This window comes from Macrosteles quadrilineatus, unplaced genomic scaffold (assembly GCF_028750875.1).
Source record: "Macrosteles quadrilineatus isolate MER2022 unplaced genomic scaffold, UCM_ALF_1.0 Scaffold_9__3_contigs__length_116548681, whole genome shotgun sequence".
Taxonomy (NCBI): Eukaryota; Metazoa; Arthropoda; class Insecta; order Hemiptera; family Cicadellidae; genus Macrosteles; species Macrosteles quadrilineatus.
Window position 1 is genome coordinate 107547160 of NW_026542602.1, and position 72089 is coordinate 107619248.

The 72089-nt window shown below is 34.7% G+C and overlaps 2 protein-coding genes across 2 annotated transcripts; both read left to right on the forward strand.

Moving 5' to 3' along the window:
• Positions 1–13870: 13870 nt before the first annotated feature.
• Positions 13871–36770, forward strand: LOC129002787 (mortality factor 4-like protein 1). Its single transcript, XM_054430839.1, has 12 exons — positions 13871–14039; positions 16541–16651; positions 17978–18098; positions 18225–18320; positions 19720–19960; positions 20611–20712; positions 21373–21464; positions 23527–23629; positions 24298–24367; positions 26928–27012; positions 29158–29238; positions 35937–36770. Exons 2-12 carry the CDS (start codon positions 16564–16566, stop codon positions 36034–36036), a joined length of 1179 nt encoding a protein of 392 aa, XP_054286814.1. The 5' UTR covers positions 13871–14039; positions 16541–16563; the 3' UTR covers positions 36037–36770.
• Positions 36771–41190: 4420 nt separating this feature from the next.
• On the forward strand, positions 41191–45196 carry LOC129003876 (trichohyalin-like). The gene is made up of 4 exons (XM_054432205.1): positions 41191–41245; positions 41904–42196; positions 43128–43589; positions 44372–45196. Exons 1-4 carry the CDS (start codon positions 41216–41218, stop codon positions 45174–45176), a joined length of 1590 nt encoding a protein of 529 aa, XP_054288180.1. The 5' UTR covers positions 41191–41215; the 3' UTR covers positions 45177–45196.
• The last annotated feature ends 26893 nt before the right edge of the window (positions 45197–72089 follow it).

The following is a 72089-nucleotide window of genomic DNA, read 5'->3' on the forward strand; positions in this document are numbered from 1 at the left end:
TGTTAGAGAGCGAGAGAGAGAGAGAGAGAGAGAGAGAGTGTGAGAGAGGGAGAGAGAGAGAGAGAGAGAGAGAGAGAGAGAGAGATTTGATAAGGAATCTGAAAAGTAAACAAATAATCGTTTCTGGCGTTCGTTATATTGTACCCCCCTCCCCCCCCGTATTTGCACTCGTGACCACATTTTGTTGCTTCCTTATCATTCATCCGTCCCAAAATATAATTCCTGTAATAGTTTGTTTGGAAAATTGAAATTATTATAAAAATATTTTATCTTTCGGGTGTAGTTTCATGGTTATTCTTATCAGATAGAATAATATCGTTGTCATATGTAATAGTTACTCCTTCGCGTTACGCAATTGCGTAAAAAATAGTTCCAGTATCTCGGACAAGATTCACGTATATTTCTCGAGATAAAGAAAATCCGTATAGTTCCCGGTCCGTGGAAACACTGTAAATACTAGGATAAAAAATATTGTATAAAGGAGAAGTTGACTAAAATCTCAACTGAAGGTAAAAAAAATCAAAATAACTTAAAATATGAGATGATGAACGGGTAGGATCAAGATTCAACCAATTATAATTAATTAATATTCGACGATCCTTATTAGAGGTGCATCATATTTATTTGGAGTATGAACATGTTTAAACATTAACACGTAGTTAATCACTATCCCAACACAAATAGTAACAAGGAGTAAACGAAGGTTACAGACCGCTGGGTTTTACCGCTACAAAGTAGGGTAGGGTGCCGTACTGGCTACACTACTCCACGATAGAACACACGATGAGACAGTCTCCGCATTGGTATTGCAGTTACGCTTATCGACACAGGCAGCAGCACCGGTTTGCTGTTTTCATACGTATAAAGTGCACGGGAAGCCATACCTGACTGGCTTATGGGAGAGCTGACTGGCTTTCGGGCGGGTGACTGCCACACCGAGTAAATTACCAGCGCACTGACTGCCAAACCGGGTGGGCACAAAAGTATATATATATATATATATATATATATATATATATATATAAATATATACTTTTGTGCCCACCCGGTTTGGCAGTCAGTGCGCTGGTAATTTACTCGGTGTGGCAGTCACCCGCCCGAAAGCCAGTCAGCTCTCCCATAAGCCAGTCAGGTATGGCTTCCCGTGCACTTTATACGTATGAAAACAGCAAACCGGTGCTGCTGCCTGTGTCGATAAGCGTAACTGCAATACCAATGCGGAGACTGTCTCATCGTGTGTTCTATCGTGGAGTAGTGTAGCCAGTACGGCACCCTACCCTACTTTGTAGCGGTAAAACCCAGCGGTCTGTAACCTTCGTTTACTCCTTGTTACTATTTGTGTTGGGATAGTGATTAACTACGTGTTAATGTTTAAACATGTTCATACTCCAAATAAATATGATGCACCTCTAATAAGGATCGTCGAATATTAATTAATTATAATTGGTTGAATCTTGATCCTACCCGTTCATCATCTCATATTTTAAGTTATTTTGATTTTTTTTACCTTCAGTTGAGATTTTAGTCAACTTCTCCTTTATACAATATTTTTTATCCTAGTATTTACAGTGTTTCCACGGACCGGGAACTATACGGATTTTCTTTATCTCGAGAAATATACGTGAATCTTGTCCGAGATACTGGAACTATTTTTTACGCAATTGCGTAACGCGAAGGAGTAACTATTACATATGACAACGATATTATTCTATCTGATAAGAATAACCATGAAACTACACCCGAAAGATAAAATATTTTTATAATAATTTCAATTTTCCAAACAAACTATTACAGGAATTATATTTTGGGACGGATGAATGATAAGGAAGCAACAAAATGTGGTCACGAGTGCAAATACGGGGGGGGAGGGGGGTACAATATAACGAACGCCAGAAACGATTATTTGTTTACTTTTCAGATTCCTTATCAAATCTCTCTCTCTCTCTCTCTCTCTCTCTCTCTCTCTCCCTCTCTCACACTCTCTCTCTCTCTCTCTCTCTCTCTCGCTCTCTAACAATGTACAGATTGTGGACTTTACGATTTAAGTTTTCCTGCAATTATTTCAGTTCAATCCCATACCTATCCTTATGGTTTCCTATCTATTATTTTTCAAAATAAATAGTAAAGCAGGTTAAACTATTTTTTATTTTATTTTCTTGAAACCAAACACTCTTTACCATCCCGTATTCTGCAGAGTCAAATGTTTAACACTGTGTTTATAACAATTGAATGGCCACACAATTTTGTGTTTTATTTTTTTTTTACTAATAGTAACTGGGATATTTATATATGCCAATAAGTGCTGCAAGCTGTAATAAATGCTGCTGATTAATATCAAAATAAGTTATAATTTATTTTGTATAATACATCGGTCATTGAATACAAACCATAATGGGTTTTCTATTTGTAACTTTAACTTGCAAATACAGTAGAACCTCGCTTAACTGGAGTCGCATCATCATGATGCCTATATATTATATAACCTCACAAATCCCAAGAAAATGTTTTATTAACTGTGTTTTTCAGTCTAATATTTCGATATGAACGATATATTTAACTATTTACGGTAATTTTTATGTGCAGTAGGTTCCCAATTATTGAAATATTACAGATCATTTAACAAAAATAAGATGGAAGCAAAACGGAGAAATATCAATCAGTATCGTCAAGGTCAACCTATACGCTCGCACCTACACACTGAATATCTTGCACTGACACTGACATACTGACAATCGTCTGCTTCTGTCTGCTGTCACAACACTACAATATTTTGTGGTTGGGTCGTTGGGTGATTAGTAACCATGACAACTTGTGGATGTAGAGAAACCAAAGAAAGAATAGAACAAAGAGAAATAATAAGAGGTGTCATTTTTATCTTTATCTTATTTTTATCATTGTTATTATTACCAGAAAGACTTAAGTACAGTACTATGATTTTATGGTGTTTTATGAGTTATTTAATATTTTTATCCCCATACTTCTGTTCTGAAACATCATGTAGTAGTAGCCTAGGATGACTACGGTATCAGTAGTCTTCTAGTCTACATTTTCATTTTGTTTTGTTCTTTACGTGATTTATTGCTGTACAGTAAGCAAGTTTTGTTTTGTTTGAGTAAGCATACGGCGTAGTTTTTATTAGTAAACCAAGGTTAATGACTTCACATATCACGGTTGCGCAATACCTATTGTATTTTGACTATGTAAAATGCAAATTTATAATCACGTTAACGTCCATTTATATTGTGTCCCGGAACGGCATTGTTCCTGAGTAAGAAACATATAAATATCATATTTAAATTATCCAGAAGTCCTTAGTTACTCACACGGGGAAAAAAAGTTTTAGGCCTAAATCATTTGAAACCTGTACATTACATATTTTTGGTCGAGTTTTCGACCACTGGACGACCACTAGTTAAAGTTAATTGTATTACAACAATCTTTATAGTAAGCAATATAAGCTTGAATCGGACTTATCTGCCTTCAGCTAATCCATCATATGATAGTACGTTAGAGAGTATGCCCATGCTGAAGTTTTACTTATACTTGAAGAATGACTTAATTTAGTACCAAGAAATAAATCACACCCCTTACATACACTGTGCTGTTTTCATGCTGTGTAGCTGATTGCTACTGTATTAACCTGTGATCGCATATTAATTCATTCATTAAGAACGTATTTAAAAAAATACTACTTTTATTTTTTTTTAATTTCAATGATTTATTTACAATAACAGAAATGTGTAAGATTAAAATAAAGTAATGTGTTGCATTGTCCATTTAAAGTTACATCATAGTAAATTGAAATTCCACTGAAACTTAAACAATAAAAGCCGAAATTAGTTATAAAGAAAACACGAGTTTCCTTTATATTGCTTTTACAATCGAAATATACATACTGAGCCACGGCTCGGTCCCCCGGTACTTTTCATTTTAAATATTCAAATAAAGTCGATTATTTTTAATGTTTTATGAAACGTGACATAGCAAATTTCCACGGAACTTTTTTTGTCGGCTACTACTTTATTTTATTTTTTGGTCAGGTTAGTTTAAAAACAGTGGATTCTGTATACAAAAAGTGAAATGTTCTAAATCATATTTTTTTTTATTTTTGGCTTATGTACGTAATTTAAATTGTACGAGAGGGGCTTCCCACCGTGCCGGATTGCGCCGTGCGGGCATATTTTGATCCAGTGGCGGGTGTTTGGTGTTTTGAATAAGAATACTGAATTGCTCGTTTTAAGATAGTATCATTACAAATCCTATCATTTTAAGATTTGCTTACACTTACGAGAAATGCATTTTCCATTTTTACATTTCTCAGGTACAAATTTTATGAAATAACGTACATTATTGCGTTGTTTGACAAGTAGCTGGGGACTGAGCTTTGTTCGGGAAACTTTACACTTTGAGAGTATTCCTTGGTCAATGTAATGCTATCCCAAAAATAATAATTTGCGGTATTTTTTTTCTTGACATTTAACTTCTATTCAAATAATAATATCATAGTTTACTGAAATGATGAGATAGAAGAGTTTTTAAAAATTTGTTTGGTTCCCCTAAATGGCCGAAACTATAGAAATTACCCAGTATTTTTCACGCTGAATTCAAAGAAGGCTATTAGTAGTATGAAAATCTTCCCACCTTCCTTCCTTTGAAGTATTAGTCACTGCAAGAACTTGGACTCGCTCCAAAACCAGAACCGAAACGTTTAATTTACCCTCAATTTTTAAAATGTAATAAGTTACAATTTTCTGGAAACTCAGGACACTTTCTGACTGAAAATAATTACGGTTGATCCTTGTTGGTGAGTACCAAAAAGGAACCTTAGGTATAAACATGGTTGTATATCCAAGTTTGGTTGTCCTTGATATTGCACTATTTAATTGACACTGACAAATTAGGGCTAGGCTGCACTATAAGTTAATTGGGAGTTTATTTGATATCTAGTCCTAAGCTTATAGCCATCTTAAGGCAAACATAACCAAAACCTAACCACAGACATATAAATATAAGTGATATAAATATAAACACTCATCCTCTGTAGGCCTAAAGCTACCTATCTATATTTTTTTGGGTTAGGATTAGTACTTTTTTGAGAGAGTGTCATTATGTACTGAGCACACTTAGATGATATAGGGTATCAGTGATTTATGAAATTATTTATTTATAAAAAGCAACCTAACGGAGTTACCTTAATGATGCACCCAGTATTTAATACAAAAATTAAAGCTTATGCCTATGTATATTAGTTTTAAAACAGAGTAGAATAAGGCACCTATAATCTAGATTAGGCATTGATTAGTGTTTATAAACTAAACATGGATGAACCACTAAGTCAAGCTACTAATCCAGTTGTTCAGGCTAGGCTAAACTGAACTCTGAAAGCATCCATCTCAAAACGGCCACAACTTAAGAACAGATCCTAGAATTTGATTTATTTTAAACTTTATTTTTCTGAAATAGATAGCTAAACTGTCCAGTGCAATCATCCCACACTGCAAATAGCAACACTCAAACTTAGGTAAGCTAGTGGTAGGTTACAACTAATTATTATCCCTGTGACCGATTCAGTGTAACATCTGACATCAGTCAGAATCAGACGACATTATTGACAACGACACTCGTCGTGTCGTTTCTTTAATTTACGGTATAATATAGTATAAAACATCTACCATATCCATAACAATGTTCTACCACTGCACCTAAACAGCAGAAAAAAGCAAATCACCAAATTCAAATCACCAAGATTTGCACAATATGACAAATTATTTATAAATTAAAAACAGTATATCTTCTGTGCCAGTAGTTAATGCGTGATTGAACTTCAAACAAACAAACAAACACACAAACTTTCACATTTATAATATTAGTAAGATAAGATTGTATTAATTAAATATTAATTACTAGCTGTGTGCCCGTTCTACGCACGGGGATCCTCTAGTGGTCAGTTGAAACCTTCCTAAATAAAGAAAAACTATTGGTTTGCATATTTTCAGATATGCTAGCCAAACTATTATATACAAACAAATACAGTATCTGACAGTTTCAAGTAAAAAAAAATGCGTAATAGATCTATGAGGGGTACACTTCCATATCTGTTGGCACAAACAACTAAATTAGTAATATTGATTATTCGATTGTTTAATTCCATATATCGTTTGGTTAGTTAGGTTAGGTTAACCTTACCTAACTAACCAAACGATATATAGTTAAAATACTATACCTCAACCTCGCCATTAAACATTCAGGTTGGAAATTTCACTATCAAAGGTGCTCTTGGCCTGTCCGTACGGAACACTGAGTTATATGCGCTACCAACTTATGAATAATTGTTTAAGCCTACGAACCCAAGAGATGGATAATTGGTCTGTTGGACGTATGGTCCAGCGAGCAGCACATAGCGTTGAGAAGACACATTAGAAATACGATTTGAGCATAATCCGTAAACCTCTGTTACAATCACCCACTGCAGTTGTCTCTAAACAATTTACACAACCACCATTGAAGTGCCGTCAACGAGTTGAAACCTTATATGTAAGCTATTGGTAACGCTTATGTAAAAAATGTAAGTTTCCCAGGCATATAGAACACTGAGTCAAAGTCTTTTCCCCGGTTATAAACCCAAAACTCGATAGAAATTCTATACACAAAGAAGCTATATTTTCATTTACGGTTACCCTACACATTATTGCACTTGCGATTAATTAAATCCGTTATGTAAGGAAAAACGGTTTTAATCCAACTTGGTTTGGATTTGCTTTTGAAACTTGATCTGAAATGATTGCGGTATTTGTAAACAATATTCAATTTTAACATATCAGTGACAGCTAGAGAAAAATAATCTTGATCCGAACAGCTGTTCGCTATTTCATATGATGATTATGTGATAAACATTGTGAGAAAACTTGACAAAAATCGCACAAAATTGGGTTTTAAACGTCTGTAAGTTTTTTTTACAAAGTAGCGAGGCCATATTTTAATAGCTAAAGACACTTTCGCCAATCCAGTGAATACATTAAAATGATTCGAGGATCTTGATAGGTACTCTCGTTTTCAGGAGAAGGCCGCGTAAAATGGCCTTTGGACCGTGACAGACGGAAGATAGACAACAACGGAATTGAGATAATAATTGATGATTCAGATAATAACGGAATTGAGATGAAACTTTTTTCGGATTCTTGAATGTTTAAAACGTAAAAATAATCTAAAAGTTGATGATTCTGAGCAATGTACAGACAAAACTCTAATTTTATTTATATAGATTAGTACCTGTGGTGATTTTTATTAGAAATTTATTGAAGTAAATAAACAGCAAAGTTAAAAACCATCTGACCAGTGTTTTTATTTAAAAAGTACGTAGGCCTATTTGATTGGCTTTGTTTTCTGAACTAAAATATCTATTTCCTAATCTATTTTTAGTTCCTGTTTTCGAAACATAATTTGGCAAAACAATTATTTATTCATTAAACAACTTGATCGAAAAATAATTTCTAAACATTGGAGGACAATTAAAAAACTTTTGAATTCTAATAAACCTAGCTGCCGTACCTGTGTTTTACATCGGAGAGGATTTTGAAGAGAAAAAGTTTGATACACGTCACATATTTCAAATCCCACTCCAAACACGTCATGTTAATACGTTTACTTCCTTAAATTAAGAATGTCACAATCTCCAATTAACAGGCCCGTAGCAAAAGTTAAAAGTTTCACAAATCGAATCGTTTCTACCTTTTGGACCGCAAAATCAAAGAACTTTATTGACAGCATTTAAAGCTGACTTCGTTAAACATTCTGTTATCTACATTCTTCAAAAATGTAAACATTGTGAAACTTTGGAATCCCATGGGGCGTAACTCAAAGAAAACACGTTAAATGTAATCGGTATATTTGTTAACCAGGTACAGGGCTACCTCTTGAATTGATATAGATAATAAATCGAAAAATAAAGAAATATAAGTTGATTGATTATTGGCTCTTACAAAAGGGTAAACAATCAAGGAACATGATTTAATTAAGTAACCACACATCACTGAGTCTATATCTTCATTCTTTCTTGTAAAAATCGCTTTGATTGTGGCTATATAAAATAGGGAAGTAATATTTCACTGTACAACGAGCTCAAAAAGCTCGAGAACCAGCAATAAGATGGAAATAACCGGCAGAACCTTTAACCATCCACTGGCTCGCTAGTCGCTACCCCAGGTCGGTCGGTAGCCGGGTAGCCCATCAATGGAACCCGTTAGGCTCGCCCCTACCTCTCGCCACAAAAGAGACAAGAATTTTGCCTTGTTCCACACGCCTTTGATTGTTTGAGGCGGGAAAACTATTTGTGTGCTACGGCCCGCGCAACACAGGATATTGTTTTCGTATTAGTTGGCCTTTTTCCAAGATGACCGTGACCGTTAACTTATTTTATGGACTCCCTTGGAGAATAATTCAAAACTACAAAGAACATTTCTAATCCCACAGTATACTAGCTATTTAAATTATAAACACTTTGGTGTTTGAAAAATATTTTTGGACGATAAATTTTGCAGCTTTTTGAAATCATCCAAGATGGCCGCTTGCCTCCAAGGACTCAACAATAGGCCTAATTGTGCGACTATAAAGCAATAACTTCCCACCTTACGCTTGCGAATTAGTACGGTACATATTTGTATCCACAGTTGCCAGGACGACTATTAAGACGACCAAAGATTACATTGACATTTAGGTATTTAATCTGTAGAATAGTAATTGTTAAGTAATCTGGAAGACAACTAATTAAAATGAAGTGCGAAAGATGGGTTATGAGAGTGCTCAATCATAATCCATTTGTTTGAGGTGCGGATTTTCAAGCTTGTAGAACAAATAAATATCACAAAGTAGAAGGGCAGGGGTGAAAGTGACTGAAGTGACGGGATACCCGGGTGGATTTTCAGTGACTGGATTCCAGTGGTATGCGGTAAAATATATAGTGACTGGCTTAGCAGCACAAATTTTACGTGACTGGCTTTTCCATGCAAATGCGGTGGTGACTGCATTAGCATAGCATTTTTTACGTAATTATATTTTAGTATTTTTAAGAAAAAAAGAGATATATACGTTCAGATATGTCTAGGCTTAAGATATTTACCAACATATATTATATATATATCATAGTCTTGAAATATATTGGGGGGTGCAACTGACTGACTTCCAGTGTATATTTTATGTGACTGGCTTCCCGGGCGCGGCCGTGTATATATATATATATATATATGAATTTGAACGTATGGTGTTTTTGGCCTCTAGGGACCTCAAAACGAAAAAAAAAATCGGTCCCGCGTCCAGGTCTTACCATGAGTACTACGGTAATAGCTTATTCCCTATATGGGAAATTCGCTAAAAACGGTACTTTCCTGTTAAAGGGAACATTCATTATTATCGATGATTTTTTTCTCGATATATCGATATTAACAAATTGAAACATATCAGCTGACAACTACGATAAATATTGTTCAGTATCAACAAACAATAATGAAATGAAACTGTTCTAAAAAAATAACCTAACATAACTAACCAAACTTGCTGTGTAACATTCCATGTTTAACTTGCCTTTTCTGTTATCAAAAGGAATTTTTAAATAGTACAGCAAGTTTGGTTGGTTTTGTTAGGTTAGCTTAGAACAGTATCATTTCTTAATCCATATAATAGACTATTTAAGCCCAAACAAGATCAGTTGTCAATATGTAATGGATCGGTAAACAAAAATATCGATATATCGAAAAAAATCATCGATTATAATGAATGTTCCCTTTAACAGGAAAGTACCAAAAAAACATATTGGCAAATACAGAAATTATTTATCTTTTTCCTACAGTCACCGACAAAGTTGGCTTCCTTGTACTGTTTATAGTACAGAAAGCTGCTAATTGCTGCATATTTATACTTTGCCGTACGGTTTATACTTTGTCGTACGGTTTATACTTTGTCGTATGGTTTTACTTTGCCGCACATCAGGATTCCAACGAAACAACACAAAAAACAGCGTGGTTCTAATATGCACGTAATCCGTGTACGCTTGGAAATAGGTGAGCAGCTGATTGACTATTATAACTATGATTTAACCTGTCATTTCGTGTTTATAGTTTCGGTATTTCTGAACTTTCTGGACTTTTCTTTTAAACGGTTTTAAAACATTCAAAGAATTTTTTTAGGCGCGGAAACCACTTCAAATTACAAAAACATACGGAACTATATTCTCAAAACGCGGAGCACATTTCTTGCCGGGGAAAAATAGCGGAGTGATACGGACCGGGTACTACTTTCTCTAGGGCACCTATTTTGTGTTGCCAGCTGAACCTAAAAACGTGTTGTATAGTGTTTGAAAGACTAATTATTTATATGCTTTATAGTGACTGTAGGAAAAATATAATGTGTAACACGAGTGCAAAAGGCCTTTGCTGCACTCGAGATCATTACACAAATAACTATTTCCGTTTTAAATGGTGGCAGTCTTTTTTGAAAAAAAATCAATATTTGTTTAACACTTTGTGTTTCCTATACCAATGCAGCCCTTCTCCTGTTGAATTGTCTTCCTTATTATGAAATTATCTTTACTCTAATATGCTACAAGTAAAGTTTTTTTTGAGAAATAAATTATTATTTTTTTTAATTTGCAAAAGCCCATATTGTTCAAAATTTTTAAATAGAAACATATGTGTCAAAATAAGGCACATCATTTTATAGGTTTTTTTTTAAATTCTGATTAACTTTGTAATTTACACTTACTTCTTTTAGTTTTTGTGTAAGGCCCCGTTTATGCACCATGAGCGGGAGCGGTAGCGACAGCGGGAGCGATTTCTAACACCATTGAGTTAAATGGGACTGTTTATGCACCAAGAGCGATAGCGATAGCAGTTGACCTCCCGCTGCGGTTTCTAATTCGCACGCTGTGTAGTTAGAAATCGCAGCGGTTGCTTGGGATAGAGCGGTTTTCAACTACATTGAGTCAAATGGGACTGTTTATGCACGGCGGGAGCGGGAGGCACAATTTTTATTTCAGCTGCAGTTATTTTAATAAGAACAAAATGAGAGCATCCTATTGGCTGAGGGAACACCATTAGCGCAATGAAACGGGTTGAAGCTATCGGCCTCGGTGGTCTAGTGGATAGCGTGCCGGACCACTAAACTTATGGTACCGGGTTCGAAACCCCTCAGGAGCACAAACTTTTTGTCTAAGATTTTTGCATTATCAGCAAGTTTGGTTAGTTTTGTTAGGTTATAACAGTTAAATTTTACAATTAAAACCTTATAAAATTGAATTTGAGCTATTTATAGTGTTATTTTATGAACAGAACTATTTTTTCGATTAGTTAACCTTCATTCAATTTTTTCACTATCTATCAGCAAGTTTGGTTAGTTTGGTTAGGTTATGACAGTTGAATTAAAAAAAAATATAAAATATAAAATTTAATTTGAGGCGTTTATAGTTTTATTTTATGAACAGAACTATTTTTTCTATTAGTACTGTAAACCATTATTCAATTTTTTCACTATCAGCAAGTTTGGTTAGTTAGGTTAGGTTATGACAGTTTAATTAAAAAATTAATTATATATTTATTTAGTTTTAGGCCTATAATATTTTTTTTTTAATTTCTAATTTTTAAACTCTTATTTTGTCCGTATTAAAAAACTGCAGCTGAAATAAAAATCGTGCGAGCGGGAGCGGCTGAAGCCAGGGTTGCCAACTTGACCCACGCGCACGTGCACTTAGGACAAATAGTTGTGTTAATTATTTGGCAGAGTTTGAGTTGGCAAGACTGTGCCCCCCTTCCATTCTCCTTTAACCAACCGCTACCGCTATCGCTCTTCGTGCATAAACAGCCCCATTCACAGCGGGAGCGGGCCCGCTATCGCCCCGCCCCGCTCTTGGTGCATAAACGGGGCCTAACTAACAAAATACCTATTTTTTCTATATCAAATGCATATTATTTGGGTTTAACACAAACAAATCTTTTTTGAAATGGGTCCATTAGTGTTAATTTCAAATAACATACGGTCAGTTTAGTTTTATATTCTTCTTAGTTTTATAATAACATTTTTTTGTAATTTATCATTTTTTACTCTCATTTGTCCGTATTAAAAAACTGCAGCTGAAATAAAAATTGTGCTGTCCGCCGTTTTTTAGTGTGGCCTTGTGCCTTGTGCCCCGTTAACGTTCAGTCAGTTCAGGTTCAGTTCAGTTCAGTGTTCAGTTCACTACTCAGTTCGCTGTTCACTCAACTCTCACTCAACGACTCACTACAGTGACGATGACGAGTGACAGTGACGGTGACAGTCGTATTCGTATGGCAGAGGATACACGTCCGGTAACCGTACGTGGATTAGACGTCCGGCAATTACTGTCATAACCTAACCTAACCAACCAAACTTGCTGATAATGAAAAAATCTAATTAAGGTTAAATTCTTTCTCTATAAAAAAATTATAAATGCCAAAAATTCTAATAAAAGATGTACAGTTAAGAATAAATGGTATTCAATGCAAACTCTTCGTCAAAAAGTTAAAGTCATCAATGAGATTCGAACCCTGGACCTCTTGCATATCAGCCGAGCACCTTATCCATTACACCACGACCACCGATGGCTGAACGTTGTATTGTTGTGGTAAAGGCGTTCCAGGCTCCCGCAACCCCATGACGTCATTGCCGTACGCCTTATCCACGTCCGGTTACCGGACGCGTATCCTCTATGTATTCGTATTGTTCACGTTCACGTTCACGTCACGTGTGTTTAGTTTACATGTTTGTGTTGTTTTTGTTTGTCTGACGACGATAGGACTGACTACGAACTACGACCGGCAAGCGGGCAACTAACGGTAACTAGTGAAAACTTACTATCGATAGTCACACTATCGATAGTTTTCGATGGTTTTTTAAAAACTATCGATACTATCGATAGTACTATCGATAGTCAATCAAATGGAATTTTAATGCATATAATATTGTATATATCCTGCCTGCATGAGTTTAAATAATGGTTTCTACCTAGTCGAAGATAAAGCTGTATCAGATTATTAATTTTAACAATTTATGAGTGACGCCCTGGAGCCCCCTTTATGTTTTTTTTCCAAAATATTACAACATTTGTATAAAATAACAATAAGTTTTTTTAAGGGTTACAACAATAAAAAAAGAAAAATTCTCTTACTATTTTCTTTTTATTATTCATTACAAAAATATTTTTTTACTCACATAGCATAAATAATATATATATATATATATATATATATATATATATATATATATTTTATGACAATCTAAAACCATAGATCAAAGGAAAATACCGTATACCGGTGTCTCTACTATGCCCCACGAGGCAAATGTAGGCAAATGTATGTACTAAAACCCACGAGGCAAATGTACCCATAAGTCCGGTAGTGAATTAGCAAATGCCCCAGCTTTCAAATGTTTGAGAAGGTAGCCTACTTGTCTACCAAGCTTTTCTACAATGAATTAAAAAAAAAATAGTCTATAATATTAACTATAGGTATGCATTAACAGACAAACAATGAAATGTAAGTGTACCAGATAATGATTTCTTTACTTAATTTAACGTAAAAAAACTATCGATAGTCTCATCGATAGTATAATACTATCGACCCACTATCGATATTTTCAAACTATCGATACTATCGATAGTACTATCGATAGTAAGTTTTCACTAACGGTAACCGCGTTTTGTTTTGTATCAATTTAATTTGCATTTGCATCTGTTTTAGATTACTATTACACAGTACCTAGAATAATGTATTAACTATAACTTTAATTAATATTATTAATCAATTCTAGGTGATTGTGGTTTGTTTTTTAGGTTAATTTGCGTATTACAGGAACTGCTTTACTGGATCAGCCAGCAATAATACAGTAGTACTAAACAATAAACGACTGTAGACAGGTTAGGCTCATGTTTATTGTTTACATCAAGGACTATCTCGTCTTTTAATTTATCAAGAAGCCAACGTTTTAAGTTGACTGAAAAAGTTGATGTTGATCGAACAATAACACAAGTTTTAGAGGTTAGTACTAGGCTAAGTTTAGTAGGCTTGAAGTTACTTTGTAGAAAGTCAGATTGGGTTGAGACATGGTTGAGACCATAGACCTACTAGCCTATGCTACATGGTCCCTACTTATTGAACTGTTCAGAAGCTTTTGTCGAGACTAGGGATGAGCATTGATAGGTCAACCATCGATCGTTGCGAAAACATCAATGTTTTTTCAGTTGTTTGTCTGCTCTCTGAAATCTCCAGTACCGTAATGAAAAACATCGATATCTCAATAGGCCTACTTGGCCGAAAACATCGGCCTCTAACATTGATGTTTGACAAAAACATCGATGTAAGTTAACAAAAACATGAGTATTTAGGCCTAGGGCCTACCGGTAACCTGATGTAACTTAAAACACAACTTAGGCCCTATGTTTTGAAAACGTATTAAGTTATCGATGCTCATCCCTAGTCGAGACCAATCATCTCTGTGTGGATGAGGATAGTAAAGGTCCTAACCAACAAGACCAAAAAATACATTTTAATGAGATGGCACCAATCAAATGTAAATCATAAAGAATTAGGGTGTTGGCTAAAACTGTTTAATTTATCAAGGCTTAATTTAAGTCAGTGGACATATAGGTTGAAATTCTCATTTCATTTTAACTTAGCCATTGAATTAAATCATTTAGGCCTCAGAGGCCTATTTGGCATATTGGATTGATGGAATGCATCTAAGTTTAGGCCTAGGCCGATGGTGTAGCACTAAACAGCTCCCCACAAGATGATTGAATAGGCCTACGAAATGTGTTGTTCTATTAGGCAGAATAAACAAGTTTAAGGAGCTAGGGTCAGGTTTAAGAAGGTCCTTATCCTACGAAGCACAAAGACCCCTCAAGCCAATGACCCTTATAGAGTTTTTTATATTTGTGTTTTCCAACTTATATGTACCGTAAAAAGGGGTGACTTGAGCCCAAAACGCAAGAAAAAGTTTTGAATTTTCGTTTCAGAAAACCTAAATGATTTATCAAAAGGTTTTATATATCAATTTGAAGGTTACCTAATTAGCTTTCACCACAAACGATTCCAATTATTTTAACTGTCCATTTTAATAATTATAAAAAATAATAATGTTAACACGTCCGAATCTGAATTTCATTACGTTGAAAAAAGGTTATCGGCACAATGGGTATTTGCACTTAAATGAAAATAAAACTATTTTTCCCCATTTCATTATTTCCTTGACAACACAAACATGTTGAAGCATGTTTGATTATGTAATGGTTTAAGTCAGTATGACCTGGGTTTACCTTATCATGACCAAGTTTGGCAGATTTTGGGGTGACTTGAGCCCACCTGTGTTTAAGTGGTAACGTTTGTTTAGTAATGAAATAAGACACTTTCATTATTTCATGTGGTCTAGTAATTGGAAATGGCCAGAAAAGGTAGATGAGTGCTGGTACAGCAAAGCAGAAGTTAAAGGAAAAATAGCAGCCCCCACACCCATTACCGCCAGAGGATCTTTTGCCGTTCCAGAAGTGGAAAAGTGGCGGTTAATGGACAAAGACATAAAGTAGAACAAGTGCTTTTACTAGTGTAAATAGTGTGTAGATAAAAAACAATTTGTTATTTTTACATTTAGTTAGTCTATTAATGACTGTCAAAATGTCTATTGTGAAGTTTTCTATATCGGAGTGACGAATCGGTTCGGATTAACTAGAACGAGATATTGGCAACATTTCATTTTCAGAAAAAATTACTTTTTTATATTTTCAAAAATTGCTGGTGGAGTTTTTCTGATTAATCATATTCAGATCTTCAATATTTTGTAAGTAAAATTTGTTTAAATGTTTCTGCAAGTTTTTTATAAATTTATTACAGTTTCGACGAAAACTTTGTGTTTTGTTTTACACTTACCGTCATTAAATCTAAAAAAACAAGAATTTTTTATCTAAAAAAATACCAAAATAGTCAGCTATACTTATATGTGGGTTCAAGTCACCTCATGGGTCAGTGCAGTGGGTCTAGTGCATTAGAATAGCATTGAAATATATCAGCTGGGTTCAAGTCACCCCGACCAACGAGGTGACTTGAGCCCACCCATATTTTTTTTTTTTAAATAGTTACACTAACTTTAAAAAAATCTTATTCCACACATTTGTAGAATAGACCAAGACTAAGTTTTCTGTAAAAGATTTATAAAAAAATACTTAATGGGTTTACTTTAATGAACAAGCAAAGTTCAAAAGTGAGCTCAAGTCACCCCGTTTTACGGTAAACTTAATGTACCGTAGCCTAAGTTAAAGGAAAAGGAGAGTTCCCACTGAGTGAATTGTTCTTGCTTCAATAAGTTAATTGATGACAATATGCTGGGAAAATAGTCTGTCTAAGTTAGATTTTTAATGAAATGTTAAATTTGTTAGGCCTATATAAGTTAGGTAGGCTAGGCATAGGTACTTATTACCGTAACTTAATGTACTGCAAGTCAACTTAAAACGGGCTAAAACTTATTGCAAATTGTGGATGGTTTTCAGTTTCTTGGTCTGAGCGACCCACAATGGCAGCCACAGCTAAGAAGGATTCTCCGAAGGAAGTTGCGCCGAAGGAAGACTTCAAGTCCCCCCCGAAGTTTAAATTTTCTGATGGTAAGTTAGGCCTAAGTTCTCTTGGCTATGCCTTAAGTTTTTTTTATTACATATTCTTGGTGGCACAATTTTTGGCAATCTTAGCGCCATCCTAAAAGTTAAATAGGCCTAGCCTATGTCAAATATCTTACATTCAGGTAATTAAGCTATCACTGGCAAGCTTTTTTCAGCCATCCAATAGTAAAAATGATTGTCTAAAGGAGATAAAATTGATCCAGTAGGACCTGTCAACCCCCTGTCAACTGTTGACGAAGTATCAAGTTACACAGACTGTTGAGTCAGCGAGGTTTTACTGAAGTTTGATTTCTAAATCACTTTTGGAACGTTAGAAGTTTTTGCTTGTTTCGTAATATTTTTTGGCTGCAATTCATCCCGTGGCTGCCACAGTTTGTCGACTGTGACACAGGATCCTGCAGGTCCAGTTTCGCTTTTCAAGTTGCCATTGAGAGTTAAGAATTTTTTCCTTTTTTACGCCTCAGTAGCAGTTTAATTTTTCTTTTGACTATTTTTTTCCTCTGGCAACCTAAGTTAACATATATTGTTTACGAGCGAATCCCTGTGAATTAATTTTAAACCTTTGATTCGATCTCATGAGTGGTGACATTTTTTTCATCATTATGAATTTGGCCCAGTTTAACTGACCCAATGGCTGATTCGTTTGTTCTGTGTTACCTACTGTTAATCTTGGTTTGTTGGCTACTCATCATGCATAAATAAAACTATACACAATTTACTAAAAAAATGTGGAGGTATATTTCGAGCTTACATCAAAACCCATCTTCAGCCTCTGGTAAAATTTACCAGAGGCTGAAGATGGTAAATTTTACCAGAGGCTGAAGATGGGTTTTGATGTAAGCTCGAAATATGCCTCCACGTTTTTTTAGTAAATTGTGTAGGGTATAATTTTATTTATGTGATGAGTAGCCAACAAACCAAGATTAACTTTGATAATGCAATCACGAAAAAAACATACCGGAATGAACTCTGTGTTACTGTAGTGCTGTTTGTTTCCCAACCCAATGTTTATCCAAGTCCTGGTGCTACCCGATTCATTGGGGTTCCTGACGAGGTCTTTATCAATACAATCTCACAGCAGGGTGAAAATACACTATGATTATCCGTGGTTTTGTACTCTTTTATCTTTCAATGCAAAACTATTTTTGTAACTTATCTCTTTTTATCTGTAATCCCTCTACCTTCTCCAATACTTTATACTTTCTTCTATAACTGTGATTTCTAATATTATTTAACTTAACAAAATAATAATCAATACCAACACGATTGAGTCCAAATCCAAAACATATTATTTTGTTTACTTGTTTGCAGGTGAAAAGGTCCTCTGTTTTCATGGTCCTCTAATTTACATCGCTAAGTGCATGCAGACAAGATACAATGAGAAGGAAAAGGTCTCTGAGTATCACATACATTACTCGGGATGGAATAAAAGGTGAGAGGTCATATCAATTATCTATGTTCTATAGCAGTTAATTTAGATATGCCGCTATGGACTACTTGCTATTGTGTATGTGTGTTTGTGCTAGTCACATTATTAATTTAAATGTGTATTTTACAGTTGGGACGAATGGGTGCCTGAAAGTCGGGTATTGAAATTCAACGAGGCCAATCTTCAAAAACAAAGAGACCTTCATAAAGCTCAAAAGAATGAACCGTAAGTAAAAATTTGGGATCAAACTGCAAAAGCCTATACACCTAAGCCTGTACAAGCTGCTTGAAATACATTCAGAAAAAATTGTAGTTAATTGTGGTGGAGCCGATCGTCCTGTTACAGTGAACTCCTTTGCAACACTTAAAGCAGCTCTAAAATTTTTTATAAATCTTCTAATCTTTTGTTTCCATATTTTGTTACATTGAACTAATTAATGGAGGTTTAAATTACCTGGTTATTGTCAAAATGCTCCTTAATAGTTTATAATGACGACTACAGCTGTTTCGTGCTGTCGAAAATAGAGCAAATCTTCAGGTTCAAATGTCTTGCTCCAATCTCGAATTTGGATCTCCTGAAGAACTACACAATGAGGTATCATTAGCAAAGTATTCAAACCTGAAAAAGAGCTCTATTTTTGACAGCACGAAATAGCTGTCTACGCCTAGTTGTCGTTACCTAGGACTATTACCTAGGATCATTATGACAGTAACCAGAAAATGAAAAACTATTAGTTTGATTCAGAGACCATTACATCATGGAGTTATTATTTTATAGGCATGGTTTTAAAAACCTTTAATACTGGGCTATGGAATAGCCTAGAGCATTTTGTATTTTAAATAGGTAGCCTAATAAAATCAAATTAATAAAGTTTGTTATTTAAACAAATCTTAAGGTTGATAAACAATTTGCAAAACTAAATTGTCATTATTTTTATTTTTTTAAATAACTTATGAAGGTAACAGCATCTAGACAAAAGAATTAAATATAGACCAAAAGCAGTGCTGCGGTTAGCATATATTCTGGGGTCCACCGCTAGGAGTTTTGTAGTTTCGGTTAACACCGCTACAGCACCAAGTGCTAGAAAGCGTACCTAGCCATGACAAAAAAAATTGGTAGTTGGAGCCAGGGTTGCCAACTTTTGGAGAATTCCCCGGAATCCGCGGGTAGGATTTTTTAATATTATTATTATTTTTCCATATTTAAAAAATTCCCGGGAATTTAAAAAATGGGCTTTTTTATTAAAACTACAGGACTTCAGAATTTTGTACTTTGCCCATATTGAAAAGTGGGTCTGATACTTTGGTATCATTTCGTTTGCAAGGGTGGTAGTGCTGGTAGCAGACGGTGAGTCGACAGCGAATCGACAAACACTAAGGACGCTCTATCGGCACAGTTGGGAACCTTCCTCTGACAGTCTATATTTATTCTATTTGTCTATGGTAACAGTTAAATCCTAAATAATTTGCATTTTTAACTAAACAGCGCTAGTGAATAAAATTCATCAATAGACATTGTTTCCTTTCTGATACATCACAGTTAAGCTTTTCAAGCCTAGTGAATACAAAATGTCGCTTGACTTAACTTATTTGGTGTCACGTTGTCTTGTTTTTTGTTACCGCAGGAAAAACAAAAAGCCCAAAAAGAATAAGAGCATTGGCGGGCCAGAAAGTGTGGGGGGCCCTGACAGCAGATCATCGACACCTGTCAATGACAAAGAGAAAGTCACTGTTGGTGAGAAGGAGAAGAAGGCAGCCATAGCGGCAACAACAGCTGCGGCCACGGCGACTCAGTCCTCCTCTCAGGACTCTGCAAGTGATGTGCCTAAGAAGAAGAAGGCGCGGACGGATCCCGCTGTGGAAACGGTAACACGCTACAAGTTGTTAGGCTATTTGATATCAACCTCACATAAGTACTTTGGTCTAGAGGTGGCTTTTTGTAATCAGCTGTCAGCGAAAATAGCCCTATTACTCTTTATTTTATGGTATTTCTGATATCTGTGCAATAACGGCTATTTTTAAACAGTGTGTTACTATTCAGCATTGTTGGATATCAGGCACTGTTGTATCTGGAATGTTCCAGATTATCGAGTGTCTTTTGTTTATATTTCACACAGAACAATATTAGATCCATGCATAGTTTTAAATCATTATTATTGTTGAGTGTAATAAACAGTGTGTGTGTTTTGGGAAACTGTTGGGTAACCTGCGAGACTCTTCAATTAATGCACACAGTGTCTTATAAAATGAAATTGTTAAATAGGCTACAAAATTGTAATGAGTTTCCAACTAAGAAGTTTGATTAAGTTACATTTACCTCTGATTTATTGTTTGATACTTGATTTGACTCCGATTCCATATGACACTAAAAGGTTTTGGTTACATTTAAGAACATGAATGAAACTGGGTAGAAACTGAATTTTCAAAGCGTAGTATATAGTTTGTATTATAACCTCTATAGTAAATTTAAGGGATTATTAGTTGTTATCAATTTATTAATCTAGTTTTTCAAACAGGAAGAACAGTTTCTATCGAAAGTGGAAATTAAGGTTAAAATACCTGATGAGTTAAAACCATGGTTGGTCGATGATTGGGAGCTGATTTCAACACAACGCAAAGTAAGTTCATTTTTTATATGTAGCCTATCAAAATTAATGAAATAATTTATTTTCAAATCAAATAGGCTTGGACCTCTCTTTAACCCAAATTTGACAGATGGTTTTCTTAACTAGGCTAAATTTATGAAAGAAGTCTTTTTGTTGCCTTTTCCCCATCTTTTGTTTACTATCTATTATCTAATAATCTGATGTTATTTTTATTTTACTACTTGTATTTTCTAAACATTCCAACGACCACAGACAGTGTCAAGTCTTGTATTTCTTTTCATTAAAGCAACTAGACCTTTACCAAATGGCACCGGCCTTTCTTGTGTTTTAAAATTGTGTTATATCTCTCTTTGTGCTTCCAGATTTGAACATGTACAGACTCGTTTGACGTTTATAAGGGTGTGGTTGACTATGGTTTAAACACCGACTTAAGCTGTAGGTCTATTTAACTGAAACAAACAATATGTTAGGCCTTAAAATTGTGGAACTGACCGAGTATTAACAATTAATTTTCTATTTTAATATCTTGAATAATTTAGTAAATCAATGTAGCCTCAACTTAATTTTACTATCAGATAAAATGCTTTTCTTTCAGTGCTCAAACTGGATAAACAAAGTATTGTCCATCCCAAGTTAATTTAATAATTTTTTTCAAGCTTATTTGTTTTTCAGCTGTTAAATTTACCAGCAGCAGTGACCGTTGATCAAATTTTGGATGACTACTACAACACAAAAATCTCCAGTAAGAGCACAACCCCAAACAAGTAAGTATTTATTTGGTGTGGTTGAGGACACCATTCTAAAGTTTTAAATTGTCATTTAGGGGTAGGATAAGAGCTCTCAAATCGGGCATCAGCAGAGGCCAGATAATGTTCTCCCGGAGTGAATGCAAAAGAACACAGCGTTTGAGTGCAGTGGATACTGCCAAGGCTGCATGCGAAGTTACAAATGTTCCACCTCTAGTGTATTTAGGCCCAAGAGGACTGCATCAGCAAGAAGGAATAGAAAAGACACAGACAAGGGAGACAATACAAATCAAAAAAATCAAATCAAACATACTTTATTTCCAAAAAATAATACAGAATATAAATTATAACATAACTTCCAGTGGACAGACACCCTACTTGCTATTGCATAGATAAAAATAGGTACCTAATTAAATATAAAAATACAAATAAACTTAGTAATAACAACAAAGGATGTAAGGTCTCAGAGAAGCTACGTTAAACATAAGGAAATAAGCCTACATGGGCTGGAAGCCTGTGCGTAGGCTCAGTCGCTATCAGTGACTGACGTATTTGTTGGAAAAATAAATAAAATGGAAAATAATATGAATATAAATAATATTTATATTCATAGATATTCAGAGAATCTTAAAAACAAATGATTTAATATAATTGTAAAACTATTCTGATTCTAAATTGGTGAATGAGCAATTTAAGGAATGAGGCAAGGCGGAGGGCACATACATATATATATATGTAGTTAAGAATGTTCGATGTTAGTAATTCAGTTATTCAGTAAAGATTACGGGAGAATAAAGTAGAGTCAAGTCTGCCTGTACTCTGCTTTGATTAGGAGTTCTGATTCATCTACACCCCACTCTATCAGACAGCCAGTGATGCATTTTTTGAAAATAGTAATCGATGGAGAATGGAACAAATGATAAGAATTACAACGGGAGATAACATTACGATATAAAACTTCAGAAATGTAAGAGGAGGTTTGGATACTTAACAAAAGATGGTTGATTGATTGATTGATTGATTGATTGATTGTGTGAGGGTGGACTCAAGGTCCAAGCACGTCAACCGAAGCTTATTGTGCATCCCACTTGCCACTAACTGGGTAAGCCTATACCTGTGTCCCTAACTAAGTGCAGGAGCTTTTGCCCAATGTTAGCGTCTGGTTCATCACCTGGCTGCTTTAGACCAAACAGAGCCCTTCTCCTAGCCCGTAGTCCATCGCAGTCCAGAATGATGTGTTTAGCAGTCTCATCGGACTGATTACAAAGTCGACACTCCTGCTTGTCATTGACAATTCCTAGAGTGTGGAGATGTTTCCTGAAATGGCCGTGTCCAGTGATAAGAGCAAGTACCTGCTTGACCTGCCCTCTCCCCAGCTTTAGCAGCCAGCGAGTGAAGGGGGTGCTAGATTCTGAGAGCAGTTTTTTGCCAAGTGATTGTCCAGGATAATTACGCCAACGCTCAAGGTGTTGTCCCCTGGACCATTTGTTTATTACATGTTTAGCGGCCGCTTTGCTGATGCCACAAAATGGCTCTGGTCCAAAGAGTGGCATGCTCGCACCTTTTTTTGCCAGCTTGTCTGCACTCTCGTTGCCGCCAATGCCTACATGGCCTGGGACCCAGCCGAGAGTTACAGAGTTCTGTGATGCAAGTCTGCAGAGGGTGTTGAAACACTCCCAGACCAGTTTTGAGGTGACTTCATTTGAGTCAAGAGCTTTGAGAGCAGCCTGACAATCATATAAAATCACTATCCTTTTGTCTTGGTACCGTCTGGCTAGTCCTAGATTGGCACAAGCCAAGATGCCATAGATTTCTGCCTGGAAGATGGTACAGTATTGTCCCAGACTTCCTGATAGTTCTGTTCTGGGTGATCGACAGTAAACCCCAAAACCAGATTTTCCATCGATTAGGGAGCCGTCTGTGTACCAGACGAAGCTCTCCATATCTTGGAGGTGCCCTTCCTGATGTTTCCACTCATCTCAAAGATGGTTAATAATTATATCATTCAAAAATTAGATTTTATATAGACAAAGAATGTGTATTTTTATTTTAGTCTTGAAATGTTCTTGTTCACTTTTAGGGAAACAGCTATATTGGAGGTAGTAAATGGTATCAGAGAATACTTCAATGTTATGCTCGGCACTCAACTACTTTACAAGTTCGAGAGAATGCAATATGCCAAGGTAGGCCTAGTTTAATTATATTTAAACGATCAGTTTGTTTGAATTTACTACTAATTAGTTGCAATCTCATTTCAACATCCTCTTAATTGGACAGTTTGAAGTTTGCTTAATGTATAATAAAAGGGTTTCTTGTTATTTATAGTTCGAACATAATTCAAACTCATGGGATGATGGTTCAGTTAAATTGTGATTTACAATAGGATGGGGTTTTTTGTTATTTATAGTTCAAACATAATTCAAACTCATGGGATGATGGTTCAGTTAAATTGTGATTTAAAATAGGATGGGGTTTTTTGTTATTTATAGTTCGAACATAATTCAAACTCATGGGATGATGGTTCAGTTAAATTGTGATTTACAATAGGATGGGGTTTTTTGTTATTTATAGTTCGAACATAATTCAAACTCATGGGATGACGGTTCAGTTAAATTGTGATTTACAATAGGATGGGGTTTTTTGTTATTTATAGTTCGAACATAATTCAAACTCATGGGATGATGGTCCAGTTAAATTGTGATTCACAATAGGATGTGCCTTCTTATCAAATGTTAGATCACATTTTTTAATGCAATGATACAAACACTGCATATAGTATTATCCTTTAGTTTTGTTTGCTGAATTAGTCATTCAGGTTTTAGTGTTTTTAATTTCATCATTGTGTTTACAGATTCTAGCAGCCAATCCTGACACACCCATGAGCAAAATATATGGTGCTGTCCATCTGCTTAGGCTATTCGGTAAGTTTAAGCTATAACATTGTCAAAAGTTAGTTGCAAAAAGTGAAAAAGTAATGTAGGCTTACACTTTTTGTGCTTTGACATATTTTAGAACATGTGGAGTTTAACAAATCCTTGTTCAAGCCTGTGTATGGTAGTTAATGCTAGATGGTGTTATGCAAAAAGGAGTCAACCCACACGAGATGAGTTTTGAGATATTTCACTCTAAAGATCGGGCGTCCCAAGAAATTACCTGTTACATATTTTCTCATTGTTAATATATATTTTTTAGGAATGGACAGGATTGAATTTTTAGTTCGGGACGGGACGGGATTTTTATTCCTTCCTGATTTGTGGGACGGGATTTTTTCCTGTGCATAAAAAGAGTTTGTTTTAAAAGTCATTCATTTTATTTATTGCTATAGACAAATGAGGAGTGATCGTGTATCACGGAGTATATGAGTTGCCAGCCAACAAACTTTCCCCTGTTAACTGAAAACATGTCCTCTGAATTCATTTAGCTTACTTGAAACTTATTTTTCTGCCTACATTCTTGCATGGCTGTAGTGTTCTCTGAGTCAGTGTACAGTCGCTGTTGTATTTTCAATGCTCTTTCGACATCAAACTCCGAGTCATTAGGCAGAAAACTGTGACCTGAAAGTAGGTACCGGAGTGTAATAGATTCCAGGGTAGGATGGTTTTGCAGGATGTGAATCATCATTAAGACTAGTTTTATACTACAGTTCTGCCCTCTGCATGAGTCAGACCACATTATCAAGTGCTTAACGGGTTCCTTGAGGTTTTCAGTTATAAATTTGTGTAAGCAAGATCCAACCTCTTGAGTACCTCTTCCAGCTTTATGCTCCATCCAATCATTAAAAATTCCTTTTCCTGAACTACCAACATGGATGCCTTAATTGTGAAAGTTAAGTTGCCGTTTGTAGTAAGCTATCCCAGTAGGAAGTTTAGGCTAAGGATGGTTTTTTAGCGAATTTCCCTATAGGGAAGTAGCTATTACCGTAGGTGGCATGGTAAGACTTAGTACCACCGAAATATTAATTTATTGACAATGAAGGAAAAGGTTAAGCAAGTGCTTCTTGAAACAGACTTTTTAGGTTATGTTATATATAAATTCAAATTTATTTTAAAAATTGAAATCTTACTACACATTGTAGTCTGCTGTAGAACAAAAAATAATATTACATTAAATTTTGCAAGTTTGTTTAAACCTAATTATGATAATTGTTATATAGGTGGTTTCTTATAATATTAATAGAAAATTTTATGGCTGTTAAAGATATTAAATATAGCACTTGATTTTCCAAATTGAATTTCTTCCAAAATTTCTCAACTTGTTTAAAAATTGTTTAAAAATAGCTTAACATATTATAAAAACACTAGTGCACCTGTTGCTCAAATTCAAGCAATTGCAAAGTGTTACAGGCGTTATTTAAAAACGAATTACAGTCATAATTTCCAATGACTTAAAACAGTCAACTCAAAGATAATGTAATCAATCACTCCACTCCAGTTATTGAAACTGAAAACAAACTCACTTTGAAAACAAATGCTCTTGTGTATATCATGTGTTTACTATGAACAGCTTTTTAGTTTGCAAATTAATATGTCTACAAATTATTCGTATGTTTAAGTAAACAAAATCTTTTCTTCATAAGAAATACATTGGGATTTGTATGGCCTGTGTGGCAAAGCCCGAGGACTTTAATTACAGGAATTGGTGAAAGGGGGCATCAACAGAAAAAAATACTTAATTTTGACACATCGTTTGTAAAAATCTGTCCATTATTAACGGAGGAGTAGTGTTTCGTCAGAATCGCCTTCACGTATTATATATAAGGATAATTGTAGCTTACCTTATATAGTATTAGAAGGTAGAAATTGTAATCTCAATTCAACTTTTATCATAATATTAATAAGACGACTAGAGTTTGTGCGTTTCTTCGTGAAGCCTGGGTGTATTTTTTTTGTGAAGCCTGGTGGTTAGAGTCCAAAGCCACTCTAACCACCAGGGGATAGGGCTTCACCAGGAAACGCTCGATCTATGACAACAACACTAACGTTGACACTAAAAGCTTTAAAATGAGAATGGCTTGTCTTGGAACTACTGATTGAGTGTTTATTGCAAAATGGACCTAATTGTAGGTTGAATGCTAACAATAGTGTCAGACTATAATAATGGTACAATACCTCGTCAAGTAGTCCAAATGATGATTGAGGTTAGCAACCTACATGTTTCGCCGTAAATACGGCATCGTCAGGGATACAAAAACGAAGACATCGATGTCACACGCACACAAATGCGACATGGAATTTAATAGTGTCAGTTGAATGCTTTTTGCTTTTTAATGTGGCAATTCAATGGGTGTGGGTGACAACTCTTAATATTATATGTCTTTGGAATTAGATAGGGCTTGAGTGGTTTTTGCAAAATACAGAGAGAAAATAATTTATAACCTGGGTTGGTTATGTTAATATTTAAGTTTTGTGGGTTGACTCTTTTTTGCATAACACCATTCTATTCATTGTCTCCCAGTAGAAGTATAAATATTTTTTTTTATAGTGAAGCTCGGTGGAGTTCTTGCTTACACAGCATTGGACGAGAAGAGCATCCAACTACTACTGGTGCACATCCATGACTTCTTAAAGTAAGTTACGATGAAAGAATATCATCAAACATGTCATCTTTGTCTATTTTCCAGACCCAACTAGTATCTTACCCATACTGAATCCCAAATACATTTTTTGAGGTACACAGGTATTACTGGTTTCTTTAATTCCTCCATGATTATTAGCACCTCATTGGGGGCCCTATTTTTGAAATGGTTGACAGTTGAGTCAATCGTCAGCACTCAACTCAACCAACAACATGATTAATGATTTGGTATTTTTGAAACCCAACAGTTGGGAAGCGAGTTGGGAATCACTAGTTGAGAGACTCGTGGTGGAAATGTAGAGCATACGACCGTCAAAAATTCAGATGACGTCATTTTGAACCAATCACAATGCAGAGTTCTTGCGGACTTCGATTTAACCTCTTCTTACTCTAAAATCTGGCAGCTAATCTCAATCTGCCATATTTCGAGACACTGAGGTAAACTGTCAACTCCGTTCTTGAGAAATTGAGATTGAGGTTATGTCTTGCTTAATCTTAGTGATTGCAAAGTACCTTAACTTAAGTAATTAACTAAAGTAAACTAAATAAAGTAATAAACTTAAGTATAAAAAATAAAATTTACTATGGATGTTTGTTTTAGGGTGTAGCTAATTATAAGTTTAGGCATAGGCTGCACTTTACTTTAGGTCCTACACTCATCCTAAATACATTATTATTTGCTTTCTTCGTCTCTATTTCGGAACACATCACCTTATTTTAGTTTCCTTCATCGGTTTGTTTTATGTTATTTTTAATTGTTTTTTATTTAGGTTAAAGCGGCTATTTGCCATTGCACTGAAAGCATATCGTAACTTAAATTAATTTGATCCCTTTATTAGGTGAATGGTATTGAAACAAACTATGATATTGTTTCTCTCTACCACAATCTTAAAACCTTAAATCATAGGTCTAATAACAATAATTATCTTATAATAAGTTCAATTAGTATGCCTAGTCTATTTCAAACATTCCAACAAGAATAAAACCCTTGATTAAATAGTCTAGTATTGACACAGTAAATAAAATTAAAATGCGATTATTCTACAGAAAACAATCGCATAATTGGGTGCTAATACATTGACAACAAATACATAACCTCTAAATCAAATCGCAATTAGTAAATTAAAGCAATAACAAAACAATATGGCGTCGTCTCAAAAAGAGTAATTTTTTGCCGAAAGAGAGGAAGAATAAAGTGCAGTCAACCTCCACTCAACAGCTCGATAGGTGTTGAGTAGTTTTGGTTGTATAAGTCCACCGTCAACCGTTTCAAAAATACGAAACGATTGGAAATAGAATGACTCGACACTCAACTCAACAGTCAACCATTTCAAAAATAGGGCCCCAAGTGTGGATCACTGTTGTGTCAAATGCATTCGAATGTCACTTAGAGGCATTAGGCTTAATTTAACTTTTCACACTGGGCAACACAGCACCGGCATCACAAGGTTCCGACACACAGACACAACAGAATCCATTCTTACTACAACAGAAGGCTGTATTTGTTATATTTATTGCCTTTTGACACACACTTAAAATGCAGAGTCGAGATTTACGTGTTAGAATTGACTCAATAATAACATTTTTTTACTTTATTTTTGTTCCCACACAATTTTTCCCAAAAACAAGGATTGAGCATAATGGTTTCCAGCATAGTGACACCATCTTCTTGTTATTGGCCATATTTTTACAACTCAAGGACTAACAACACAATGACACTTGTAACATAACAGTGGGATTGTTGCTGTCAACGACAAGTCGGTGCCCACAATGGCATAAAATCATCGTGTCAGCGTACATGTTGAATGAAACTCCAGTTTCATTGAATCTTTACTCCCCATAATACCAGGACAAAATGGTCTTTTCCTTAATATTTGTTAACTCAAATTAATGGTTGTGATTAAAAACTATTTAGGATGAGAGAACACAGCTAAGCTAGCTCTCTTTAAGAAAGTTTGCAGATGAGTCAAAGCACAAATAAATTATATACACAATTAATAAATTACCTACTGAATTTTTTTATCTGTGCTGTGACTCTTCAGGTGAGTTAGCTGTGTCCTCTCCATCCTATATCACTTTTTATTCCAAGCTAAATGCTTTTTCCTAAAAACATGATTAGTTGTGTGTTTGTTTACAGATTCCTGCACAAGAATGCGGCGACGTTGTTCAGCCTGCAGGACTACGGAGTCTCCACTTGCGATTACCAAAGGAAGATGGTGTAATGAAACCACATTGTTCTTATCCTTACCTAAAGTGATCTGAAGCCATCGGATTGACCTCTGTACAGACTAGACTAGCTAATGTCTAGACTGAGAAAGACATTCAGTGGCTTCTCCTCACTTCATCGAGTCATTCTGTTTTTGAAGGCTCTGTTCTGCTCTTACACGTAGTAAATGGGTTTGCAGCAATCTACTTTATCTAATTCTAAATTGGGAAAAAATTACAAAATTAGCCTCAAAGTGGAACTTTGAAACTGTAGTGATTTTTATTGTGTTGAACACTGTTGCTTGTAAACCCAGATAGTTAATGTGAAGTGGAACAGAAGCAAAGGCAATGACCAATAGAAAACACTGTGTGCATACTTTTGTATCTGATGGGGGCAAATGTAAAGAGTTTCTTTTAAGGTCTATTAGGATACTCTAGGCAAGGTAAAAGGGTTCGATGGCCCACCACATAATATGAAGGTCACCTTAATCCCGAAAAGAGCCCAAAAGCTTTGAAACAGCTTTTGTTGGGCTATTATTGTTTAAGTTGGCTGGACCAATCAATAAACAAACTAAGAATAAGCACAGCTTAAAAAATATTTCTATAGTGACAAATTTATCTTCAGATAAAAAAACAAGTTGTTTAAACAACTATATTTTTATTTATTTTGGCTGGTCCAATAAATGAAAGTTTTGAAAATAAAATTATAGGCTGCATAAGTCCAACTTTATTTATTTATTTTTTTTTTTCAATGGAAGAATATCTTCTTATTGTTCAATGTTTTCTGACTCTTCGCTCTATGCTTACTGCTTAGATTATACAATGTAATATAATTACCTATCACATATTCATTCTTATTTATAAACTCGGAGCTCCTAAGATTATTCGTTGATTTAATTATATTAGTTTATTTCACCCATATGTGATCGTAAATGTGATATAACTCAAGCAATTGTGGTCTGATTTTGATGAAACTAGGCATGAATTTGTTGGACTGGATTAATTTTCATGAGTGCAAACCAGCAAGATCGTGAAATGGGAACAATTTTTCAAGTTTTTAAGTTACACTTCAAACATATAAATGCCTGATTTAGTTACAGACATCATGCAGTAGAGCTTTTAAAATAATTTCAAATTTGGTATGTGGAAGAGTTGTTGTAGGCTTATGCTTATTTAAGGTTATTGTAATCAGCGAATTTCACAAATGGGAAATAAGCTATTCCCGTAGGTCTCATGGGGAGAAACTCTGGACTAATTTACTTTTTTGTTCTGATGTCCTCAGATGACAAAAATTAAAAATACCATCCATTTAAATTCATATATAAAATATAGGCAGTCGTGTACGTTAGCACAATAACTTGAGTAAAAATGATCCGATTTGATGAAATTTGGTACCTACGTATATTCAAACAAGTTGGCGAACCATCATGCTCAGACTATGAGAACAAAGCTTTATAGTTTATAGGGTACAAATTGGGTTACAAAACATAGGTAGTAAACATTGTAAGAAAACATGAAAAAAATAACAATGTTGGGTATTTGAATGTTTGCTAAATTATTTCAAAAGTAGTATATCCATATTTTAATAGCTAAAGAGTAAAGATACTTTGGCCAGTTCAGTGAACACCACTAAACTATTTGAATCTTGAGGAGTACCGGTACTCTAGTTTGCTCGGAGTAGGCCGTAGAAATTGGAATTTTGGCGTCACAGATACAATAACATACAGACAGAAATTTAGATAGACTTGTTCCGTCTTTCTTAGGATATAAAACACAAAAATAACCCTAAACTTCGTGAGTCCACTCAATTTACAGACAAAACGGTGATTTGATTTATACTGTGTATGTAGATGTTTGTTATCACGATAACTCGAGTAAAAATCATATGATTTTGATAAAATATGGTATAAATGTGTAAACCTACATTTATTCAAACAATTTCGCGAACCAGCATGATCTGACAATGGAAACAGGATTTTGTAGTGTAAAAATTGGTTTTCTCTATTTTTGGCACTCAAAGCATATACAGTGGAACCTCGATAACAAGAACCTCAATAACAAGTCACTCTTGATAACAAGTGTCATTTTCACCTAGTCCCTCCAATCTGGGACAAGGACTTTGGTCCAAGCCGTCTTTTAGGTGTTGGGCCATCTATTTGCCATCTTTAATGTATTGTGTCCCTTGCCTGTGCCTTTTCCATTCCTTCTTGCTGCTGCAGTCCCTTTTGGGCCTAAAGATCCATCCAGACAATCAGGTGGGACACCTGCAATTACGAATGCAGCCTCGTTAGTATCCAATGTACGCTTAAAATGCTATCTTCTTTTGCATTTGCTCCTGGATTTATCAGGCCTTATCGGATTTGAGGGCATTTATCCAATCTGGCACTGTATAGATGACTTCACTACTCATGCCAGCAATTTTCGTTTACCTGGTCTTGGTCCTTGAACATTGCTCAATAGTCGACTGAGACTCCCATCCTATATGTCTTTTCTTTGTGCAACTTCCTCCACATTAATTTGAAAGGATCTTCTGTGGTCCACACCCCTAGGTTTTTAACTTCTTGGCAGGGAATATTATAAACCTTTTTACCTGGATACTTATGACCCGCCATTACTAGTTGCTTCTTCCTTCTCTGTTGCAATCTCTATCCCCTCGAGTTGTAACCACGCAACCACCTCAGTGATGGACTGATCACTGACTAGCTCATGGTCATCAGTAACTGTTCAGTATTTGCTATACACTAACTCCACATGGCAATGTAAGTCACCACCCAATCCCATATCAGGTTGCACAGAGTTGTCCTCAAGTGTTTGACCTGTGACACACCAGTCACTTCCAGCTCCAGAGAGCCTCCTTGTTCTGTCTCCATCAGTACCTCCCTATCACTCAAGTACTGCTGGATCTTCCTACGTAGGTATTATTCAACTCCCGTGGCTTTTAAGTAAGACAAGAATCTTCTGCCAGGAAGCACTGTTGAAAGTATTACAAATGTTCGAGGTGTATTGCCGGAATAATCTGGTCCACATTATGCTGTTTGCAGCACGATCCACCAAGGACCACTTTCTTCGATTGCATTAAGTGTAGACTCACATGCTCTAAAAAAACCCTGATTTTCAGCCCAAACACTTGTTGGCTCTATTTCACTTCTAAGTCTAAGCAGGAGATCTCCCAACAACTTCCCTACGACAGTCCAGAGGGTACAATGGCCTGTTAGATGAGGGTGAGTTTATTCAAGTATTCTGTTGGTCTGACTTTACAGCTCTATACTTCAAACTCTTCCACTGTGTGTGTGTCTTGCATGTCTTTAAAAAAAACTCAAATCCATCTTAAAAATTGCTATCAGTGTTTGTGTTATCAAGACTTTGAGAAAAAAATGTTCACCAAAGATGGCATTTGTTGGCCTGCAGTTTTTATGAATGAGAAACACTATGGAGCAAGATATTTTATCCATATTTTTCTACAAGTTGTTTTGCAGTTATTTTTAGACTTACTATATTTCTATAATTATTATATTCTTTATCATTGTAATATTTTTAGGTGTTTGAGTTTTATGTCTTTTATTGCATGTGTATTACCATTAAGTGTCCATATTTATTATTTATCCAAAAAAAAGGCAAAGAAGAAAATATTTGTCTTCTTCCTCTGCACTATTATAAAATATAGAAAAACAGATGTTGTATGCAAATCCTTTTTAAAAGTGGACTTTTATTGAAACTAGCTGGCCCGACAGACGTCGTCCTGTCCTAATGTGGTTTTATGTCAAATACTCGTTCATTTTCAAGATGAGCTCGTTCGCATGGCTCAATCACGTCCTGGTCGAAGTTCGTTCGCTATGCTCACTCACCTTTAGGTTGGAGCTCGTTTGCTGCACTCACTTGCCTTCAGGTTAGCTCATTCGCTACGCTAACTCGCCTCCAGGTTGAAGTTCGTTCGCTACGCTCACTCACCTTTTGGTTGCAAATTAGATGTTGTCATGAATAAAAAAAAAATAGTGCTGCACTCTGTTAGTAAACCTACTAATGGTTTTTAATGGTTTTGAACATCACAGAATCTAATTGTTTAGTTTAACCAGCTGTTAAGATTCTTTAATTCCATTTAAATATAAGTACTCATAAGTTTAACATGGGAAACTCCAGAGCCACTGGGGCGGAGCCCTTTTGACGGGTCTGCACCAAACTTCACACAAACCATCCTTGAATAATGCTTAATAATGCCTGAAAGTGTTATTACAATCTGTCGAGCGATTTAGGAGTCCATAAAGGACAAACAAACATACATTGGATTTTACATATATAGAAAAAATGTTTTTTTTCATAATATTGCCAACTAAGATGGAGATGCAACTGGCCATATTTTAACACAAAATGAAGAACGGATGAGTGTAGGAAGCAGTGAGATGCCTTATGTAATCTTTGTTACTGACTAAGACCGGCTATTGAGAAAACTTTCAAAGGACCATGTGTTAAAAGCCCCAATGATCTAGTACAGCTTGGTCCAGTTTTTTTTTTTTTTTTTTTTTTTTTTTTTTTTTACTTATCTCAGGATAGAACCAGTAACATTTTGATTGTTATCAAATTTCTCATATAGAGGATAAGCTATTAAAGTAGGTCTCATGGTAAAACCTGAACTTTTTGTTTTGATGCCTCCAATATCCAAAAACACCATCCGCTCAAATTTATGTATAATATATAGTATGTATGCGTCTGTTAGCACAATAAGTTGAGTTAAAATCATTCGATTGTTATGAAATTCTGTACAAACATGTAAACCAATGTTTTTTCGAACAAGTTTGCGAACCATCGTGATCGTACTATGGGAATAGGGTTTTATGGGGTAAAAACTTGGTTTTCCCATTTTTGACGCTAAAAATATAAAAGTTTGATTTTTTTTCTTTTATATTCAGCTTAAACATGCAAATTATTTGTCCCATCTTAACATACTGTTAACCTAGGCTCTACCCAGAACCATTTTCTTTTTCCTTAAGGTTAGGCATAGAGGGTCGTGGCAATATCACTCAAATAAAATATAATGGTGATTGGTGGGATTTGAACCCAGAACCCCTACACCCCCACCCACTACACTAGCTCACTCCTATGACACTATGTCATGTTGAAGTTAAATTTTCGTTAGGTACAATACTCAAGTTAAATAGGTACATAAACTATTATTGATATTTATATTATCAAATAATTACATTATTGCAAATACAATTGATCTTAGCATTACATTTTTATAAAAGTATGTTCTCGGTCAATCTTTGGTCATTAGCTGTTAAGTTAAAAAAAACATAGACAGTGTGGTGTCGCCTTCCAATCAAAAATAAGTAGAGGCTGGACAAACACCAGTAGTTTATCATACTAACAAATATATATCGAATCAACTGTGATGTCTAGACTGTGCCAAGATTCACCACTCTTTTTCTTGTGCTGATCAAAACTTCTTTTCTCAAAAGTTTCTATATGTTTTGTGTGCTTTTACTAACCTTGCTACACTATTACTTAATGTTTACAACAAGTCAAAAGGCGATGCTAGTTGTCGCTTATGCTTGTATTGTTTGAATTGAATTATTATAAGATGTCTGCTATCCCACGCTGTCTTTGAGTTTACACCTCCTTTGTTGAGTTTTCTTCAAAACTCTTATTGAATGCTTTTTTTCTATCTGAGGGATAGTTTGTGTTTTTTGTCAAACTGTGTGTTTATTCTGAAGGGTAAAATAGGCTGGACCTTGCAGAGCAGAGAGTAAGGACTGCACCATTTATTTTATTTATATAAAATCTTCCGTTGTTTGAGTCTTAGAATTTAAATTGGTTCGCATTTGAGCCAAAAATTTATTATAGTTGTATGTATTTATTTGCATGGAAATACTACTCTACTAGTTGTTAATTTTAAATGGCTGTTTTGTATGTCAAACCATCTCCTGGAACATTGCTCAAATTAAAAAAGATACATTTTAATTTTTACTTTATTAATGCTAAATTAGCAATTCAGAAAGAGTTGCAACCAGTTACAACTGTATGAGATGAAGTGGCTCAGCCCTATTTATAAACAGTCTTTGGTATTTTGATGAGTTAGGTGTGTAATCTCTGTTACTTGACTCTCGATTTATAAGAACACAATTCTATCAATTTTCAAATCCATTCAAAGTGTATTCCATAACACTAAAGTGCACTGAATAATTTTTTATTTGGTTTTAAAATAAGTTTCTTTATTAGCCTTAGTTGGTTAATGTTATTAAAAACTAAATGACCTAAAAGAATTTGATGCTCCCACATTATTTTACTTGAGTCACTAGCAAACATTCATTACACACTTTATGTCAATAAACCCTATGACTAATGACTGAAGACTTTAAACTTTATTACTAAGTTTGAAAATAGTGTACTAAAATTACATAATATTAAACTGAGAAGTATGCTGTATTATCTTAGCTAGCTAAAAGCACAACATTTGTGTATTGGATGAATGAGAACATAGGAATAAGTTTTGTACATAGAAATTTGCACTTGCACTAGGGGCTTATGCATGCATTGCTTTTTTTTATTATTCATGTACATATTATAAAACTATTCACTTCCAAGAAGTTATCAACAAAGTATTTCTAATACTGTTGTTGTAAATTATTTTAATTAAAATTGTTTATTTTAACCTTTTAATTGTCTTTTATTTGTATTTTGGACAAAAATATTTCAATTATTTTTTCTTTGTTTCAGTATCCTGTTTAAAAGAAAATTTGAACAGATAATTGAGAATTTAGACGATAAAGCAAAATGGCATAAGATGTATGTCGAATTCAATTCAATGGGCCTGTAATTGTGATATGAAATACGCTGTGTTTTCTCATAAGTATTAATGGATATGGAAATGGTGACTAAGTGATTCGCTTTAATTGTGGCAAAGTTTGTAGTGACAAGCATTTGATAAAAGTTATGATGCCAATATCATGGAAACCTGTTTGAATCATTGTGCTGATTCACTCTGATATTATCAGTGAAGTTTGCTATGACAGTTGAGTAATATGGAGACTTGTAGGAATCATTTTTATTTGATAACTGATCATGAACTAATAATTATTTTGATAGTAATAGTGTTTTTTTATGATAATTGAGTGTATGTAAACACTCCTAGTTGTTCTTTTGTTCACTATGTTAAGGTTCAAGTAACAATGCTGATAAATTGGAAACAAAATTAATTGTTCTTTAAAATGAAAAACTATGTTGTAATAATTATATGAATTTTGTAATGGAAACTGTGCCTTAAGTTACAGCGGTTTGTAAACAGATGGTCATATCCTCAGAGATTACTGTCTTTTCCCTAATACTTATACAAAGCAAACAATAGAATTAACTGTGTTTTGTTAAAGCCACATAATGTAACCTGCATAAGCATAATCATATCTGATTCAAAATTTATAATGTTTCATAACAAAACTATTGTTATTTAATTTATATATCTTCGATTTTAAATATTTACTTATTTAATTGCATTTGCATCATGCATTTCATCAGCATCATTTGGCATATTATGTTACTATTATCGTATTATTGTTTGATGTAAGATGTAAGTTTACATTGAAATATAGGAAGTAATTTCTCATTGTGTCGTTTCTTCAACCTTTCCTTTTTCTCAAACTTTTAATTTTGAAGTTTTACTATTTTCATTTCACCAATGTTTATAAAAGAATAAAGAAGGAAAGATATTTTTCCGAAATTTTTGTAGATTTTTCTTTACATTGTTGCTAGAAATCTGTTAAAATTAGGAGAAGCAGTGGATTTTCATAGGTAAGTTTTTTTATTTTTTTTTTAGTTAAGATAAGAGGAAACATGATAAAACAAGGAATAATGACCTGCCACCAACAATTTTATTTTCATCTTATTTTTACTAGTCATGCATTAATGCCACTTTAATTAATCTGGAGTTTTCAACAGTCCGGCACCTCCAAGTCTCACATGTGGTGCGGGATAAGTGAAGGTCTATAATGATTTGATTTTATCTTAGCCATTTTTTATATATTCAGTAATAGCATAATAACCTCTACCTATATTTTATATCAGAAAGCAATTGGCCAATTGTTTCTTTATTTTCGTTCAAAGAAGAAAATTATTATGTTTCACTTAGGCTAAACGTTAATACAGAAAATAAATAGGTGGTTTGGACATGGCAAAAACAAGGGATCTAATGAGGTGAAAAATAAGAAATCCTCGGAGGCGGCTTAAATTTCACCCAATAATATTAGTTTACTTTGATCGCCTAAAGACAGTTGACAAGAGTAAAAAATTAAAAAAACTTCTACGAATTACTATTTGAGTTCCTCATACTACCTACTACCGGTACTTTACCTACGACTGTTTTTAATTTCTAATAATCACTACTCAACACTTCTGAGAGAGGTAGGCCTAATGTTTTTGTTTATAACCTCTCATTGCCACTGAAAGTTATGCAATGATTCACTCATTGTACCAATCACTAATTGCACCATCTGTGACAATTAAATTTGTAAACAGCTGATTAATTGAAGTTCGAAGCATTACAATTTTACTTCAATCATTGAACCACATTGGTCCGTTCACGTGTTTTTTAGTAAAAAACAATGCTGTTATGTAAGTAAACAAGTGAATCTTTTCGATTCTAGAACTAAACTGAATAAGAGTTCTTGGATTCTAGTGGTGATCTTGAACAATTTCAAACTGCTGCTTAAGGGTAATTTATAATCCAAAAATAGTTTTTCAAAGGGATTATGTTGTAAATATCTAGTATACTGTGAGATTAGAACTGTTGATTGTTGTTTGAATGTATTTCCAAGGGAGTCCATGGATGCCAATGGCCGTATTGGATTTGCCCGCCGCGCCGTAAGAGCAATGTTAATTTTGTTATTTTCAAATAGCCGCTGAAGAATTGTTCACCACCTCAAAATATATTTTTTTCAAATACCAAAGTGATTATATAATATATCTAGTGTACCGTAAAATTATAAATTTGCTTTAAAGTTTTTTAATTGTTTTATGAGTTATAACGTCCAGGCTCCAAGGACTCTTAAAGAACGGTCGTTGGTAAAATAATTAAAGACATTCGACATTTTATTGTAAAACCCCTAGCCAACGTAGTCAACAGTTCGTTTTAAGCAGGAACGTTCCCAGCCCTATTAAAGATCTCCGTTGTGAAACCACTGTATAAAAAACAAACCAACCACTTGCTAACTACTACAGACCTATCACTCAAGTTTCATCCATTTCAAAAATATTTGTAAAACGAGTAGGCCTAATAACAAGATTAATTCAATATTTAGAAACAAAAATACTATGTTAAGAATCAATTTGGATTTGTAAAAGGGAAACAAACCATCAACGCAATGTTAACCCTTATAACAAAAGTAGTACGCACGGGCTCTTAAGACTCAGGAGAGGATGCTTTAGAGCCTTTCTTTGACCTGAGCAGTGAGCAAGGACTTTGATACTGTAAATCAAACGATTAGATCATCAATAAAGTTGAATCTATTACAGCGAGGGGGTTGGGGTGGCACAGGAGTGGTTCTCCTCATACCTTCAAAAAAGGAGCAATTTGTTGTGGTCAGAAGAGTTGAGAGTTGACGGCTCTCGACTCCCGACCCTTTGCCCCTCTCGAGACATCGTCACTTGTGGTGTACCCCAGGGATCTGTCCTCGGACCTGTACTTTTTTATTTATATCAATGAATTCAAGTGTTGGGGCTGGAAATATCTGTCTTATTGCGGATGATACATATTTAGCCCTGTCTGGCTTATATGCCGAGGAATTGTAATTAAAATCGTTTCTTGAAGCAAACAACATTAAACAGTAAATTTGACTTCAATTTATTAAATCTCAATCCCAATAAAACTGAATTGCTTTGTCTAAAAAAAATAGTCAAACCCTGTTATTTAAAAAAAAAATAACGTCGAAAATCACTACCTAGTGTTTAAATGCTACTACACCGTGTCCGGGAGTTTATTGCTAACGGGTAGTCATGGGCATATGGTGTGCTTTGTTTGTAAAATGTTAAATATTATTTAGTTTAAAAGATATTTTATAGCCTAATAAGACATTGCATTTTAAAAACAAATTGTATTTTTAAATATATTTCTGACTTAGCCGATGCATTTATTTAAATCTGGCCAAATAAATGACTTATGACTTATTCTTGGATCCAACTCTACTTGGTAAGTGAAACTTTGACCAGTCCACTTTATCACTAAAAATTGTGTTGATCTGAAACAAATCTTTAATTTAGGCTATTTTACACTTTAAAACTAGCTGTTAGCCCGATCTAGGGATGGCGATCTTATTAAATCTTTAACTTCATTAAAACATCAAATTGAGATTGTTTGCATATAAAGTTTACAGTATCCAAAATAAGTTAGGGCCCCATACTTACCGCGTGGAGAAAAACAGGGTCAGAGTACAATCTTTCCTTAGTTTAGCACGACCCTGTGCCTTACTCATAGGCCTACAGTAGTATTGACAAAGGTGACTTTTACGGGAAATCGCTTCTTAATTAGTTAAAGGATTCCATAATATGAAATTTCGTAGTATTGACCGGAGTCAGTCAATTTCACTGAGATAGTGTAAGTTGTCCAAGTGAGCTATACAACAAATCTTGCACCATTATTTAGGCCCTGGTTAGCGATTAGGGTTCCAATCAACACTAAAATAGTGTTCATTCTAGCATGAGTTTATTAGGTGACAAATCTCAACGGCCTAAAGAGTAAAAATTACCAGGTACGATAACGTAGCATATTCCATATTTCATATCCAATATAAGCCAAATATATCACGGATTCAAACACTGCTCCCACTCAATGGTCTAGCTAACCCTCCATGTAAAGTACAAACAGGGAAATTAATTGTTCACTATTTGACACATTGTACGAGTTTCAACCTCACTTATGACTGATCCAGGAACCATCCCAATAGAATTTCTTGCAGTTCATCTAACCACAATGGGTATGTGAAAGCAAACATCATAACTTGTACCTGTAAGGCTGTAATACTGTAAAGGAATCCTCTCTTTTCTTAAATTAATAAAAACATTACGCAACAGATCAGTGACAGAGTCTTGCAAAGTGATAGCATAGATAAAACATACTCCCTTATCTCATCCTTTATGGAGCAGCTGAAGCCTATTTTATTGTTAGTTCTGTCCGATGCAATGTAGGTAGAGGTCGTGTTTAGTTTACAATTTGTTTCTTTGTTATGTCAGTAATTTGAAACACGTAAGTAAACAACACGATCTAATCATAAAAAATAACTCGTTCCCTAGTTATAACCAAACAGCAAAGCACAAATCATGAATTAACCCTATAATAATAAAAACAAAATTTCGTCGACACTAGCGATCAGTGTCGCCGGGCACGAGCTATACACGAAAAATGAACTTCAAAATTTACAATGGGATAAGAAGTCTACTTGTGTTGGTTAGTCTCACGATTAATAGAAAAATACATTAGTCCATGGTATAGTTCGGTAATTTATTTATACATAAATATAAGACAATTAAAAACATATCCAAAACTTTATACACGCAGTCATCTGAACAAACTTTTATTTGCTCAAATTTTTCTGTTTTTGTTTTCCACAGAAAAACATTTCCCACTGTGGCTAGATGGAAATACATTTAAAAGTTACTAAATTGAGCATCTGATTTAAATGTTGCCAACATGTGGTAGGTATCTTTTTTGTTGACTCAAACAATCTCCATTAACATTTCTACACAACACACTAATAACACCACGAAATTACATTCATGTTCAAGTATTTTTCACACATACAAGGGATTGTTTGGTATGGGTAGTGAATCAAAATCCTAACGGATAGTTTTCTATAGTTCAGTCCTTCGGGTAAATTTAGACCAAATCATCACAAGCAGAAAGTTATGTAATAGTAGTCGACCTTTGAATTTCTCCAGCTCCAGGAAGGAAAATAATCAGGACAAGGGAAGCACCAAGCCCTGGAACTCAGACATAAGAGAATTTTGGAAATATGGCTATAAGTAAAGAGGAAACGAAAAAGGTAAACCATATTATATCCTACAATGTTGAGATAATAACTGTTAACTTTTGAGCTTATAACAATTAATACTTTAAAACTTATTTGGTTAAGTCAAAGGTACTTATTCAGGATCCTTAAATTTTTACCAATTCAAATACTTTACAAAAAATAAAAATTTCACATAGGCCTACATTTTTTTAAAGAGTGAGTTGTTCACTAAGGTTTGGTTTATCCTTATATGGTTTGGTTTATCGGTATTCATATGGATTTATTAAGATTCATTCAGTGGCGTAGCATACTTAAATACTTTTCATTGAAATGACGACCAATACAAAGTAGGTATTTTATGGTCTATTAGCACCTGAGCTGAATGCTATTCGGCCACCCAGGGGATTTGGGAGGACCTCCCTAGAAATTTTGAAAGGCTAAATTTGTAGTTTTGTTTTAGTTAGGCTAATTTTTAATTAATGCTAGTTTTAGAGTTTCTATCTTTTTATTTGTGTTTTTTCCGTCATTGGGTATCTTAAGTCTCGTGCCCGAGTAGGTCCACTAAACTCCTTTTGACACCACTGGATTCATAACTTGTCAAATATAAAAGTCCCCCAAACATTAAAATTTAAAGCAATCCAACAAATATATTACCAATACTTGTAACTATTGATTCATTTGAAACCCGTAGGAAAACAATAGGAAAAATGAAGAAAACCAGCAAAACAAAAGGAAAAATGAAGTAAACCAGCAAAACAAAAATAAAAATGAAGGAAACCAGCAAAACAAAAGGAAAAATGAAGGAAACCAGCAAAACAAAAGAGATGAGAAAAAGGATCAGAAGAAAAATGACAAGCAAAAGAAAGGAGAAAAGAAAGCAAATAAGGAGTATAAACCAGGGATGCCATCTTGGATGTATGACCCTTGCCCCCACAGAGTATGGACACCAAAACCTGGGGAGAGAGACAAATCTGAACCTAGAGGGTGGGTAAAAAACACAATTACAATAAAATGTAATCGTTTACCCCCACATGGGTTTTTTATAGTATTGTTGAATGCTGTTCTAGTTTTTATGGTTTGAAGTTAAGTACATGGTTCTAAAATCCTAGTATTGAAAAAACCAGTCTACAGTAAAACTGATCTTCAGCCACCAACTTAAGAGGACATACGTTGATCATTCTTTTCATTTGAGGGTAAAAAATAATAATTATTATATTGTGGTGCTTAGGTACCTACATTACTACTAGATTAGATAAAGTGGTAGTAAATAGAAAAATATATATTATTTGGCATGACACTTCCTTATCAGTCGATGCTACAACATTTTTTAACCTTCAATTATTTCTAAAGGTGTATTTTATAAAAACTGTTATGTAGCCTACAGTAAAAGTTAAAATATCTCAGTTGGACAACTTCAGCATTGTAGAGTCTGATAAAAAATAATGAAGTGATGGGTCCTCAAAAACTGTAAGTTACACATAATTCTGATTCCTAGGAATTTTGTATTTGGCTTCAATGTTTTTGATCCGACTTGTAAAAGGGAGATTGTCTTGCTTGGTAAGGAATCAATCTTTTGCTTATCAACATTCTTGATCATACAAAAAATTACATAAACCATTAATGAATGAAAGTCACAAATTATATTTTATAATTTGTCATATAATTCTAATTTGAATACTGAGCCCAAATAATTAAAAATATTGATTGTGGACTTTGTTTAAAACGAATACAATGAATAAGAAATTAGCGATCCCTGTAAATATAGTTTATTTTTAATTGCGAAAAAGCTTTGAACAAAATGTTGAAATACTGCCAAACACAGCATGTTAATACCATAAGCGCTGTTTTAAATAAATTTACTTACAACAAAGTGATGGCACAAATTTGAGAGATTAACTGTTCCCATCTTTTTCAGTGCTGGAAGCCCATGGAATGAACCTGGAAGAAAACTTGAAGATGTTAAAAAAGAGGAAGAAGAGAAGAGTAAAAAGAAGGAAGAGAAGGCAGCACAAAAAAGGCAAAAAGCTAGAGAGGAAAATCAGAAAAAGAAAGAAGATGAGGAGAAGGCAAAGAAAGAAGAAGAAAAAAAGAAAAAGGAAAAAGAAAAACAAAAGGAAGAGAAGAAAAAAGAAAAAGAGAAGAAAAAGAAGAAGGAACAAGATGAAAAAAGGAAAAAACAAAAGGAAGAACGGGAGGAAAAGAAAAAGGAAGAGGATAAAAATAAGGAAGATAAACAAAATAAAAAAGATCAGGATAAAAGTAAAGAAAAAGGAAAAAAGGAAAAAGGGCCTCTCATTGCATCATACATGTACGAACCTTGCCCTCACAAAGTTTATAACCCTGGCCCTGGAGAAAAGGATTTGGCTGAACCAAGAGGGTAAGTTATCGTTCATGTCTGCTTTTTTAGCTGATTACTGCATAACTAAATTAGTTATGTTTTGTTTTGTGTTTACTTTAATACCTATTTAAATAAGACCTAAAAGAGATATTTTTTACGCATGAGCTGCAGGTGAGTGGGAGGAGTCCTGAGTGCAGCAAAAGCACTTAACGTTCGTGTGTCACATTATATTTTTCGTACACTTACTATAAAGCATATGATGATTAGTCTATTAAACAACACCTTTTAGATTAGGTAAAATCCAAGCGTTGAACGAAAATAGAATATTAACAGGAAATAAGTCGTCAATACTCAAAGGCTGTGAAAAGCTGCACCAGCTGATCGTAGTCGTGGTATCTTTAGGTGTTGCCAACTTATTTTCAAGTGTACCTACGCGTATTACGTAGGCCTACCTTGTAAAAGCGCACTGTTTTGTGTTGTTTTGTTAGAATTCTAGAGTTCGGCAAAGCAAAATGAGTGTGGCAAAAGTAAGAAAATGCAGGAAATTAAATTAGCTACTCTGCGTGCTACAATCAGTGCAAAGAAGCCTGCTTTGTCAGGTAACTGTAGGAAACAATGTACACACGGTAAATAAAACTCAACCTATACATTCAATCCAATCACAACCTTGTTAATCATACACCAACAACAACACACACAATATCACAATATTCTTGAAGTTTTAAGATATTTTACAAACCCATGTTATTATTTAGAAAATAAATGTTTTATGAAACTTTGTGGATAGGATATGATTTTTTGCTAAACTATATACATTTTAGGGTTGGTAGTCCTTGGTATGTACCGGTAAAGAAAAAGGAAGACCTTGAGAAGGAAGAAGCAGAGAGACAAGAAGAAGACAATAAAAAGAGGAAAGAAAGAAGTAAGCATCATCAAAAGGAACAGAGAGAAAAAGAACGCAAAGAAGAAGAGCAGAGGCAAAAAGAAGAAGCAAAGCAGAGGAGAAGGGAACAATTAATGGAAGAAAAGAGGGAACAAAAGAGAATAGAACGAGAAGAAAGGAGAAAAGAAATGGAAAGGGAAGAGGTGGAAAAATACATGGGTGAGGGTGTTAGCCCAGGCAAAACGGATTTCACCCCTGAGTTGATGCTCATGTTTGATTTCATCAGCGGAATTGATGAAGAGCAAAGGAAGAAACGAGGCGAAGCTTTGCAAATGAGAAAGGAAGAAATAGAGAACGAAATGGAATCCCACCTAGCTAAAGAGGCTTTTACCAAGGACTTCAGGGAACTGGTAAGCACATATGTGGAGGCAGAATGGGGAAGGGAGGACAAGAAACTGAGAGAGTTAAAACGAGCGGAGAGGAAAAGGCGCAAAGAGATTTTCAACAATATGGACCCCTTGGCTAAAGATATGATAGCAGAAGGGACAAGGTTCAACTGCCTGTATAAAGGAGCTATGGGTATCCCGGAGAGTAAGAAGGATAAAAGGGGACATGGAGAACCCAGTGTAATGGAGGACATGGCAGTCAGTAGGATCATGGAACAAATGGATAAACTGATGATGCCTCAACCAACATTCAGATCGTTGCTGACTGCTAACCAAGCCAAACATTCCGTAATGTAAACTAAATACATTTGTTGTAAATCATCCTAAAGTTCATAACATTTTAAAATTAAAATATTTGTATATAAAACATTCTGGTGTTTGTATAAGATTTACAATATATTCTAATGAGATGGATCTATAGCTTTCAAGTTCAGGAAAATTTACTTTCACTAGTCATTTTGTTATTGGAAATAGTTTTTCTGGAACTTTTCATCCCAATTTATTTGGTAAGTTTAGTATTTCTGATAAAACACTTTTGAAAAAGGCTTTCAAAGATTTCATATCAGGCCTGTATTAAAAAAAAAAAATAATCTGAGTTACAGTTCATTAATTTTTCCCAAACTCGATGGTTAGGCGAAATTACATTGTTTTCACTAAATAATATTTGAAGAGTTCTTTTCTTTTTTCTAAATAAATACCCTCTCCTGTTACAGTACCTACCTTTATATAGATGGCCATTTTATTTCTGTATTATTGGTGTCTTTGTGTAGGACGGGATGTCACAAAGCAATGCTCAGAAAGAAAGAAAATTTTTAATTATTACAAATTGTTAATTTAAAAGTACGGTACCGGTACATACAAACTTTTTAACGAATGAATTGTGTAGTCCAATATATCAAAATATTTTACTTTAAACGTCTTTAAAATTCTGATAAAAATGAAATAGGAATTTTCAAATTTAACTTGTTCATACAGATTTAAGGGTATTATAAACTAGTAGTACGCTTATTCTGCGCGTAACGGGATGAGTGAACGTGAGCGTAACAATGGAAGAGTCCACCCGCACCTAGCCTACTTACCGGTGTCATTGGTGAACAGAACACAATGTAATTTGTATGGGCAAATCAACCAAATCTCAGTCGACAACAATCCTAACTTCTCGTCCATTAATTAACCAAAGTCATTGGTTGCAGATTCATTAATCTAACTGCCACCAACGGTTCCCACACACCGCACTACTCGCCTTGACTGCTTCCTTCGTCGTGGACCTTTTTCCCTCCCTTTCCATAGCATTTTAGTATCGCAGATACATTAATCTAACTGTCACAAAGGGTTCCTACACTCTGGAGTGCTTGTCTTATATATATACCTAATATATATATACCATATACGTTATTAACCTTAACGTAGAATAACCTAAATCAAAAATCAAATCAAATTAATCTTTATTTTAACAGGAAATAATGCAGAATTGCAATAAAATATAATATACAAAAATTATCACATACACTGTATTTTCTGCCTGTGCGTGATAAGAGTTCTACACTGATGGCTGCTTAATGGTTATCTTGATTGGTTATCTTGGTTGGGCAAGTAGGAATGTTGTGAGTAAAATTATGTTTTTCTCTTCAAAATCAAAAGTACTATCTATTTCGCTAACACAAAATATTACTTTATAGATCACAGCACCAAATCTTATCTCTAAACAAAATACAAATCTTGCCTAAGGGTAAAGGTCGATAAATAAAGTAGTAAACAAAAGGAAGAAGTGAGGTTTAACCGCTGCAAGCATCACAACGGCAAGAGATGAGTGTCCAATTTAAGCAAGAAATATGGGATAAATATACAGCTAACAATGGGGAAGCAGCCCCTCCCTAACAAGGGTGGTTACTGTCCGACCCTTACCCAAGCACTACATTACGCTCTCTCACCTCATCTTTATATATCCAGGTTTCTTTTTGTATGTTGCAGTTTGTAGATTATATTATTTTACCATTGATTTTCTGAACAGCTTTGTGCTCTTACCTTATTGGTGATAATTAGGGGTTTTCTAAGGTACGCCAAAAACCTGGTCTTAGCACAGTCTAACGACATTTTGTCGAATAAAATTGGTTTATTAGTGATCCAGAACATCTAAATGTATTGTTAAATACCCTAACACCAGAATAAGGATTGGTAAGACGAATTATTACAGTTTCCCAGGATTCTTTCCTACAATGATATGTTGCGAGGAATTGGTGATTCTTCGACATTAATTTCCTGTTCTAAAGAAAACTATTAGGCTTTGTGTCATGAGTCGCTACGAAACTACTATTTTTTGGCAAAAACCAAATCTTTAGTAGAAAAGAATAATCTTACTAATTTTGTGTTCATGCTAGTTATGCGAACCGAAGGCGAGTTATTCATATACTTGGGCTAATATAACAATTGGGAAAGAAAACTACGGTAATAGCTTATTCCTTATATGGAAAATTCGCTAAAACTGAAAAACTGGAAAAAATTATGACGGACGATGATAGTAAATAGAAAATAATGTGGTCAAGAAATCAATAAACCTGTAAGGCAAAAACTGCGCTAAGTACAATCAACAGCAAACGAACAAGTAAAAAGCATTAAGGATGGAACATTGCAACTTTGTTTGATTAAGTTTATAAAGAAAATCAGTGCAAAAAATTCTAATAGACTAAAAAGCGTTAGCAAATTAATTAGTTTGAAACACACACCAAACAAAATAGCATAAACGATGAACTAATACAAATACAGTAAGCATTTCCCACGTATTTTAATTAATTGTTGTGAATTGGTTTGTTGAATATCCAGCATCAGTAGGTAAAGATGAGACACGTTATCTAACTGCCAATTACCGACACAAATCCACCACAGCCAAGCCCTAAACAAGACGTTTTGTTTGCAAATAATCTCCCGCCAAAGTCGGCGTTTCCCGCCATAATCCCGCCAATTAGACGTGATAACGTGGGTCACGTGATCGGCACGCGGCGTGGCGACGCTCGGCTAACTACGTCATAAACCGCTAACAAGCTGCAGACGATTAGGTTGTGATACACTGCATAAGTCTTTCCCTTTGAATGTTAACTGAGCCGTGGGGCAATGGTGAAGCGTAGTATGCCTGACCGAGCACTTCTTTCGGAGCGGTGCCTCAGCATCCTATTCTTATTTTAATAGTGCCTTTCTGAGCAATGCTTGATCATACACATTCTTTTTTAGTAGTGCCTATTATGCGCATTATGTTCGGAAGATTGATTTTCGGAACAATTTAGCCCGACACCCTACGAGGAGAGAAACGTCGTTCGGTTGGTAGAGCCCTTTCACACGAGGCCACTGTAGTTGCCCGCTAGGATACAGTGGCCAAGCAGTGTCTCCTCGCGCAACTAGACAGACAGACAGGGGTTTAGATAAGACTTGTTTCGACTTATTTATTGTATAAAACTAAAAATAACATAAAATATATAATTCTGAGCAATGTACAGACAAAACTTTTAGTATATTTATATAGAAAACTAGTTTTAAGAAGACTAGGCTATTTAATATCATAAAACCAACTTGTGCAGTTGAAACCGCTGCTGACAACATTCTTTTATTCCTTTAAAATATGAATACTCATAAGGTTAACATGGGAAACTCTATAGCCACTGGAGCGGAGCTTGATAGGATATTTGAGATTAGAATATGCCTATATGCTAATGAGAGATACCATCATGCCAAATTTGAACCCTGTTGGTTTAGTATTTTTCGCATTTACTTATCACATCCATCTATCCATCCATCCATCCAAACTTTCTCACTTATAATATTAGTAGGATATCAACACACTAGAAGAGCGTTACATACATAAAATGTCCTATTTTAGTCCGCTCATAAAATTTTGGGATTGTTGAATCGCCTATTTTTATTATGTGGTTTAAAATATCCATCTTATAATCAGTAAGACCTAGACTTCCCATCAATTTGGACCAGCTATAGCCAACTTTTTATTAAAAAAGAATGTAGTTGTGTAAGCCAGTCACAGAATGTGCTAGTGTTTAAAATTCTATTTTGTACCTTATTTTTGTTGCTGACCAGGTTGATGGGTCATACCAGTTGCTATAACTCATAAGTCATTCCCTAAGTTTGACTTGGTTAAAAACATTGTGTTAAAGTAAGACCCCGCTTGTACTCGTATGTCCAGCATTTAAACTCAAAACCCATAAATAAGTGCTAGTTATTATTTAGTGAGTGTTTGTAGCTGATAAATTAAGCTTTAAAAAATATTTACTATTTACATGCTCTAGAAGACTGACTACATACTGGGTAGTTTCTATTAATATTGGGCATTATTATTTTCACAGGTAATACCATGATACGCGTAATAATGCCTGTACAAATAAAGTGAAAAATGTTAAAGACTCAAATGAAATTCCGAAAGAATGGGATTTTCCTTTTAGCTGATATTTAAATCATAGTGACACCACAATGATTACAACAATCACATTATGTTCCCATCTAACTCTCAATAATTCCACAATCAAAACACCAATTGTGACAAAATTAACTCAACAGTAATAGATTATTCAGATGACAATCGAGTAGGACTCCCCGAGCACTAAACAATTACTAACGTAATCAACAACGTGTAAGGGTCAATTAATTGAGGAGAGTCAGCGATGCACAAACATTGCTCGGAGAATAGCCTTTCCCCTCCACCCTCACCCGCCCTGATACAGGGGTGACCACTATTGTATCACGATCAAGAGCGTATCAGATCTCCAAACCGTTTAACAGCGGTCCGCAGATTGTATCTAATGAACTCCCGCGATTTTGAAGACTACCTGTTCCCGCGCTGACGGGCGTTGCTGATGCGGATTTGGAGGGAAACTGTTAATGGCCAGATGCATAGAGTAATTGGCAAGTGTAGCGAATAGCGTATTTAGGATATTACAAAAATGAAGGGTAACCGGAACCTGTAATTATTTTAGGGATAAAAAATTGTCGGAGGGATAAAAATGTATGAGAGGAAGTTCTTCTCGAATTGGAGACTCGTATTTTTGTCCAGTTTGTAGGTTATTTTAAGTGCTGGATGTGTTGCTATTCTAAAGGTTAGCGTGTTGGACATCGGTTTGTGGGATATAATTCCGGTATATCCACAGACATTTGAGAGGTTTTGATCACTTTTCCTTTAAAGACTTTTGTGATTCATCTAAAAAAACTATACCACTGGCGTAGACTCTAGAACGAGTACCTATGTCTGTTTTGTGGTTGAGCTATGGCAAAAATGTTATAAATTCTCATTGTGATCGATCATGTCAGAATCGTTACGAAAAATAATTCAAAAACTCCTTTGAAAATGTAGTGCTTTCTAATCAAACAGTGTCTTTGACATTGGTTATTTCACGTTATTGTATTCAAATCCATAGTCAAAGGTATTCCTGGTATTGTTTAAGTTACTCCGTATTCTCAACGGTAACAAACGAATCGCCGAGAGCGAACACTTTGAGTAATTGGACAGGAAAGATTAACTGAAAATCACCGTCAAACGCCGTCGGCTGCTGACATAATGTAGGGACAAACGGACAGGATCTTATGAAAATTAATTCCACAGAAGTACAAGGGAGTATTAATTCATAACATCCGACAAGCGACACGGTTTAGGCGGTGAGAGTTGCTTTTGATTCGAATCATTGGGATTTAATTTAATGGAGGGTGAGTCAGGGGGTGCCATATGCTCTCTTCAAACAATGACAGAACGTAGCTCAATAACTTAGCACCCTTGTGCCCGCCGGCGAGCCCTTTAAACTTTAAAGCTACAGGTATTGTGACCGGTTTTCAGAAGGGTTGGCTTGTAAGAGTCTTATATGGCTATAGGCGGTGACAGCTTTGTCGCAATAGTTAAGCTTTAACATGTTTTAAAGCGTTTGTGATTTAAGTCGTTAAAATTTTTAAGCAGGGTTTTCATTTGTCTGTACATTATTGAAGTAATTAAGAGATTAATTGTGTTTGATTGCTATTATTTGATTTTTAAATAAAAATGTCTACATTAATTTATTTATTTTACGCATGTGTAATCTTTGATTTTTGTAACGTTTTTCCATCTTCAAACTATAATTAATTTGACAATCATATATTTGGTGTAAAGTTAAAGCTATTACTACTCAGTTATACTTATTGATTAATCCACGATTACACTTGGTACCCAAGATTAAGCACTGCAAGCTTGAAATTGGGGAATAATTGGGTAATATAATACGTAATATAACGTGATATTTAATTGTAATATCGATTAAATACAAATAGCAAAGAAAATGAATTCATTCCCAAATTGAATTTTTTTAAGCGCGTAGGCCAAAACCTTGTGTCATATTTTCTTGTAAACAGGTAGTTTTTTTTTTTTTTTTTTTTTTTTTTTTTTTAAGGGATGAATGTAATTATGGTTAAAGGGAGAAAACGCCATCCTCACGTATTTAAATTCATCTAATAATTTTCATGATAATGTTACTGAGCATAGATTAGTTGCACGATGGTTTTTTAAGTGCGAATATACTTATGTAAAGAATTCGATGCCTATGTAAAGAATTAGGAACTAGACAACGTAGTTCATATTCAAGCTGGTTCCATAGGCTTGCCATATCAATAAAATATAAGCTTGGAATCCAAAATATTCTAAAATAATACTTTAGGTTTATGCAGCTAAAGGAAGCCACAGCACAGAGTGTAACATTGATACATCTAGTGTTTTATAGAGTCTTCATTTAAGGCGTTGTGTCCCTAGCTAGAGCGTTGAAATTCTGCAAACATGTTCAAATCATAGGCCACCATATTTATGCTAAATCTGAATCACAATTCTTAAACTGATAACGTTAAACTTCAAATAGTGGTGATTTCTGCAAAATTCCACAAAAACCGTTGAAATTGTACCAAATAATTGCAAAATACATAAATTTTTTAATGGTATACACATTTCAACGTTATCTTATTCTGTTTAGTTTGGACCATGAATACCTGAGAAATTAATTTCTTTCATGCAATACCTACAGCTTTTCTTCGTTGAAACAATATTAAACTGTAGTTTTAACGTTTTAATACTGTTTAATTGTAGAAAACTGTAGGTAAGGTATAGCAAGAAAGAAATTAATTTCTCAATTATTCATTGTCCAAACTAAGCAGAACAAGATATCGTTGAAATCTGGTTAAAATATACTACATTCTATGTGTTTTATACATCTTGAATTTTTTCCAACTTACGGTCTTGGTGGAATTTTGAATCAAATATCACTTTGTGAACAACTTATATATTATTATACTAGCTGTACCCATGGGCTTTGCCCCGTTTTACTTCATAAGTGAGCTCGTTCGCATGGCTCAATCACGTCCTGGTTGAAGTTCGTTTGCTACGCTCACTCACCTTCAGATTGGAGCTCGTTCGCTACGCTAACTCGCCTCCAGGTTGAAGTTCGTTCGCTACGCTCACTCACCTTTTGGTTGCAAATTAGCTGTTGTCATAAATTAAAATAAATAATAGTGCTGCACCCTGTTGGTAATCCTTGTAACTTAAATGCTATTGAACATCATAGAAAAGAACCAACTTGTTTAATTGAAACAGCTGTTAAGATTCATTAATTCCATTTAAATATGAGTACTCATAAGGTTAACATGGGAAACTCCAGATCCACTGGGGCGGAGCCCGAGAGTCCGATCAGAATAAAAACAACTTAGTTTTCCTATTTAATGCCTAAAGAATCAGTGTACCAAATTTCAGCCTCCTAGGTAAATGGGAAGTGGGAGAATTAGTGATGAGTGAGTGAGTCAGTCAGTCAGTGAGGGCTTTGCCTTTTATATATATATAGATAACTACTCTCCATTGAATATTTTAGATTGTTAAAATTAAAACAGATTTGAATTTTGTTTTAACATACCATACAAACACTCGATAGCAAAGCACTAGTAGGTAAAGACCTGGGCTAGAGTTATTCATTTAAATTATTTGCTAAGTAAGGGATTGACAACAGTAGCATATTATTTCGCTTCTTTATAAAAATCCAAAGTCACATATATAATTAAAATGCCCAGTATGGGAACGGTTTCGCTTTAAACATTTACCTTGTATTATATTTTATTGTGTTTGTCCCATCGGACAACTGAATTTAAATCGATCTACTTTTATATTATATTTCATATTGTATGCTTTACCAATTGCTGTTATAAACGAAAAATACACTAAGAAATATGTCGTTTTAATTCATCGTAATTTCATATTTAGTCAGATAACTCTTAGGGTGATACAAAATTATTGATACACTTTTGAAACTCAAATTTAGACAAAATTAGCCTCTACAGACATTTAAAAAAATTTAATTCGATTTTAAATTAATAACAAAATTTTAAATCAATCAAACTCTAAAACATAGTACACTTTTTGCTATTTCGAAGTCAAGTTTCTCGCAGCTTACAATAATGGTGAATAACAATAACCGAGCGGTAAATTATGTAACTAATTGACCCCTAGTGGTATTACTTCAGTGACGTAGCAAGGGGGGGGGGTCCTGGGGGTCCGGACCCCCCCCTTCTGGTCTTAAATATATTATTTTTTGTTAAATTAAATGTAGAATTATATAATCGTACTGTATTGACCTTGGGGTTGATTATTTTCAATGCCAAGAGAGCTAAAAAAATACCGTTTTAGGGTCTATATTTTAAAAAAATTTCCCGGATCCCCCCCCTTTACCCGGACTCCCCGGTCGGTCGACCCCCCCTATTTTGAAATCCTGGCTACGTTACTGATTACTTATAACTTTTGACAATTCAACATATGAACTTTCTCACCACACTATGATTTATTAGCTGTTTTACATACGTTATTGGTGGCTGAAAGTTACGTTTTGCTGGCCATGCCAGCTGTCATCGTCATTTTGGAGACCGAGCATATTTTTAAATCCCTAGGGCCGCAAAATCAACTGTTCGCTTATTTACTTAAAACAATAATGTATATTTAAGCTGTATCCATAGCATTTCAATAAACTTGTTTTTTGTCACCGCTACTAGCGACTGTTAATTTTTATTTATGCAGATTCCTGATTATTTCTTCACATGACCTTAAAGTTGTAGTTGTGTTAACTATCAGTGTACAATTCAATTCAATTCAATTCAATTCATTTATTTCCACGGTAACACCATTTTTACAAGAGGTACAATAAGTAGTAGCTATCAAACTCAAATTTAACAACAAATAAAGGCTATTCTGAATAAATTACAATAACAAGAACAAGAAAAACATATCAACAATGAAGATGGAAACCATGATAAATTTTTTAAAGCAATAACAAAACAAGACTTAACAAAACAATAAATACACGGTTTGGAATCCTCTAAGCAAGACTTACATGACAAAAACAGATATAAATACTAAAGTGACAAAAATAAATAGCTGATCGAAGGTTGAACACAGTGCCGTTAACATGATGTAGGCATTAACTACAAATTATTTACAGAGAAGAGGCGACACAGATTGGAGCGGAAAGCAGCCACGCTGGAACGGTGAAAATCCAACACTGCGCCGACCTCGTTGCCGACCCGCAAAAGGCGAGGGATAGTGCTTCGCTGTAAATATACAGTATTGTAGTGCCTCCGCTCAAACGTATCCTTGGATCTTGTGCGGACAGGAACGTGGAATGGTATTCCTCCCAAAAGCTCAGGGCAGTCGATATTTCCACTTACAATCTTCATGAGAAACAGAGCGTCCGAAATTTTCCTCCGATCTTCCAAGCAGCATAGATTAAACTGAGATCTGATGAGATTCACGGGAGCATCAAGGTAGCGATATCCCATTCTGCAGCCAAGGACCCTAATAAAACGAACTTGAACTCTCTCCAGCGAAGATATGAGTCCAGTCTGATATGGAGCCCAGACAGGAGAGTTGTATTCGAGGATGGGACGAACCAGTGCACGAAAAAGCAACACCAAGGCATTAATGGAGAGTCCTCGAGTGAAGCGGAAGAGAAAGCCCAGAGTGGAACTTGATTTGTGGCAAATTTGTTGGATATGCTCTCCTGGATGAAGTGTTGGAGTAGTTATTATGCCAAGATCTTTATACCTCCAAACTCTACGCAGAGGGTCGTCCCCAAGAAAATAGCCATGCTCATGAGTGTTCTGACTGCGAGAAAAGGACATAACGACACATTTAGAGGTGTTCAGACTCATTGAATTGTCAATGCACCAATTCATCACTGCATCTATTGATGACTGAAGACGAGTGAAGTCTTGAGCACTGGAGATCTCTAAGAAAAGTTTTGCATCATCCGCGAACAGAAGGAACTCAGAATCCAAGGTGTCGCCAATGTCATTTATAAATAAGTTGAATAGAAAGGGTCCGAGGTGAGATCCTTGTGGCACTCCAGATGGTACGTGGATGGGGTAAGAGTAAGCAGTCCCACATCTAACTTTTAAAGAGCGTCCCTGAAGGTAGGATCTGATAAACTGAAGCAGAGGTCCAACAAAGCCTAGGCCTTCAAGTTTGGCGAGGAGAAGCTTGTGACTAACCCTGTCGAACGCCTTAGCGAAGTCCAGATAGATGCAGTCGACTTGGTTGCCTCTTGAGAAGGCCGAAGTAATATAGTTTTGGAAAACGACCAAATTGCTTGTAGTAGATCTCCCAGTGCGGAAGCCATGTTGACGAGGCGAGATCAGTGTTTTAAATTCAAAATCGAGGCCATCAAGTACTAAGCTCTCAAATACCTTAGCTACCGCATTTAAGATGACGACCGGTCGGTAATTTTCTGGTTTTGCACGGTTGCCAGATTTGAATAAAGGCACAATAAAGCCAGATTTTAAGCACTGAGGAAATATTCCATTAGAGAAGAAAATGTTGAAGAAGATGGCGAGATGAGGAGAAATAACAGTGCTGCAAGACCTCAGTATTGATGGGGGGATGCCGTCCGGACCAGCCCCTTTGTTAGGATCCAGCTTTGAGAATTTTTCTTCAATTGCTTCGGCAGAGATGCGCCATGATGATATTGTCTTGAAATTTACAAAGTCGAGGTTTGGAGGATCTTCATCTGACTCAGTAAAAGTTGACGAAAAGTAGTCAGCAAAGGCGTGTGAGATTTTGACTGGCTCCACAACAACAGAATTATTTACAAGGATTGAATTAGGACTAGACGACGTATTCCTCTGTTCATTGACGAAATTCCAGAAACATTTAGGGTTGTTTCTAATGGAAGTATCCATTCGATCAAGATGCCTTTGACGACACTGGGCGACCATAATGGAACATTGGGCACGAAGTAGATTGAAATTCCTTAAATGGGATTGGCTGGATGTTATCTTGTACATTTTATGGGCTTTTTTCTTCAAGATAATTAGGCGCTTCAAGTCCACTGAGAACCATCGAGGAAACGGTGATCTACCAAGCTTCAACAAGGGACTGCATGCAGATACGGGATTCGTAAGATCAGAACAAAAAGCTTGAAAATCCACTTCAGCAGACTCTATGTTGGTCGTAGGATATGAGAGCTTAGAAATCCAATCGTATACCATCAAATGGTCACAGCGTTTAGTGTCAGGGATGAACTGGATACCAGTAGATGAGGTCTGGTCTTGGATGGATATAGCCATTGATAGTGCCGGATGATCTTCCTCCTGGGGGATTAGAATGTCAAGAGCCTGCTCAACGGTCCAGTATGATACAGATGAAAATATCAAATCAAGAGTAACACCTCGTTTGTTAGATGTGGTATTCAGTTGGTTGAGATTGAAAGTTGAAGCAAGGTCAATCAACACTTGAGACGATTTATTAACACGTGCCCCTTCAAACGAAGTCCAGTCAGTTGTAGGTTGGTTGAAGTCACCAGTGATGATTATTCCTTCAAAGAAGTGGTTAGAAAGGATCTCTTCAACTGCCAAAGAAAATTCCTCGTAAGCGAGAACATTTGCATTTGGCGGAATGTAAGCAGAACAAATTAGGTAAGATCTCGCAGAAATCTTCACACCAACAAAAACACATTCAACAGTTGAAATAGAAGTACAAAGCCTCCAAGAAGAAAATTTGTTTTCAACAGCTATCAGACATCCTCCACCAGATTGTTTATCACTTGTAGCTATGGACCTATCTTGCCTGTAGATATTGTAGTTGTGAAGTTCAAGTTCAGGAGATGAGATGGCGTCATGTAAATTAGTCTCGCACAGACAGATAATATTATAAGAGCAAGTATTCACGGTTACCTTCAATTCTTCCAGTTTGGTTCTAAGGCCATTTACATTTTGAAAGTACAAAAGGACGTTTTGAGTGTTACCGTGGAAGTTTAGGCGTTTTTTGGACTGGTCTTAAATAAGGTGGGGGCTCCGTTTATGTACTTTATAGTCAGGTCTTTTTCCCCTTTTTTAACTCTTTCATCTAGCTCATCCCGAAGTTTCTTTAGATGAGCTCGCTCTTTTTGTGTTCGATCCCTTGTCATACCAATCAAGGGTAGATCGGGATACTTTGTCTTGACGGTTTCACTTGAAAAAGTGGAGCACAAGCGTCTGACCAGAGCAGCATCCTTCAAAATGACTTTAGTGGGGCGAGCACTGTTTTCCGAAGACTTGCCCACCCGAATGCAGTTCAACCCATCAAAAGAATTGTTATCAAGAAAAAGACTTAACACCTTTTTGACGAATTCTGTGTCATGCAGGACTCTGGACTCAACTGAGGGATTGGGGCTTTCTGGTAAATTGTAGAGCATAATGTTAAAAGAACGCTTTTCCCGGTCTTTTAATTCGGCAATAATATCTTCAGATCCAAATGAAGGGGCAGAGCTGGTGCTCTCCAATGTGGTTATCTTATCTTCTAAGGAATTGATGCGGTCTTTATTTTGATCAATCCTAGCTTCCAGACTAGCTAGTTTACTATCAATAGTACCTATTTTAGTATTAATATCATCGATCTTGTCTGGGATAGAGAGGAGAGATTCAACTTTGCCATTAAGTGCGTCCAACTTATCCATAACGTTATTTAATTTATCCCAGATGTCAGCAGAAGTAATATTTGCCAGAGGTGTACAGTCAACGCGGGAACATGCCCAAGTTAACACACTGTTATTAGTAAACTTGTTAAATTCACCTTTGGGCATTCCTATACATTTAATATGAAACCATCGATGACAACTGGATTCACATTGGATGCTATCTTCATCTTGGACGACTTTGACGCATACTGGACAGCAGGTTTCCATTAAGGTTTTTTTCGGGGGCATTTTAAACTGTAAATGACTGATCTTCACGGCAGCTACTCGATTCACCACCGACTTTGATTTTTACAATGATGCCACTAGACCCGAAGATGCCGATATCCAGAAGAATATCCAGAAATGTGAACAAGGGTCTATTATGATGAAAAGTTACTAAGCAAGAGAAGTCTATTGCGATGGAGACTGACTGTACTAGAGGTCTACACGAAGATATGCTGACTGTACATGTGAGGTCTATTGCAATGGAAAACGACTGTGAAAAGAGGTCTATTGCACAAAAAAACTGACTGTACTAGAAAGGTCTATTGCGAAGAAAAACTGACTGTGCTAAGGAGGTCTACTTCAGTGAAATGCTGATTTACAATGGATGTCTGCTATTAGAGAAACAGACTGTACTAGCAAGTGTATTAAAATAAGTCTATACAATAATATTTTCTTGGCCTAATCAGATTTTTGAGATTAGTTTATTGTTCAGAGAGTGTTAAACCATCTAAAAAACCAAAATATACAGGTCTGAGAGCTTTAGTTTTTAAATTGGCCTTAATCCAAAAACTGAAGTGGTGACACTATGGTTGTGCCGCCAATTTCTGCCGACAATCCACTTAAGTTAGTTAAGATTCTAAATTATCCTTCACAGACAACAATAAAAGTTTATTCACGGCATACTCTGTATAGCACTAGAAAATAATTTCACTCACAAATATTTAAATTACTTAAGTACTTTTTTAAAAATTATAAAATTCGCCAAATGAGACAATCGATCTTTCAAACCAGCTGATAGCTTTTGTTGCGTTTAAGATGGGCTCTTCATTATTTATTCATTTATTCAGTTATTCATTTATTCATTTGACCGAAATGATTTTGCAGTTCTCGATCGTAAAAAACTATCTCGAGCCAGCAAAACCTCATTTTTGACCCTAGGTACGAAATATACTATTGAGATCCACGAAGGTAAAAGTGAGTAATTAATTTACAATCGTAGTTAAAATCTATAAAAGTCTGTATAGGCTGATTTTACAACTATGTTTACCAAAGTGGTGTTAAACATAACTTTAGAATCTTCTCTTTCAATTGATTCTCACCCTGTGATGATAGGTTGTATGGTTTTTTTATATAGTTTCAGAAGTGTATCAATCATTTTGAATCAGGAAGAGAATTTATCAAGACACTCGAGTGGTCAAATAAAATGATGCACTTAGTCAATCCGTTTAGGAGCGTCACAAATGTGAGTGAAAAAATAATTAACAGATATCGTAGTTATATTACTCTGTTTATTTAAGTTTGGAAGCGTTTTGTTTTTATATTTCGTCTAATACAAAACATGTGTAATTGTATAGACCCAGTATTAGACATGTGTCAGTTAACTAATGATTTTCATGTAAACTTTACTTTATGGCTTAAATCTAATTTCGTTAGAGAAACACGCAAGTCGTGTTTTTAAATCTTAAGCAAAGAGCAGTCTGGACGGTTTTATTACTTTCGAACTGAAACCTACTTTGTTATCAACATTGATTATTCTGTACCATTAAATAATAGTCATGCTGTGGGCGATTAGTTGTGAAGTGTAATAAAATCCGTTTTCTTCATAAATCTTTAGTTTTAATAACTTTTTATTGTACTCCAACTCCATACAAGTTTTAAATAGTTTTTACTGTGATTCCAAACTAATACACTTTTGAATAATTTCTCATAACGCATTTTAATTATAAATAAATTACTTATTGACAGCCTTTGTAAACTATTGTGTATTTCCCGGATTTCAATTTTTTTTCTAACTCTCTTCAACAACATAGCTTTAACAATAGTGTAAATTACACAGCACGCCATACTAGAGAAGATTACAAATCATTGTGTATACGTTGGTAAATATAACAATCCAATAACCGAGTTTCCATCAACGAAGAAACAAGAGCGCTCTAAATTGAAACATGGCAATTGAAACATCATATCCGACAGATAATAGACAATAACTCGCAACCGGGCGTGTTTCCAATTTGCTAAAGGTATTTGGGCAAACAATCTAGCCATAACGGACGAGCGGGTAAATACATCAGCGTGGGGAGCGGACTAAATTGAATCCCTAGTAAATGGATTTTAACAAACGCTACCAGAACAATTCTACCAACCAGTAAATTTAGAGGGAAATAAATTATTTAACTGCAAACAAGAAAATGGCGGACGATAATTATAATAGCAATAAAACAAACGGACGGACGAAGACCGCTTAAACAGCAGAAACATCACGGTTAAATTGGATAAGGTTTGAGTGATTGTTCTATAGCAATAAATAAACAACGGTGCAATTCGATGCCTGCATTAACCACCGAGCGAGGCTGCGTCGTGATTGGTCGAGCTCGCGCGTGTCAACCGCGTCGTCGATTCTGATTGGTCCAAGCTCCGCCCTCCCTAGCTCCATGGTGGTTCAGTTTGTTATCATCCCTCCTTGTTGGAACAGCTGATTTACGCTTTGGAATGGAACCGCACACTTGCCGCTTCTGTCAGTGATTTGTTTTCGCACCAGGTAAATAATTGTGTAAAAATAATCGTTTGTATTGTATATTTTCTTGTTGTATGAAAAAAAAACAGTTGGACAGTTACTAATTATTTTATTATTTTCTACGTATTTTTCATAACCATGACCAATAAATATATTTAATAATATAAGTTAAAACACACACGCTTGTACATTTTTTGAAAGAGACTCATTTATTGCCAAAAATACAATTTGTACATTGCAAAATTGCCTAATTATTAACAAAAGTAAAACCTGTTAAAAAAAAATACTCACTTCTAAGACTATATAATATTATTTTACTATTATTTGTGTTACAATTTGTTTTATTATTTGTGTCTATAAATGAAGATACACTGTAAAATTCCTTGTCAAATTAATATTCTTGAAGCCATGCTAAAAATAAAAATGTGTACAGATAATTCTTACTCTTAGTTAAATCAGAAAGAAGATTATATAGACGGATGCACATGAAAAAATTACCAGTTGTTTGGAAAGTGATACGCAATAATGAATTTTGCATGTCAAATTTTGTCTGATTAAAGCTTATTTATACCTATATTTTTTTTTATTTGTTGTTTTATTTAGCGGTGAAAGATTATACAAAACATATGTGGAAGATGGATAAAGTTTCAAAAAATTTGAATCTTAGCCGTAAAGATATTGCCATGACTAATCACGGCCGCCTTTAACTCCACTAATGCAAATTTGTATTTTTCATTTTGGTTGAATAAATTATTTACTATGGTTATAGGAAGGTCAGCATCGCTCAATCGTTTGCTTAGAGGAGGTTGGATCATAGTTGTTATAAATTTTCCTGTAAATTAACATGAAGATAATTATTATTATAAGTATTTAATTTACAAAATTGTATTACTTTGTTGTTATCATATATTCATTGTCATTATATATTTTCTAAAGCATTTTATACGGTCAACCATTCCATTCCTTTGGATAAACTTAACTTCCTTGGAGTGGGTGATTTGTCTCATGTCTGGGTGTCATCCTTTCTTCGTACCCGAACCCGATTCGTCCAAATTCCCTATTTAGACCTCCAAGGGAACCGTCGAAGCGTGACATCTGTGTCGTCGGAGATGTTTAGAGGTCTACTGCAAGGCTCAGTCTTAGGATCAAAGTTATTCCTTGCTCTTCATTAATGACTTTCCCACTTCTGTATTGAATCCATCCTTGTAAGTAGACTGTTGTCTGAAAGCCGACGTCACCGCAATCTGTGTATCAGCCAGAGATATGGTTCATCCGTATTCCTTAGTATTTTATTTTATTGGACTCCTAACGGCAATTTGCCAAAATATACGAAAAATTTAAAGTAATATCTTACTATGATAGTGCAACTAAAGTGATCCCAATAATGTTACAATACCCCCGCTGCATCGGTCCTGCGAACTAAGTGAATATACATTTGTCTAATAGAACTTAAATGGGGAGCGAGCTGGTGTAGTTGTAAGAGCGCGAGACTCCGGTTCTTGGGGTCCCGGGTTCAAATCCCGCCAAATCACCAATGGACTTTATCTAAGTGATGATGCCGTAACCCCTAGGTCTAGCCTGAAGTAATGTGAAAAACAATTCCGGGCTCGTGCCTAGCGTGCTAAGTAAAAAAAAAATAAAACTTAAATGAAAATACTTTTGATTCTATTTTTGACATTCGCCAATCTAGTCTAAAACTAACTAACCCAACCTAAACATACACAAAATAAATAAACCCTGTTAATTAAATGTTTTAACAAATATCTTTATTTTATACTTTACCTGACTGACCTACGGGTATCCCATGGACACGGAACATGGGCATGCAATGCTGTTAGTAAACCTTATAACCTTTTGATGCTATTGAATACCATAGAACCAACTTGTGTAGTTGAAACAGCTGGCCAAATTCTTTAATTCCTTTTAAATATGAACGAGGTGTTAGCCCGTCCTACGTACGGGAGTAGTCAGTTAAAACTGTGTATAAATCAGAACAGCTAGCTTACACGTACTAAGACAAATTTTATAGCAGCCTACAGTAGAAGGAGTAATAATTGAGAAAGTGTATATGCCTAGTCAACGATATCACTTTCCAATTACATCGCATGCCTGCCTCTTCCATAATCAATATCAACACAATACAATTACTCATACTATACACAATTTCCAGTAGGTCTGAATAGAAACTCCCTAAAATAACACATATCCTTTATATCAATTTCACTGCATCAATTGCTAAATAAATAAGTGTAAACAAAGAAAAGTAAAAACAACAACATATAGTTTGTTTTGGTAAACAGCTGAGTCAAATATAAAATAATGTTCATTTGAACAATAGAACTGGTCACATGTTGAAGGAATTTAAAACGTAAAACACGCTAGTAAAGCTAGTGACGTAATTAATTGTCTATGTTTATTATCCATTCCGTTATCAGTACTAATATCCTCAATAATTAAACCACCCTCATTGAATCAATATACACTGTAATTCCCCGTATTCATTTATTTAAACTATAAAATATTCAGCGCCTCCAAACGTAACCACGACTAAACACACGCCAAACAACTTTTTAGATTTCATAAAAGGAAGGTTAGTCTAATTGCAGTATCCTAGGTCAATGATGACGTTGTGCTCAATCTATGTCATTCATATCTGTATATCTTTGGATAAAACCCGTCTGGGTTGTGGTGGTCACTTAAAATTGTATTCCTGAGGATTCTTGATCTCCTTCTTTATGACATCAATATTTCCGGGCCTAATCCAAACAAAGTTGAATCATTCAAAAACATTGATTGTAAACAAACCAAGATGAATTGAAACGTGTAACAAATGGATTTTTCTACCATTTCCTAAAAAAGTTGAGCAGTATAATAATTTGCATATCCTTTTTTTAAGACTCTTGTACAGAGCCTCGACTTGTATACATCGATGGTGTTACTTTTATCGGTGGTCTACTAATCTTACTTATTTCCTAAAAATCAATGACAAATCAGATTAAATAAAATAACCTCATAGTACTACAGAGCATTTCTATATTTAACCAGCTGTTAGTTATAAGAAAATTATATTGCACCATGCACCAAAACAAACCGAAGATTATACAGATTTATTTTTAAAAAATCCTTTGAACATCCTAGTACTTTACCTATGTATATTTAAATAATCTGTTATCCTCTTATCGAAGGGTTGAACCTATCAATGATTAGCATTACACATAGTATAAATAAGTCAACCCTTAGTATGTCTTTTAATTTTATCCAAATGCTGAATTTGTGTTACAAACGCTGAATGTTTACAGCTGTTATGATAAACAAATTATATTACACCTAAAGCTAGTTTAGAATCTTAGCGTCGGCTGCTAGACTTTTCAAAAATTAAAACTTAATTTCTAAATAACTGGGACCCTAAACTAAAATTATGGCTTCGACATTGCCTAGTTCTAAAAATTATATTTCTTTCAACACAAAAATCATGAAAATCCGTCGAGTGATTGATTCAGAATCGTGAAATAAAAAAACCCTGTTTCGTTTTAATATTATAGATACTCGAGATAAGAATATATGTATAATGTAAATCGGGAATGTGGGCTACCATCATACCACATTTCAACCCAATCCGACCAGTAGTTAATCCGTGATTGAACACCAAACAAACATACAAACTTTCACATTTATAAGATTAGTAAGAAGATAAGATTAAAATAACGTCAGGCTTAACACTGCAAGTAATTGCTGCTACAGATTATGCAAAAGTCGATTTCTTTTAGAAATTTAAAAAGCTTATCTATATAAATAAAATTACAAGTTTGTCTGTACATTGCTGAGAATCGTGTAGTTTTTGGTTATTTTTTACGTTTCATAGCTTAAGAAAGCCGAAACGAGTCTTATCTCAATTTCTGTCCGTCTGTCTCTCTGTCATTCTGTCTTTAACGCCAAAATGTCAATTTACGCGGCCTACTCCGAGAAAACTGGGGTACCGATCAAGATTCAAATCATTTTTCTGTATTCACTGGATTGGTGAGAGTGTCTTTGGCTATTAAAATATGGCCTCGCTACTTTGGAAATAAAATAACGACCATCAGAAGTCCATTTTTGTGTGATTTTTGTCACGTTTTCTCCCAATGCTACGTACGTCATTAATGAAATAACGATAGCTGTCAAAGATTCTCATTTGAAGCTGCCACTGATATATTTACATTAAATGTTGTTTACTAATACTTCAACATTTCTAATACCATGTTGTAAGCAAACCTAAAACCATTCATTGAACCAAGTGAGATATCGTAAGTGACCTTTTGACTTACATATCTGATTTAAATGATCGCAAGTACAATAATATGGAACTGTAAATTAAAACAATCATCATCCAGGTCAGGAACCTGTAGATTCTATGTCTATAAAATTCTACTTGAGTTTTGATAACCGGGAAAAATACCGTAAATCAGTGTTGTATAAGACTGGGAAACTTACATTTTTCAATCACCGTCCCCAATAGCCAACAATCGAGAATTTCACTTATTAAATGAAATTAAATAACTACGCATCATCCAGGTCGGGAATCAGAGATTCTGCGTGTATCAAATTGTACTTGAATTTTTATAACGGGGGAAAAGACCGTAAATCAGTGTTACTTAGGGCTGGAAAACTACATTTTTTAAATCATCGACACCAATAGCTTACAAACGAGGTGTCCACTCATTGACGGCGCTTCAATCACAGTTGTATAAATGTAAAGATGGATGATGGTGTGATCTCGGAAGATCTTTTCGATTTCGTTGTGATTGTAACATAGGTTTACGGATGCTGCTAAACTTACTGTTCCAAAGTGTCACTTTGTGTGTATGTTTGTTGGTAACGCATTAATATCCTTATTTCTCAGTGTTGTGAGAAAAAGACAAGAGCACCTTTCTTAATTAAATTTTCAACTGGAATAAAGTGTGCAATGGTACTTTTAACCAGTTTGGAAAGTAGCTTTCAACTATAGGCCTACCTTAGGACAATGCCTCATACATCTGTAAAGCAGATTTTTGCCAAGCATTGGTTTTGGCTTGGAACGGTCAGATATTGTATTTGTGAAGGTTTATATGTATTCTTGTAATAGTTTTGACAGCATATCTGAAAAATGCACACATAAAATGCAAACCAACTGCTGTTCCGAATATAAGAAGGTTTCGAGTACCGAAGGAAAGACTACTTTTTACTCTAAAAACGTATAAAACACCGTTCCCATCGAACACACTCGTCCGCGACCTCGTTAGAATAAATGTAAAATTACTCGTCTGTACCAAACATCATTTGAATATCAGATGATAATTGTTGACTAACGGACAATATATGAATTTGAATGGAACCTTAAAACAAAAAATGTGAAAATAGGTCTGGTGTGTAGGCTTTAGACTAACCAACACAACTAAGGGAGTATGTTTTATCTATGGTTTTACCATGAAAACTACGTTAATAGATTATCATGGAAAAAGCCTATAGATTATGATCAATGCTATCGTATAGTATTGGTTGACATTTTATTTGGAAAATTGTTTTTTGCAACTATTGAGATAAAGTTTTAAAAGACACTTAGAAAATTATATTTTGTCTTCTGTTCTTATAATGTGAAAACTAGAATCTTACTTAGGCAGATACATTTAATAAAATATTAATGTAACATAACGCTGTTAAAAGAAAGAATAAAACATGGTTTGATCATAAGAACACATTATTCTGTATATAGATTTTTCTTATTTCTTGCAGATTTAGTATTATTGCGCAGTAACTGACCATAACAAAATTCAAACCAATTTATTTTAATCTTAGGCCAACATAAGTTGTTATTCGGACTAAGCAAGGTAGTGGAAAAAGTCAAATGTTTAAATTGCAGCTAACAACAATTTAATATACAAAATTATTTGTTTTTTGAGCTCTCAAACGCAATGAAAATTGAGCATATCCCAGGTTTTGGAAAAATTAAACAATTTTTTAATACTCTTTAACACATTAAATTTGTCACACCAATCCACACTTATCCAGCCCTAAATTTTCATGCCCAATTTTATGACAAATAAGTTGTTTTGCAAATTAGTTTAAGTAAACCAAATGCCAATTTGGATGTCAACTGTAGTAGACAATGGTAACATTTTGTGGCTCGCAATAAATTACTTTTCTGTGAAAGCGTTCTTTAAAAGGTAATGAGTAGTGTTACTCGCTATATTTATATTTTGTTTAAATAATAAATGGTAAAATAAGTTAAAATTCCAATAATGTGGTAATATTTATTGGTTTTAGACTTTCAATATTACCTTGATTTAGTTGATTACTATAAATATAGTATATAATTAACAATATTACACGTGTCAAGTTGAATCTTAAAAGATGACTATACCTTGGTGCTTATAAAACAACCTTAATGACGGGGAAACAAATATAAAGATAATTTAATGAACACACGTTGGTCAAAATTAGGGTTTGCAGAACAGCGCCTTCAATATAACCTCGGCAACATGGCTACAGCAGCTATATTGCGTTCAGTGCCTTCATATCGCTAGCAAGTTCAACACAATAAATTGTAGGACGCGTTCAACGAATATCAACTGTGGCTCTAATCTACTGTAGATTTTTCAGGATATGTAGTTTTTAATTAATGTTTTAAACTACTTTAATTTTTTCTTTAAATAGTTAGTTGGTAGTCCAATCGTTAAAAGATTAATTTTTTAATGTACATACAAAAGTAAATATTTAAAAACACTTATTTTTGGGACGGTATAAGAAAATTGGAAACTCCATTGCAAACTTTAATCCTCCTATAAGAAAACATTTGTCACCACACTTGATGTTTTAAGCTGTTTTACATGCGTCAATTGGTGGCTAAAGTTACGATTTGCGGGCCATCATCGTCGTTTGGGGACCGAGCAGGTTTTTACATCCCTAGGGCTGAAAAATCAGCTGACCGCTTACTTTCTTAAAACATGAATCTATCTATTATATTATTAAAGTTATACAATCAAATTTTATGTAATCGGTTAAGGCCATTTACCAAATAAAAATATAGGCATATGTCACATCAAAATGAAGCTTAGAGTGTGTTAATTTGCCGAAAAGTATTGATATAGACGAATTGCCTAAGGGCTCTGCTGATTTCCAAAGGTCTACGCCTGGCATGCTTCTAAAGTTTACATGATTTAATTTAATTTAGTTAATGAAACAGCTGGTCAGTACAATGAACTGGTGTTTGTTTATTTACTAGAAAAATATGTTTGTGATGCTTTATGTAGATTTAGGAGGGTTATGTTTGGTTTTAAAGAAAGGTTGTATACATTTTGTAAAGTTTTGCTCAACATTTCATTTTGTAATTTATATAGTAAGCCTAAAGAGGCCTGACTAAAGTTGAAAAGTTATGGTAAAACATGTCATTCGTGAAGAATCAATATAAAGCAATTGATGCTACTGCTACACTAAGGAATGTTTTCATATACTCTTGGATCTATTAACATGAAAAGTAGGGGTTTGAAAGTCAGTAGGCTTACACTTTTAAATTAGTTTATATTTTCAAACTAAATCATAGAGTTGCCGTATTTTAAAACACACATCAGAATTACTTTAATAGGTCACATTTTCTTCCCGTTGCAAAGCACGGGACGGGTATAGCCACAGCCACCTCAGAGGTGGCTGTGGTATAGCAGTTTGTACTTATTTAATACGCAAGCATGTTTTTTGTGACAATTACTCCTCCTAAACTACTGAACCGATTGACATGTTTTTGGTGTCATTGGAAAGAGCGTAACGTGAAGTTGTGCAGGAAACTTTCTTTTTAGAGAAATAATCAGAGAGTGAGGCTCTGGGGCCCTTTAAAGTTTTGTATTTCTCCATAAGATTAACATGGGAAACAAGACTTGTTATGCAACAGCTGTTGTCAGAAATTAAAAGTGAGAAGAAGAATCTATAATATTAAAACGAAACAGTGTTTTTTTATTTCACGATTCTGAATCAACCACTCGACGGATTTTCATGATTTTTGTGTTGAAAGAAAGATAATTTAGAGAACTAGGGAATGTCGAAGCCATAATTTTAGTTTAGGGTCCCAGTTTTTAGAAATTAAATTGTAATTTTTAAAAAGTCTAGCAGCCGACGCTAAGATTCTAAACTAGCTTTTGGCATAAAATAATTTGCTTAACATAACAGCTGTAAACATTCAGCTTTTGTGTCACAAATTCAGCATTTGGATAAAAATGTAAAGACATACTTAGGGTTGACTATTTATACTATATGTAATGCTAATCATTGATACGTTCAATTCTTCGGTAAGAGGATTACAATATAATTAAATATACATAGTAAAATACTAGGATGTTCAAATTATTTTTTAAAGCAATCATTGTAATCTTCGATTTGTTTTAGAGCAATATAATTTGTTTTAACTAACAGCTGGTTAAATATAAACTATGGAACTATGAGGTTATTTTATTTTGTCATTGATTATAGGAAATAAGTAAGATTAGTAGAGATAATTAGACCACAGTTTTAACCAAAATTAATTAAACCACAGTACAAATCGAGGCTCTGTACACGAGTCTTAATAAAAAAGGATAAATGCAAATTATTTTACTGCTCCACTTTTCAAGGAAAGATTAAAAAATAACAGTGTTTACATGTATTAATTCTTAATGGTAGCTTTATGTTTACAATTAATGTTTGTGTTTGTCTGCTTTAACTTTGTTTGGATTAGGCCCGGAAATATTTATGTCATAAAAAGAAGACCAAGAATAATCAGGAATCACGATTTTAAATTACCACCACAACCTCAGCCGGGTTTTATACAAAGATAAACAGATGGATGACAGATTGAACACAACGTCAACATTGACCTAGGATACTGCAATTAGACAAACCATCCTTTTATGAAATCGTGTTCAGTTGTGGTTACGTTTCGTTTGGGGGTGCCTATATGAGCGCCCCCAAACGTGAAAATATCACTTTTATTTCAACTATGAATATATTGTAGTTTAAATGAACTAATATGGGAAATTACGATGTACGTTTATTCAATGAGGGTGGGTAATTTTCAAGGATAGAACTGATAACGGTATGGATAATAAACATTGACAATTACGTCATTAGCTTTACTAGCGTGTTTACTTTTTATATTCCTGCTACATGTGACCAGTTCTTTTTTTCAAATGAATGTTATTTGAACCAAACAGCTGTTTCAAAACAAACTGTTGTTGTTTTTACTTTTCTTTGTTTACACTTATTTATTTAGCAATTAATGCAGTGAAATTGATATAAAGGATAGGTGTGACGATTAGTTTTGATGTTAGGACACCAAAGTTAAATTATGTGTACTGTGAATTTTATTGGATATTATCGTTTTATTTTAGGTCTTTTCTATTCAGACCTACTGGATATTGTGTATAGTAATTGTATTTTTCTGATAATAATTATGGAAGAGGCAGGTATGCTATGGAAGGTGGTATCGTTGACTAGGCCTATACACTTCTCAATTGATAATTACTCTTTCTACTGTAGGCTGCAATAAAATTTGTCTTTATACGTGTAAACTAGCTGTTCTGAATTATAGGCCTACACAGTTTTAACTGAAACTCCCGTACGTAGGACGGGCTAACACCTCGTATATGTTAATTTTAAACAGTCAATAAGTTTGCTAATTTCACAGTTTGCTACACACATTTACTGACTTGGTTGAAATGAAATATTTACTATTTGAATTCGGGTTGGCGTAAATATTACAATAGAAAAAAGCGAGAGAGCCTGGATAAATTGATATATTTTGTTATGTACATCTTGAATATTTCCATAATCTTTAGGTCGAATCTTTTATAGTCATAAGAAATTATGAACATTATTCCTTTTAAAATAACGCCTATAATACTTATAAATTGCTCGAATTTGAGCAACCGGGACACTAGTGCATATTAAATACACAATCAGTATCCATAGCGTTGCAATATAATTGTTTTATCGTCACAGCTGCCTAGTAACTATTTATTACTATTATTGCTGATTCCTATATTTTTAATTAAAAAAGCCTGTGGCAAAATTCCAATAATCCCATATTCTACAAAAAATTATATGGTAATAATAAATTATAACAGGTAAAATATAAAATGGCAAAACCCAAATTTTTTGGTTGTGTTTCTAGCCTAGTGGTTAGCGTCTCGGACTTCGGTGCGGGAGGGACGGGTTCAATCCCCGGCACATCCACAAAACATTTGTTCTCTCGTGAAATGCCACTGGCGTTGGAAAAAAATGATAGTAATTAATTGGTAGTGTACACGTAGCTTTGAAGTAATGTTTTATCATGGCGTATATTTACCAAAATCACTGCATGCACGGCATGGCATGCTCGGCCAGCGTTCGTCGCGAAGCATAAAATATGCAACACTTTGTTCGATGTTAATTACCTAAAAATGATCGTCCATGATTCCACTCCACTGCATTAGTGGATTGAGTCTAATTAATTATAACACGCAAATATAACCAAAGTACCGTACTTCACGTTGATTAATCCTTTAAGCTGTTCAACGTGTTTTGTTTTGTGTTTGTTCAACTTTTCAATCGAACGAAATGGAGATTTTGTGCCTTGTAATTTGAAGATAAGTACAATGCTGAGGTTTTTTACCCGGTTTCCAATTTTGATTGGTGTATATTTTTTTGTTGAAGTAGTTTAAAACAGGTCAACGAAATTTATTAACAAAACTTGACTTCCATTAAACGTACGTGTGTATGAAAATAGAGTATTGCCCATACCACAGACTATAGACCATTCATGGTCTATAGTCTGTGATGGTACCCAATGTATGCATACACGAATGTATATGTAAAAGTTCTATATCAACTTAAAATTCAAATCAATGTATAACATTCTATGGTAACTTAAATTTTGGGTGTAAAAACCTTAGGAAACAATTTGTTTAAATTTAAAAATCTTGAAGGGAATTAGGCCACAGTATAACATAAGTTGGAATATAATTTTTTTCTAATACTGAAATAATATGATAAAGTCTGAATATATATGTTCACACGGACTGTTAAAAAGTAGTTCGTTCTATAAGTTAGTGATTTACTTATCCATGCCATTTTAAGGCAGGCTACCCCAGGCTTGGTTTCCGGGAGTGTATGCTTCGTGCCTTTTGCCATGCAGTTAAAATTCTCCATCTTATAACCAATACTTTTAGTAGGGAAGTATATTTTGAAGATAAAACGTATTGCAGTGCCAGTTTGTTGAGACACATAATCTAATAAGATCATTGGGATATTATTAAGTATTGCTATTTATTATTTATTTGTTAATAATAAAAGTACTTGACAGTATCATTTGGGTATGTACCTTATTTGTGCAGGTAAAACTTGTTATTCATTTTTATGTAATGTAGTGTTCGACATCCAATTAACGTTTGTAAAACGGCTAAAAACATCGTTAAGTCGTGAAAAATATATTAACGATCCAATACATGACAATTACCTGTTCAATCCTGAGAAAAATCAGCAGCT

What these genes read in the sequence shown, in the direction of transcription:
- LOC129003876 (XM_054432205.1), top strand. Translation starts at nt 41,216, where the DNA reads ATGGCTATAAGTAAAGAGGAAACGAAAAAG. An exon ending in GACAAATCTGAACCTAGAGG is followed by an intron (nt 42,197 to 43,127) that starts GTGGGTAAAAAA and finishes CATCTTTTTCAG; the next exon opens with TGCTGGAAGCCCATGGAATG. An exon ending in GATTTGGCTGAACCAAGAGG is followed by an intron (nt 43,590 to 44,371) that starts GTAAGTTATCGT and finishes TATACATTTTAG; the next exon opens with GGTTGGTAGTCCTTGGTATG.
- LOC129002787 (XM_054430839.1), top strand. Translation starts at nt 16,564, where the DNA reads ATGGCAGCCACAGCTAAGAAGGATTCTCCGAAGGAAGTTGCGCCGAAG. An exon ending in TACTCGGGATGGAATAAAAG is followed by an intron (nt 18,099 to 18,224) that starts GTGAGAGGTCAT and finishes TGTATTTTACAG; the next exon opens with TTGGGACGAATGGGTGCCTG. An exon ending in GATTACCAAAGGAAGATGGT is followed by an intron (nt 29,239 to 35,936) that starts GTAATGAAACCA and finishes TCTTTGTTTCAG; the next exon opens with TATCCTGTTTAAAAGAAAAT.